We start from the raw sequence: 60948 nt of genomic DNA on the forward strand, positions 1-60948 counted from the left end.
CAGTCCCACAACCCTCCCTATCTCTGTAACCTCCTCCAGTCCCACAACCCTCCCTATCTCTGTAACCTCCTCCAGTCCCTACAACCCTCCCTATCTCTGTAACCTCCTCCAGTCCCTACAACCCTCCCTATCTCTGTAACCTCCTCCAGCCCCACAACCCTCCCTATCTCTGTAACCTCCTCCAGTCCCTACAACCCTCCAAGATCTCTGCACTCCTCCAATTCTGACCTCTTTCACATCCACCACATCCTTTGTTCCCCCATTGGTGACCATACCTTCAGCTGCCTGGGCCCTAAACTCTGGAATTCCCTCCCTAAACCTCTCCATCTCTCTCTCCTCCTTTAAGATGCTCCTTAAAACCTGCCTCCTTGACCAAGCTTTTGGTCGCCTGTTGTAATTTATATGGCACCTTTTGTTGCTTGCTATCAAATTTGATTTGATGATGCTCCTGTGAAGCATCTTGGGATGTTTTTTCTTTGTTACAGGTGCTATATAAATCCAAGTTGTTGTTATTTGCCATTGGTCTGACTGGTTTAGAGGGCACTGAGTGAGGCAGATCTTGATAATGGGTTGTTGTCAGCTGTGAATATGAATATTTACTGCTCTTTATTAATCTTGTTTAAACTGAAGGACAGATAGGGGTTTGACTGTGTGTCTTTAAAAATAGTAGCAGAGGCATTGGGGAGCGATTGCAGAGGAGAGAAAGGTCAAAAATCGAGATTAAGTGAGACACTCGCCTGGGATGTAGGTAAAACTGATGGATAACTCTCGTTTAGTAAACCCCAAAACCATAATCTTACCAGAGCTGAATATAATGTGTGAAAATATAACCTGCTGATTGGCTGAAAGTGTTCCTGTGTTTAAGGGACAGTTGGTTTTGTTCAGATATCTTTGTAATCTAATCTGATTGCGTTATCTTTAACGGGAATTAAACAGGAGTCCGACTCAAACCCGCCCTCTTCCTGCTAGCCAGGGTAGGTGAAAATGGTGTGTGTGGGGTTGGGGGGGAGGGGGGGTCATAGAATCAAAGAGTCATAAAGGCATAGGAAGAGTCCATTCGGGGGTCTGTGTCGGAAGAGTATTGTTGCTTTTGATGTTCGATTTATAATCGCGTGTACCGAGCAATCCTAAATTCAGGAGAGGGAAAAGCTCCTTACAAATCAGCTTCTGTCCCTTTATCACTTTCAGAAGGAAGAATTCAAAATAAAAGCAGATGGCAAGGAACTGGAATTCTGTGTCTGTGTAGAGCTTGTCGGGTGGCTTGTGTTCTTAGATAACTAACAACCTTTTTTTTCTGCAGAAAGAAAATCAGTTACAGAAGGCTAGGACTTCAAGAAACCCTTTAATAGACCACGTGTATGAAAATATTGCCTGCTGCTTACCTTTATTCTGTGTAAGTTTTAAATCTAAATAAATACAAATTCTGATTTTAGCCTGTATGAGTTTGGTGCTGAGTGATACTTCAGGGGTTGAATTGAAAGGTGATGTGGCAGGTCTCCTTCATAAATTCTAGTGCAGGGGGTTACTGCAGAATAGGGGACCTCAAGAGACCCTGGGACACAGAGTGGAGCTGGCAGGAATGTGGCAGATGGTCTGGTACAGAGGTTGGATGGGAATTGGCCAGGATCACGTCAGCTGATAAATGCCATTTTCCTGGGATTCCTCCAAAGTTACATTGGATGAGCAGCAAAACTTCTGATGGAAATTGTCTCAGTGGATAATGCTGTCACTTCCTGAGTCAGAAGGTCATGGGTTGAAGCCCTGCTCCAGAGACTTGAGCACATAATTGAAGATGATACTCCTAGTGCAGTACTGAAGGAGTTCTGCACTGTTGGGGGTGCCATCTTTCAGACGAGACGTTAAAACTGAGGCCCTGCCTTCCCTCTCAGGTGGACATAAAAGAAAAGCACGGGGCTTCACCCTGGTGTCCTGGCCAATATTTACACCTTAACCAACGTCACTAAAACATTGCTGATTATGGGCTCTTGCTGTGCGCAAATTGCCTGCTGTGTTTCCTACATTACAACAGTGTCAACACTTCAAAAATGCTTCATTGGCTGTAAAGCACTTTGGAGCGAGCTGAAGTTGTAAAAGGCGCTATAGAAATGCAGTTTCTAATTTATTCTCCGTTCTGAATTCACCTGCTATGTTTCAGTGCCACTCACAATATCAAGGCCAGTTCACCGCTCTGCAAAATTGATTGGTTAATACCTAATTTTGTAAGCAATCAGCAGGTGTGGCGATTCTGTTTGGTAGAGGAATGAAGTAAACTGTCACCATAGTGGTGTCACTATGACTAGCAGCCAGAGAATTGTTCCCTACTGGTTTTACCAGCTCTGAATTCAGACTGATGTGTGTTTCTGTGATGTGCTGTATCCCACACTCCACAAAACATTGCACTGTTCCCTAAGTGCCTCTCTCTGTCCTCAAAAGTCCAAATATTTTTCTTTCTAGTTTAACATTGAGTTAAATATTGGCTGCTCCACCTGCCCAGTTTAAACTAGTCGTGCATATAGGATTTCCCATCTCATTACCAAAGGGGGAAGGCAGTGGATGGGGGGCGGGGGGGGGTGGGAATGGAGGAGTGGGTGTTGAGGAGAAGCCCAGTGACTCCCTGTGTGGGGTTGTTGGTCATAGCAGGGTGTTTTGCAGCTATGTTCAGGCACAGATAGTGGGAAGAGTGGGCACCGAAACCACGGGCTGCACTCCAGTTGGTCGGTACAGACTCTAAGTATTGCCTCCATTTTGATCCACCAGAACAACAGAGGCTGCAGGGACGTTGGTGTTTAGCAGCTTCTCTGAGTTCATTCAATATGATCATGGCCAATCCTCAGCTTCAATTCCACTTTCCCGTCTGCTCCCCGTGCCCCTTGATTCCCTGAGAGACCAAAAATCTATCTCAGCCTTCTTTTGGGCCTCCTTATCTCGAGAGACAATGGATACGCGCCTGGAGGTGGTCAGTGGTTTGTGAAGCAGCGCCTGGAGTGGCTATAAAGGCCAATTCTGGAGTGACAGGCTCTTCCACAGGTGCTGCAGAGAAATTTGTTTGTTGGGGCTGTTGCACAGTTGGCTCTCCCCTTGCGCCTCTGTCTTTTTTCCTGCCAACTACTAAGTCTCTTCGACTCGCCACAATTTAGCCCTGTCTTTATGGCTGCCCGCCAGCTCTGGCGAATGCTGGCAACTGACTCCCACGACTTGTGATCAATGTCACACGATTTCAGCCTTAAATATATTCAATGATGGAGCATTCACAACCCTCCGGGTCGAGAATTCCAAAGATTCACAACCCTTTGACTGAAGTAATTTCTCCTCATCTCAGTCCTGATTGATTGTCCCCTTATCCTGAGACTGTGTCCCCGTGTTCTAAATACCCCGACCAGGGGGAACCATCCTCTCAGTGTCTACCCTGTCAAACCCCTTCAGAATCTTGTGTGTTTCAATGAGATCACCTCACATTCTTCTAAATTCCAGAAAATACAGGCCCGATTTACTCAGCCTCTCATCCCAGAGACCAATCTAGGGGTTCCACATGGGATGGGAGATCTACCGTAAGCCACAGCTGGCTTTCATGCACTTTCTAGTGGGCAGCTACAAGCAGTGCTGGTAGAGACAGGCCTAGGATTAGGGTTGCCACCTCTTCAGGATTGCCCTGGATTCTCCAGAAATTAAAGATTAATCTCCGGGACACTGTTGTGAGCGACCTGGAGAGAAATATCATTGGAGGATTAAACACAGAGTTTATTAAAAAAAAAAATCTTTGAATAGTTTTGTTGTTAATTATAAAACCACTAAACATGGGGGAGAAAGGCTGATTGACTGACAATCATCCAATCAGCAAACAGAGAGCCTTTTAGCTTGTCGATTGGCCATTGGGGCAAAGCACCGTGAAGATTGGCGTGTCAGGCAACCAATGATAATGGGGGGCAGGGCACCACACGGACAAACAGATGCTAAAGACAAATCATTTAGGGTGAGATGGGGAAGGTGGGAGGATATCGTGAAAACACAGCAAGGAGCGAGATTGGAAGAAGAGTTGAGGGAAATGAAGGGGGTGTTGGTGCCCAGGAGCTGTTAAAGGTTGTGATCCTTCACACCTGAAAGGAATAAAAAAAAGTTTTTGGTTAAAAATGAAATGAAACTGTGGAGCAGGACAGCTTTGAGTTAGAGTGAGTCTGTGCTGCTGGAGAGAGAGGTGGAGAGTGTGCATGTCATGATGCATGGCACTGAGTGCGGATCTCAGGATGTGGAGGAATGGTAAATATCTTGGAGATATCTGTAATCATGGGTTGATCCGAAACACAAAGGGTGGAATTGCAGTTGGAATCCATGTGGAATAAATTGGAGCCAGAGGCAGTTGCTGAGGAAGGAGATGTGGCTGTGATAGTGAGTTTTGGTGGGTACCTGGTCAAACACAAGAAAGGAAATAGAAAATAATGAAAGTGAAAAGGTAAAAGAGACAAATGAGAATTCCATCGGAGAGCAAAGCGGAACTTCTTCAAGGTGGGCATTCCTGGAAGAGGGGGCGGCAGTGAATTAAACACTAATACGAGGATGAGCAATGATGAGATTGTATGGGCAAGACTACATGAGGATTGGCATGACAGCCGACCAATGGCAAAGGCGCAACAGTGAGGTCAATAGAGGCAGGAGGTCATGTGATGAAACCCCAGAATATGTCCAACTGGACTTGGCATCACTTAGAGAGGATGTCTGTTTGACTGGGCAAAAGGTGCCAGATACAAGAATTAAATACATGAAGTAATTTCATTTTAAAAGGATTTATTAATATTTCTGACATATATATAGATACATTAGGAAGGGATATAACAAGCTAGCAAAGATAAAGAAACAAAACTAAAAGCCAACCTCACTGTATTATAAAGTGTTGTTTATGTTACATTAAATCATTTTCCTTACACAAACAGTCCGACAATCTCACAGAGCTGTGCGGTCCTGCATTGCTAGAAATGATTGATGGAAATGGAGTTCCTCAGATTCATACACTGAACGTCATCGATATACAAACTGTTTGTTTTGATTTCAATCTCCTCCTCTAAGGCCAACTGATTGCGTCGCAGACCCTTCAATTCAGCCTCAGCCTGTGCCAGAGTTTCCCGCAGCCTGTACAGCAAAACAGTCAATCCCACTATTGTGTTTCAAGACAGTGAGACATTCCCTCCCAGGACAACACCTCAATGTTATAAATTAAACCTTGATCCTCTTTTATCAACACAGGGTTAGATACAGAGTAAAGCTCCCTCTACACTGTCCCCCATCAAACACTCCCAGGACAGGTACAGCACGGGGGTTAGATACAGAGTAAAGCTCCCTCTACACTGTCCCCATCAAACACTCCCCAGGACAGGTACAGCACGGGGTTGGCTGCTGCCTAATTGGATTGCTCAGTGCTGATTGCAGCAACGAGGTGCAGCTGATTGCTGCAGTCAGTCAGTTGGCAAAAAAAAAGAGAAAATAAAATTAAAACAAAAAAAAAACCCGGGTTAGATACAGAGTAAAGCTGCCTCTACACTGTTCCATTAAAACACAGGAATTATTTGCAGGGCTATGGGGAAAGAGCCTGGGAGAACGGGACTAATTGAATAGCTCTTGCCAAGCATTGGCAAAGACATAAGGGGCGAAATGGCCTCTTTCTGTGCTGTTTGATTGTAACCATCTACCTGTGATGGCCCAGAGCCATTTACATTCTCCTGCTTCTACAGTGTGGGAGACTTAGAACGTTCTCTTTCCCCAACCAGCCCCCCCAACCCCCAAGCTCTGTAACTCACCTGTTCACATTATCTGTAATCTCCTTCACCTCACCGATCAGCCGATACTGTGCCGGGTCTCGGACCAGCTCCACGTTCGGCCGTTTAGTCCGCGTGTCCAGGCGTGTCTGAGCCACCATCATGGGTCCTTCCTCGTCCATGATGGCCTTCTTCAGCAGGTCAATGTTCTTTTCCTGCTTTGAAATCTCATCCAGCACCTGAGGGAGAGTGAAAACTCCATAAAGTTGGACAGGACACTGGGTACACAGAACTCCAGAAGTGAATAAAATTGTTCATAACATTGCTGGATATCTATTAATGATCTGGACTCGGGTGTACAGGACATCACTTCACAAGTTTGAAACCTGGAAATATAGTAAACAATGAGGAGGGTAGTAACAGACTTCAGGAGGGCAGAGACAGACTGGGTGAAATGGGCAGATACATGGCAGATACAGTTCAATTCAGAGAAGTGCGAAGTGATACATTTTGGGTGGAAGAATGAGGAGAAGTAACAGAAACTAAATGGTACAATTTTAAACAAGATGCAGGAACAGAGAGATCTGGAGGTGTTTGTACACAAATCATTAAAGGTGCAGGACAAGTTGAGAAGGCTTTTAAAGCGTACTTTATTAATAGAGGCATAGAGTACAAAAACAAGGAAATTATGCGCAACCTTTATAAATCACTGGTGAGGCCTCAACTATTGTTTCGGGCACCACACTTTGGGAAGTATGTCAACACCTCTGAGAGAGTGCAGAAGAGATTTACCAGAATGTTATCAGGAATGAGGGACTACAGTTACATGAAGAGACTGGAGAAACTGGAATTGTTTTTCTTAGAGTGGCAAGAGCTAAGGAAGGATTTAAGAGAGGTGTTTAAAATGATGAAGGGTTTTGATAGAGTAAATAGAGAGGTGTAGGAGAGCATGCCAGGAGCAGCACCAGGCATACTTGAAAATGAGGTGCCAATCTGGTGAAGCTACAACACGTGTGCTAAACAGTGAACACAGCAAGCTATAAACAGAGTGAAGCGACCTCACAACCAACAGATCAGATCAAAGTTCTGCAGTGTGCCACATCTAGTTGTGAATGGTGAACAATTAAGCAACTAATGGGCTCCTTGAACATCTCCATCCTCAACAATGGGGGAGCCCAGCACATCAGTGCGAAAGATAAGGCTGAAGCGTTTGCAATATCTTCAGCCAGAAGTGCTGAGTTGATGATCCATCTCAGCCTCCTCCTGAAGTCCCCACCATCACAGATGTCAGACTTCAGCCAATTCGATTCACTCCGCATGATATCAGGAAACGGTTGAAGGCACTGGATACTGCAAAGGCTATGGGCCCTCAAAACATCCCTGCTGTACTGCTGAAAACAAAAACTGAAAATGCTGGAAATACTCAGCAAAATGATTCTGACGAATGGTCACAACCTGAACCGTTAACTCTGCTTCTCTCTCCACAGATGCTGCCAGACCTGCTGAGTACTTCCAGCACTTTCTGTTTTTGTTTCAGATTTCCAGCATCCACGGTATTTTGCTTTTGTACTGCTGAAAACCTGTGCTCCAGAACTAGTCCCGCCCCTAGCCAAGCTGTTCCAGTACAGCTACAACACTGGCATCTACCCGACAATGTGGAAAATTGCCCAGGTATGTCCTGTCCTCAAAAAGCAGGACAAACCCCAACCCAGCCAATCACCGCCCCATCAGTCTACTCTCAATCATCAGCAAAGTGATGGAAGGTGTCATCAACAGTGCTATCAAGCAGCACTTGCTCAGCAACAACCTGCTCAGTGACGCTCAGTTTGTGTTCTGCCAGAGCCACTCCGTTCCAGATCTCATTACAGCCTTGGTCCAAAGATGGACAAAGAGCTGAATTCCAGAGGTGAGGAGTGATTCCCCTGGACATTAAGGCAGCATTTGACTGAGTGTGGCATCAAGGAGCCCTAGTAAAATTGGACTTAATGGGAAAACTCTCCGCTGGTTGGAGTCATACCTAACACAAAGGAAGATGGCTGTGATTGCTGGAGGCCAAACATCTGAGCTCCAGGACATCACTGCAGGAGTTCCTCAGGGTAGTGTCTTAGGCCCAACCATCTTCAGCTGCTTCATCAATGACCTTCCTTCAATCATAAGGTCAGAAGTGGGGATATTCGCTGATGATTGCACAATGTTCAGCACCATTCACGACTGCTCAGATACTGAAGCAGTCAGTGTAGAAATGCAGCAAGACCTGGACAATATCCAGGCTTGGGCTGGTAAGTGGCAAGTAACAATGCATCCAGTTCTGGTCACCACACTTTAGGAAGGATGTGAGGGTCCTTGAGAGGGTGCAGACGAGATTTTCCAGAATGGTTCCAGGGATGGGGAATTTTAGTTACAAGGTTAGGTTGGAGAAACTGGGGTTGTTCTCCTTGGAGCAAAAGAGATTGAGGGGAGGTTTGATTGAGTTGTACAAGATTGTGACAGGTTTAGATAAGGTAGACAAAGAAAAGCTGTTAACATTTGCAGGTGGTACAATGACTAGGGGACACAGATTAAGGTTTTGGGCAAGAGATGTGGAGGGGGGGATGTGAGGAGGAACCTTTTTTACTCAGCGAGTGGTAATGACCTGCAACTCGCTGCCTATGAGGGTGGTGGAAGCAGAGATGATGATTAATTTCAAAAGGAAATTGGATGGGCACTTGAGGGAAAAAAACTTGCAGGACAAGAGTGGGGGAGTGGGACTGACTGGATTCCTCGACAGAGAGTCGTCAGGGACTCAATGGGCTGAATGGCCTCCTCCTGTGCCATTATGACTCTGACATTCATGCCCACAAGTGCCAGGCAATGACCATCTTCAACAAGACAGAATCTAACCATCTCCCCTGGAGGTTCAATGACATTACCGTCGCTAAATTCCCCTCCCCCCCCACCCCGCCCCCATCAACATCCTGGGGGTTTACCATTAACCAGAAACTGAACTGCACCAGCCATCTAAGTACTATGACTACAAGAGCAGGTCAGAGGCTGGGAATTCTGCAGCCAGTAACCCACCTCCCCAAAGCCTATCCACCATCTACAAGGCACAAGTCAGGAGTGTAATGGAATACTCTCCACTTGTCTGGATGGGTGCAGCTCCAACAACACTCAAAAAGTTCGACACCATCCAGGACAAAGCAGCCCGCTTGATCAACACCCTATCCATTGCCTTAAACATTCATTCCCTCCACCACCAATGACCAGGAGCAGCAGTGTGTACCATCTATAAGATGCACTGCAGCAACTCACCATGCCTCCTTCGACAGCACCTTCTAAACCAGCGACCTCTACCACCTAGATTTGGAACTATATCACCGTTCCTTCACTGTCGCTGGGTCAAAATCCTGGCACTCCCTTCCTAACAGCACTGTGGGTGTACCTACCCCACATGGACTGCAGCGGTTCAAGAAGGCAGCTCACCACCACCTTCTCAAGGACAATTAGAGATGGACAATAAATGCTGGCCTGGCCAGTGACACCCACATCCCATGAATTAATAAAAAGTAATTTCCTTTGGGAGTTATGGTAGCATAGTGGTTATGTTACAGGGCTAGTTATCCAGCAGGCCTGGGTTAGTGTTCTGGAGACATGTGTACAAATCACACCATGGGGAATTTAAATTCAGTTAAGTATTAAATAAATCTGGAATAAAAAGCTAGTCTCAGTAATAATGACTAAGAAACTACTGAATTGTCATAAAAACCCAACTGGTTCACAAATGTCCTTTCGGGAAGGAAATCTGCTGTCTTTACCCACTTAGGCCTGTGTGTGACTCCAGGCCCACAGAATGGTGGTTGACTCTTAACTGCCCTTTGAAATAGAAACATAGAAAAATAGGAGCAGGAGTAGGCCATTCGGCCCTTTGAGCCTGCTCCGCCATTCAATACAATCATGGTTGATCATCCAAGCTCAGTAACCTGTTCCTGCTTTCTCCCCGTATCCCTTGATCCCTTTAGCCCTAAGAACTATATCTAACTCTTTCTTGAGTATATTTAATGATTTGGCCTCAACTGCTTTCCATGGTAGAGAATTCCACAGGTTCATCACTCTTTGGGTGAAGAAATCTCTCCTCAGCTCAATCCTAAATGGCTTATCCCTTATCCTTAGACTGTGACCCCCGGTCCTGGACTCCCCCGCCATTGGAAACATCCTTCCTGCATCTAGTCTGTCCAGTCCTGTTAGAATTTTGTAAGTTTCTATGAGATCTCCTCTCATTCTTCTAAACCCCAGCGAATACAAGCCTAAACGACCCAATCTCTCTTCATATGTCAGTCCCGCCATCCCAGGAATCAGTCTGGTGAACCTTTGCTGTACTCCCTCCATGGCAAGAACATCCTTCCTCAGATAAGGAGACCAAAACTGCACACAATACTCCAGATGTGGTCTCACCAAGGCCCAGCAAGTCACTCAGTCATAGGATGAGCTATAAATACTGGCCTTGCCAGCAATGCCTACAATCACAGGAGGGTCAGTAACCAGAGGGACACAGATTTAAGGTAATTGGCAGAAGAACCAGAGGGGGAGATGAGGAGAATTTTTTTTTACACAGTGAGTTGTTGTGATCTGGAACGCGCTGCCTGAAAGGGCGGTGGAAGCAGATTCAATAGTAACTTTCAAAAGGGAATTGGATAAATATTTGAAAGAAAAAAATTTGCAGAGCTGTGGGGAAAGAGCAGGGAGAGTGGGACTAATTGGATAGCGCTTTCAAGGAGCCAGCACAGGCACGATGGGCCGAATGGCCTCCTTCTGTACTGTAAAAATCTACCAAGTGATTATTGACAACACAGTCGGCAGCTGACGTCATCAGACTGCGCCAACCTAAGCACATGCGCAGATTGGCTCCTTCTTTATGCACACGCGTTGTGTTCCGCACTGCCAGGACTGGTTGGGGCACGCGCAGATGACATAACACGGGCAGAGAGCTGGGGTGGGGGAAGCGGGGAGAGGGTGGGGGTAACGGGGAGAGGGCGGGGGTAGCGGGGAGAGGGCAGGGGAAGCGGGGAGAGGGCGGCCGAAGACCTTGATGGTGGCAGGTACGCTCTCCTCCTCCATCCCGCCTGCGCCCCCCCCCCCCATCGCCAGGTCCCGCAGCCCCTGCTCACTCCCCCCCCACCCCCTAAGCTCGGTCACTCCCCTCCCCCCATGCTCGCTCTCTCTCTCCAGCCGTTGTGTGCTGCTGTGTGTTTAGCTTGCCTTCGTGTGATTATTTGAGCAGCGCCATCTTTACTCCTGGCAGCTGCCTGAAGTCGCAGACTGACGTTTTAGTGGCACAGACCGCATTTGAGCATGTGCCACTGCAGCGCCACCTAGTGGTAGCGTTGTCAGCAAACGCAGCCAAAAATCTATGATCACAGGAATTGCAAGATAGATAAAGACCAACACCCATCTAGTTTACCATCCACCATTCTGGTAGGTGTCTCGTACAATAATAGTGTTCACTAGTAATCTCTATTAATGAGCCTACAATAGATCCAGAGAAGGTGCTTCATGGGAACAGAATCAGACAAAATTTGACACAAAGTCACAAAAGGAAATATTAGGGCACGTGACCAAACGCTTGGTCAAATAGGTTGGTTTTACGGAGCATCGTAAAGGAGGTGAGAGCGCGAGGAGAGGTTTCGGGAGGGAATTCCAGAGTTTAGGGCCCAGGCAGCTGAAGGCAGGGCCACCAATGGTGGAGCAATGGCAATGGGGGTCAGCAAGAGGCCAGACTTGGAGGAGCGCTGAGATCTCACAGTATTATAGGGCTTTTAGAGTGAAGACCAAAGTAAGGAAAGTCCTCATCAGGGAACTCCTCTTTGCTGATGATGCTGCATTAACATCTCACACTGAAGAGTGCCTGCAGAGTCTCATCGACAGGTTTGCGGCTGCCTGCAATTAATTTGGCCTAACCATCAGCCTCAAGAAAACGAACATCATGGGACAGGACGTCAGAAATGCCCCATCCATCAATATTGGCGATCACGCTCTGGAAGTGGTTCAAGAGTTCACCTACCTAGGCTCAACTATCACCAGTAACCTGTCTCTAGATGCAGAAATCAACAAGCGCATGGGTAAGGCTTCCACTGCTATGTCCAGACTGGCCAAGAGGGTGTGGGAAAATGGCGCATTGACACAGAACACAAAAGTCCGAGTGTATCAAGCCTGTGTCCTCAGTACCTTGCTCTACGGCAGCGAGGCCTGGACAACGTATGTCGGCCAAGAGCAACGTCTCAGTTCATTCCATCTTCGCTGCCTCCGGAGAATCCTTGGCATCAGGTGGCAGGACCGTATCTCCAACACAGAAGTCCTCGAGGTGGCCAACATCCCCAGCATATACACCCTACTGAGTCAGCGGCGCTTGAGATGGCTTGGCCATGTGAGCCGCATGGAAGATGGCAGGATCCCCAAGAACACATTGTACAGCGAGCTTGCCACTGGTATCAGACCCACCGGCCGTCCATGTCTCTGCTTTAAAGACGTCTGCAAACGCGACATGAAGTCCTGTGACATTGATCACAAGTCGTGGGAGTCAGTTGCCAGTGATCACCAGAGCTGGCGGAGAGTCATAAAGACGGGGCTAAAGCATGGCAAGTCGAAGAGACTTAGCTGTTGGTAGGAAAAAAGACAGAAGCGCAAGGAGAGAGCCAACTGTGTAACAGCCCTGATTACCAATTTTATCTGCAGCACCTGTGGAAGAGTCTGTCACTCTAGAATTGGCCTTTATAGCCACTCCAGGCGCTGCTCCACAAACCACTGACCACCTCCAGGCGCTTACCCATTGTCTCTCAAGACAAGGAGGCCAAAGAAGAAGAAGTTAGGGCTGGAGGAGATTACAGAGGAGAGGAGAGGAGAGGCCATGGAGGAATTAGAACACCAGGGTGAGAATTTTAAAATTCAGGGATTGCTTAACCTGGAACCAATGGAGGTCAGTGAACACAATGGGTGAATGGGATTTGCTGCGTTAGGATACATGTAGCAGAGTTTGGTGAGAGACCGGCTGGGACTGCATTGGAATAATGGAGACTGGAGGTGACAAAAGCATGGGTGAGGGTTTCAGCAGCAACTGGGCTGAGGCAGCCTAGAGATGGGCAATGGTACAGAGGTGGAAGCAGGCAGTCTTAGTGTTGGAGAGTGAGGAATTGCTCTGACAAGTGTGTCTATAGCTACAGAGACATTGCAGGCACCTACCTTATTGAGATGCTTTTCCAGTTTGCATTTTGCATCTCTTGTTTCTTGAATGCGGAATTTAAAGGCACGATTCACAGCCTCCACTTGTTTCCACATGTCATCTGTAGTCTGTGATAAGATGCCATCAATCAGGGAACGCATCGCAGTTGAGTTATTTTTCTGTTTGTCAGCATTCACGATAGTCGTGTTGGTGAAATCTTGCCACTCCTGGGGAGTGACTGAGCTGTAAAAACAGAGCAAAGATATTGATAGATAGAACAGAGCAACAGGAGGAGGCCATTCAGCCCCTCAAGTCTGTTACGTAGGGACAGGAGGAGGCCATTCAGCCCCTCGAGACTGTTACGTAGGGACAGGAGGAGGCTATTCAGCCCCTCGAGACTGTTACGTAGGGACAGGAGGAGGCCATTCAGCCCCTCGAGACTGTTACGTAGGGACAGGAGGAGGCCATTCAGCCCCTCAAGACTGTTACATAGGGACAGGATGAGGCCATTTAGCCCCTCAAACCTCTTCCATTATTCAGTTAGATCATGGTTAATCCAATCCCTGTGCTCCATTTCCCTTGATACCCTTGTCCAACACGAATCTATCGATCTCAGTCTTGGTGGAAGCTCCAACTGATCTCCAGCATCCACAGCCTTTTTGGGAAAGAGAGTTCCAGATTTCCAATATGCTTTAAGTGAAAAAGTGCTTCCTGATTTTACTCTTGAATGGCCTGTCTCTAATTTGAAGATTGTACTCCTGGTTGTAGATTTCCCCCACAATTTCCCCCTTTACCCCTCCTTTGCTGAAGTCACTGACATGGTGGAGCAATGCAATAGGTTATAGAATCGTATGGCACTGAAGGAGGCCACTCAGCCCATTGTGCCTGTGCTGGCTCTTTTACAGAACTATCCAATTAGTCCCACTAACCCTTGCTCTGTCATTTTTTTTATTTTCAACTATTTATCCAATTCCCTTTTGAAAGTTACTATTGAATGTGTCTCCACCATCCTTTCAGGCAAATCACAACAACATGTCATATAAAAAAAATAGTTTCACCCCTCTGTTTTTTTAGCAATGATCCTCGGTCTGTGTCCTCTGGTTACTGGCTCTCCTGTCATTGAACACAGTTCTGTCAAAACTCCTCGTAATGTTGAAATTATAAGGCAAACGGGTATCCTGGAAATTGGGCCATTTTTTAAAGTCGACTCTTTCTTCTGCTAAACTGTCACCTTCAGCAGTTGGAGAACACTCACTATTTCCAGCCCCAACTCCAACCCTGCCACAACCATCCACCTTGAAGGCCAATGGGTCACACGTCTGTCCACATTGTCAAAAATGCTTGACCCTGGCAACTCTGACAGGGTCAGGGACAAGACTATAAAGCTGAGGACATTGTCCCACCATAACAAAGGACAAACTTGCATTTCTAAATGGCTTTCAGCGCTAATTGGAAAGCTCTCTCAGACAGCTAGAACAGGCATGATAGGCTGAATGGTCTCCTGTGCTATATTATTCTCTGGTTCTATAATATATAGACCTTTCACAACCTCGGGATACCCCAAATTGCTTTACAGCCAGCGAAAAACTTTGTGAAGTGCAGTCACTGTTATATAGAAAACATGGCCACTAATTTTCACACAGCAAGATTCCACAAACAGCAATACGGTAATCATCAGATCGTCTGTTTCTAGCTGTTGGTTGGGGTATAAATATTAGCCACAGTTCTGGTGATGGATTGAGATTGTAGATCCTCAGTCCCACTGTCCCTTCTCATCCCTCTTCCCACAACACGCACCAAGACCTGATTCTTGGTGTGGCCCGGAGATTTGCCTCACACTTTCTTCAAATGCCACTCAAAAGCCTTTGACTGTGTGAGGTAGATGACAACTACTTTTCATGAACTGCCCAGTGGAGATGCACCTGAGCTCGACAGGCAAGTGCTAACCCCGTGCCTTGCCAGTGGCCAGTGCAGGTGCCTGGGAGTGATGAGCTGGTAGTGGTGGTGTTTAGTGATAAGGATGGTATTCTGTCTAATGCCAGCTAAGAGACCTTTGTCAGGAGGAGTCTTCCCTCCTTTATATTGCAGAGCTGGCAGCTCCACATTATCCTAAATAAGGCATCATTCCTGCTGTTGAGGGAGCACCAACACTGGGCACCAATGTTTCTGGCCCTAGGGGCTGCTGTTTCTGCACTGGTCTAGAATGTTGTGTTCAGTATCAATGGAATAGATTCCACAGCATTGCGATCTCCTGCACATCAGTACAAGTACAAATCACCCTACAGGAACACAGATATCAGTCTCTCCACCTCCAGCTCTACCTCATTAACATATACTTATATTTCACAGCGTTGAGCGCTGAGTGGTGCGAATGTAAAGCTTGCTTACGTTCCCTCGATCCTAACCACATTGGGTGAGTAGTCGATATTTGAGGAGTTGTTGGTCAGATTGGCAGTGAATTTGTCCACTTTCAGAGCAGTAGCCTTGTCTTTCAGATCCTTCTCCAAGTAAAACATAGCAGATCGATTTAACCTGGAGGTTGAATCAAGAGAGAGTTTGCCGGAAATTTTTTCGGGTTATTACATATGAAGAAAGAAAGAATTTGCATTTCTCCGGCGTCCTTTCACAATCCCAGGACATCCCAAAGCGCTTTACAGCCAATGAAGTACTTTTAAAGTGCAGTCACAGTTCTAATCTAGGAAACAGGGCAGCCAATTTGTTCACAGCAAGACCCCCACAAACAGCAGCTTGATAATGATCAGATCATTTGTTTTTAGTGATGTTGGTTGAGGGATAAATGCCAGCCCCAGGACACCAGGGAGAACTCCCCTGCTCTGATTTCAATAGCGGCCTTTGGGATCTTTTATATCCACCTGAGGGGGCCGAGGAGCCTCATTTCAAAGTCTCATCCGAAAGACAGCACCTCAGCACTCCTTAGTGCCAGCCTGGATTATGGGTTCAGGACTCTGGAGTGTAACTTGAACCTCTGACTCACCGATGAGAGTGCTACCTACTGAAACCCAGCTGACAGCTTAATACATTTTTGGGGGCAAAATTAGAATTAGAACATTACAGCACAGTACAGGCCCTTCGGCCCTCGATGTTGCGCCGACCTGTGAAACCATCTGACCTACACGATTCCATTTTCATCCATATGTCTATCCAATGACCACTTAAATGCCCTTAAAGTTGGCGAGTCTACTACTGTTGCAGGCAGGGCGTTCCACGCCCCTACTACTCTCTGAGTAAAGAAACTACTTCTCACATCTGTCCTATATCTATCACCCCTCAACTTAAAGCTATGTCCCCTCGTGTTTGCCATCACCATCCGAGGAAAAAGACTCTCACTATCCACCCTATCTAACCCTCTGATTATCTTATATGTCTCTATTAAGTCACCTCTCCTCCTCCTTCTCTCCAACGAAAACAACCTCAAGTCCCTCAGCCTTTCCTCGTAAGACCTTCCCTCCATACCAGGCAACATCCTAGTAAATCTCCTCTGCACCCTTTCCAAAGCTTCCACATCCTTCCTACAATGCGGTGACCAGAACTGCACGCAATACTCCAGGTGCGGTCTCACCAGAGTTTTGTACAGCTGCAGCATGACATCGTGGCTCCGAAACTCGATCCCCCTACTAATAAAAGCTAACACACCATATGCCTTCTTAACAGCCCTATTAACCTGGGTAGCAACCTTCAGGGATTTATGCACCTGGACACCAAGATCTCTCTGTTCATCTACACGACCAAGAATCTTCCCATTAGCCCAGTACTCTGCATTCCTGTTACTCCTTCCAAAGTGAATCACCTCGCACTTTTCCGCATTAAAATCCATTTGCCATCTCTCAGCCCAGCTCTGCAGCCTATCTATATCCCTCTGTACCCTACAACATCCTTCGGCACTATCCACAACTCCACCGACCTTAGTGTCATCCGCAAATTTACTAACCCACCCTTCTACACCCTCTTCCAGGTCATTTATAAAAATGACAAACAGCAGTGGCCCCAAAACAGATCCTTGCGGTACACCACTAGTAACTAAACTCCAGGATGAACATTTGCCATCAACCACCACCCTCTGTCTTCTTTCAGCTAGCCAATTTCTGATCCAAAGCTCTAAATCACCTTCAACCCCATACTTCCGTATTTTCTGCAATAGCCTACCATGGGGAACCTTATCAAACGCCTTACTGAAATCCATATACACCACATCCACTGCTTTACCCTCATCCACCTGTTTGGTCACCTTCTCGAAAAACTCAATAAGGTTTGTGAGGCACGACCTACCCGTCACAAAACCGTGCTGACTATCGCTAATGAACTTATTCTTTTCAAGATGATTATAAATCCTGTCTCTTATAACCTTTTCCAACATTTTACCCACAACCGAAGTAAGGCTCACAGGTCTATAATTACCAGGGCTGCCTCTACTCCCCTTCTTGAACAAGGGGACAACATTTGCTATCCTCCAGTCTTCCGGCACTATTCCTGTCGACAATGACGACATAAAGATCAAGGACAAAGGCTCTGCAATCTCCTCCCTAGCTTCCCAGAGAATCCTAGGATAAATCCCATTCTCGACAGGGGCGAGAGTAACAGGGTAGTTGTTATGGGGGACTTTAACTTTCCAAATATCGACTGGAAATACTATAGTTCGAGTACTTTAGATGGGTCAGTTTTTGTCCAGTGTGTGCAGGAAGGTTTTCTGACACAGTATGTAGACAGGCCAACCAGGGGCGATGCCATATTGGATTTGGTACTGGGAAATGAACCCGGCCAGGTGTTAGATTTAGATGTAGGTGAGCACTTTGGTGATAGTGATCACAATTCGGTTAGGTTTACCTTAGCGATGGGCAGGGACAGGTATATACCGCAGGGCAAAAATTATAGCTGGGGGAAAGGAAATTATGATGCGATTAGGCAAGATTTAGGATGCGTAGGATGGGGAAGGAAACTGCAGGGGATGGGCACAATCGAAATGTGGAGCTTATTCAAGGAGCAGCTACTGTGTGTCCTTGATAAGTATGTACCTGTGAGGCAGGGAGGAAGTTGTCGAGCGAGGGAGCCGTGGTTTACTAAAGAAGTTGAAGCGCTTGTCAAGAGGAAGAAGAAGGCTTATGTTAGAATGAGACGTGAAGGCTCAGTTAGGGCGCTTGAGAGCTACAAGCTAGCCAGGAAGGATCTAAAGGGAGAGCTAAGAAGAGCAAGGAGAGGACACGAGAAGTCATTGGCGGATAGGATCAGAGAAAATCCTAAGGCTTTCTATAGGTATATCAGGAACAAAAGAATGACTAGAGTTAGATTAGGGCCAATCAAGGATTGTAGTGGGAAGTTGTGTGTGGAATCAGAGGAGATAGGGGAAGTGTTAAATGAATATTTTGCGTCAGTATTTACAGTAGAGAAAGAAAATGTTGTTGAGGAGAATACTGAGATTCAGGCTACTAGACTAGATGGGATTGAGGTTCACAAGGAGGAGGTGTTATCAATTTTGGAAAGTGTGAAAATAGATAAGTCCCCTGGGCCAGATGGGATTTATCCTAGGATTCTCTGGGAAGCCAGGGAGGAGATTGCAGAGCCTTTGTCCTTGATCTTTATGTCGTCATTGTCGACAGGAATAGTGCCGGAAGACTGGAGGATAGCAAATGTTGTCCCCTTGTTCAAGAAGGGGAGTAGAGACAGCCCTGGTAATTATAGACCTGTGAGCCTTACTTCGGTTGTGGGTAAAATGTTGGAAAAGGTTATAAGAGACAGGATTTATAATCATCTTGAAAAGAATAAGTTCATTAGAGATAGTCAGCACGGTTTTGTGACGGGTAGGTCGTGCCTCACAAACCTTATTGAGTTTTTCGAGAAGGTGACCAAACAGGTGGATGAGGGTAAAGCCGTGGATGTGGTGTATATGGATTTCAGTAAGGCGTTTGATAAGGTTCCCCACGGTAGGCTATTGCAGAAAATACGGACGTATGGGGTTGAAGGTGATTTAGAGCTTTGGATCAGAAATTGGCTAGCTGAAAGAAGACAGAGGGTGGTGGTTGATGGCAAATGTTCATCCTGGAGTTTAGTTACTAGTGGTGTACCGCAAGGATCTGTTTTGGGGCCATTGCTGTTTGTCATTTTTATAAATGACCTGGAAGAGGGTGTAGAAGGGTGGGTTAGTAAATTTGCAGATGACACTAAGGTCGGTGGAGTTGTGGATAGTGCCGAAGGATGTTGTAGGGTACAGAGGGACATAGATAGGCTGCAGAGCTGGGCTGAGAGATGGCAAATGGAGTTTAATGTGGAAAAGTGTGAGGTGATTCACTTTGGAAGGAGTAACAGGAATGCAGAGTACTGGGCTAATGGGAAGATTCTTGGTCGTGTAGATGAACAGAGAGATCTTGGTGTCCAGGTGCATAAATCCCTGAAAGTTGCTACCCAGGTTAATAGGGCTGTTAAGAAGGCATATGGTGTGTTAGCTTTTATTAGTAGGGGGATCGAGTTTCGGAGCCACGATGTCATGCTGCAGCTGTACAAAACTCTGGTGAGACCGCACCTGGAGTATTGCGTGCAGTTCTGGTCACCGCATTATAGGAAGGATGTGGAAGCTATGGAAAGGGTGCAGAGGAGATTTACTAGGATGTTGCCTGGTATGGAGGGAAGGTCTTACGAGGAAAGGCTGAGGGACTTGAGGTTGTTTTCGTTGGAGAGAAGGAGGAGGAGAGGTGACTTAATAGAGACATATAAGATAATCAGAGGGTTAGATAGGGTGGATAGTGAGCGTCTTTTTCCTCGGATGGTGATGGCAAACACGAGGGGACATAGCTTCAAGTTGAGGGGTGATAGATATAGGACAGATGTGAGAGGTAGTTTCTTTACTCAGAGAGTAGTCAGGGCGTGGAACGCCCTGCCTGCAGCAGTAGTAGATTCGCCAACTTTAAGGGCATTTAAGTGGTCATTGGATAGACATATGGATGAAAATGGAATAGTGTAGGTCAGATGGTTTCACAGGTCGGCGCAACATCGAGGGCCGAAGGGCCTGTACTGCGCTGTAATGTTCTAATTCTAATTCTAAAAAAACTATTTGGAGGTCTATAAAAGACTCCCAATAGGGTGACCTCACCTCTCCTGTTTCTAACCTCGGCCCATACTACCTCAGTAGACGAGTCCTCAAACGTCCTTTCTGTTGCTGTAATACTCTCCTTGATTAACAATGCCACACCCCTTCCCTCTTTTACCATCTTCTCTGTTCTTACTGAAACATCTAAATCCCGGAACCTGCAACATCCATTCCTGCCCCTGCTCTACCCATGTCTCCGAAATGGCCACTACATCGAGATCCCAGGTACCAACCCATGCTGCAAGCTCACCCACCTTATTCCGGATGCTCCTGGCGTTGAAGTAGACACACTTTAAACCAGGTTCTTGCTTGCCAGTGCCCTCTTCCGTCCTTGTAACCTTATCCCTGACCTCACTACTCTCAACATCCTGTACACTGGAACTACAATTTAGGTTCCCATCCCCCTGCTGAATTAGTTTAAACCCCCCCGAAGAGCACTAGCAAATCTCCCCCCCAGGATATTGGTACCCCTCTGGTTCAGGTGAAGACCATCCTGTTTGTAGAGGTCCCACCTACCCCAGAAAGAGCCCCAGTTATCCAGGAAACCAAAACCCTCCCTCCTGCACCATCCCTGTATTGGACCCTGCCCACTCCCCTTCCCCTATGATTCTTTTGTCTTTCCCAGCACATACCCAGCCTCTAATATAGATGCCTTCCCAATCAGTAATCGAATGTGCACTGTTTTTGACTGGCATATTTCCTGAATAACTCCGCTGAGTTATTACCCTCTCCCTCCCTGTAATTCCAGAATGTCCTGTCACAAGCCATTGGTTATCAACCAGTAACAGTTCACTGACCTGAGCTGCTCATCAGTTTGCTCAATGGTGCGTTTCAGCAGGGCCATAATACCCTGGATAACCTCAACCTCCTTCAGCAGTTCCCTCTCCACCTCATCATGCACCAGATCGATCCCAACTCGCTTCTCTCTGCAAAAAACACACAGCTCATTGGGAGAGTGAAATTAGAGAATTCCTGCCCCGTATCTCACCCACCCGACATCAGATCCAGCATCTAACCAACCCGGAAATTCATTCAGACTATACCTGGATGGGTGCAGCTCCAACAACACTCAGGAAGCTCAACACCATCCAGGACAAAGCAGCCCGCTAGATTGGCACCTCATCCATCACCTTCAACATTCACTCCCTCCACCACCGACGCACAGTGGCAGCAGTGTGTACCATCTGCAAGATGCACTGCAGCAACGCACCAAGGCTCCTTCGACAGCACCTTCCAAACCCGCAACCTCGACCACCTAGAAGGACAAGGGCAGCAGATGCATGGGAACACCACCGCCTGCAAGTTCCCCTCCAAGTCACACACCATCCTGACTAGGAACTATAATCGCCGTTCCTTCACTGTCGCTGGGTCAAAATCCTGGAACTCCCTTCCTAACAGCACTGTGGGTGTACCTACCCCACATGGACTGCAGCAGTTCAAGAAGGTAGCTCACCACCATCTTCTCAAGGCAATTAGGGATGGGCAATAAATGCTGGCCTGGCCAGCGACACCCACATCCAGTGAATGAATAAAAAAGAATACCTGACATGGGATCTAACCCTTACTGTTCCTGATCAATACCCAATAACCCTCTGGAAACTGTGTGTGTGAATGTTCAGTGAGATTATAAGAACAGGAGAAGGTTATGACTGATCTGTATTTTAATTCTATCTACCTGCCTTGGTTCTGTAGCCATTAATCGCCTTACCCAATAAAAATCTATCAAACACAGTTTTGAAATTTTCAGTTGATCCCCTCACTCCTTGCCACCTCAGTCTCAGCAGCTTTCTGGGGTGAGAGAGTTCCAGATTCCCACTCCCCTTTGTGTGAAGAAGTGTTTTCTGACATCACCCCTGAACGGCCTGGCTCCAATTTTAAGGTTCTGCCCCCTTGTTCTGGACTCCCCCCCCCCACCCCCCCACCACCATCAGAGGAAATAGTTTTTCTCTGTCGACTGTATCAACAACTTTAATCGTCTTAACCACCTCAGTTAGATCTTCTACACTCGAGGGAATACAAGCCTAGTCTGTGCAACCTGTCCTCGTAATTTAACCCTTTCAGCCCCGGGGTCAGTCTGGTGAATCTGTGCTGCACCTCCTCCTTCCTGAGGGGCGGTGCCCAGAACTGAACCCAGTTACTCCAGATGGGGTCTGAGCAGAGTTTTATATAAACTGTAACATCACTTTCTCCCCTTTGTATTCGAGGCCCATTGAGATAAAGGCCAACCTTCCATTAGCCTTTTAAATTATTTTTTGTATTTGTGCACCAGCTTTTAGTGATTTCTGAACTTGGATCCAAAATCTCTCTGCTCCTACACAGCTCCAGCTTCTCAGCATTTTGGAAATACTCTTGAGCTATCTTTCTTAGGTTTGAAGCGGACCTGGTTAGGGATTGGCTGCAATAGCCCAAAGTTAAGAATATTCTGCTAATACGCAGAGTCTGGGCCTTTCTGTAAAAGATTGGTAACCAGTGCAGAGCATCGGGGATGGGGGTGCGGGGTGGGGTCTGTGGACCATAGCCTGATGCCGAGCCAGAGAGGAGGGGAGAAAGGGGACAGTGCAGGTTTTGTGTCCTCCAACCAGCTTGATTAATCCCAGGATCCAGATCACATTCCAGCCCTACAGCTCTCTACCTCCTCACCAAACACATCCTCTGTTCCTCCTGCTGATTACTGGCCGCCTGGCAGTCCATACCGATTTAGGAGACACTGTTGAGCGATGCAGAGTAGGGTGTAATAGCTGTCAAGAGCCTTTTCCAAACGTGTCTTTTGGCCCAGCAGGAGTTCTGTCTCGTCTGACAGCTCGTCAAGCTTGGTGTTGAGCTCTTTCTCCCAGTAGGTAACCTCCTCGATCCTCTGATCTACAACAACAACAGCATGCATTTGTATAGCACCTTTACCCTGTAAAATGTCCCAAGGTGCTTCACAGGAGCATTTATCAGACAAAATTTGATACTGAGCCACATAAAGAGATGTTAGGGTAGGCAACCAAAAGCATGGTCAAAGAGGTAGTTTTAAGGAGGAGAGAGAGGTGGAGAGGTTTAGAGAGGGAATTCCAGAGTTTAGGGCCCAGGAGCTGAAGGTACTGCCACCAATGGCGGAGTGATGGAAATCGGGGATGCTCAAGAGGCCAGAATTGGAGCATCAATTCCACATCAGCATGTAACACAGAGGTCCCTCTCCAATCCTCAAACAAACCACCCTCGTTGGTACAGTGGTTGTGTTACTGGATTAATAATTGAGAGAATGTGAATTCAAATCCTACCAAGACATATAGTATATTAGCATTTACTAAGAAAGACAAATCAGACAAACTATCAGTAGAGGTAATGGATAGGGTAAAAATTGAGAAGGGGAAGGTACCGAAAAGGCGGGCTTTGCTCAGAGTGGATAAGTCACCTGGTCCGGATGTCTTGCATCCCAGGTTGTTAACGGAAGTGGGGATGGAGATAGTGGAAGGGCTTTCCATAATCTTCCCTGGATATGGGGGAGGTGCCAGAGGATTGGAGAGTGGCAAATGTGACACCATTATTCAAGAAAGGGTGTAAGGACTGTCCTAGCAACTACAGGTCAGTTAGTTTAACATCAATGATGGTTAAGGTTTTAAAAACAATAATCATGGAAAAAGTTAACAAACACTTGGAGAGGTTCAGGTTAATTAAGGATAGCCAACACAGATTTGTAAAAGGAAGAGAAATGCTTGACTAATCTAATTGAATTTTTTGATGAAGTAACAGAGAAGTTGATGAAGGGAATGTAGTAGATGTTGTCTATATGCATTTTAAGGAAGTGTTTGATAAGATACCACATAAAAGGCTGGTTAACAAAATTGAGGCTCGTGGAATAGAAGGGTCAGTGTCCAATTGGATAAAAAATTGGCTCAAGGACAGAAAACAGCGAGTCGTAACAAACAATTGTTTTTCAGACTGGAGGATGGTAGACAGTGTTGTTCACCAAGGGTCAGGGCTGGGATCACTGCTGTTTTTTCTATATATAAATGACTTGGATATTGGAATACAGAGTAGAATTTCAAAATTTGCTGATGACACCAAACTTGGAGGTGCGGCAAACAGTGGGGATGATATGAAGTGCCTGCAACAGGACATAGACAGACTAGTGGAATGGGCAGAGAGGTAACATAAATTTAATACTGACAAGTGTGAGGTGATGCATTTTGGCAGAAGGAATAGGGAGAGGCAATATAGACTTAATGGCACAGTTGTAAAGAGTGTGCAGGAACAGAGGAACCTGGGGGTGCATGTGCATCGATCTTTGAAGGTGGCAGGACATATTGAGAGAGTGGTTAGTAAAGCTTATGGGATCTTGGGCTTCATAAATAGAGGCATTGAGAAAAAAAGCAGGGAAGTTATGCTAAACCTTTATAAAGCTCTGGTTAGGTCCCAACTGGAGTATTGTGTCCAGTTCTGGTCACCACACTTTAGGAAGGATGTGAGTGTCCTTGAGAGGGTGCAGAGGAGATTTACCAGAATGGTTCCAGGGATGGAGGATTTTAGTTACAAGGTTAGGTTGGAGAAGCTGGGATTGTTCTCCATGGAGCAAAGGAGATGGAGGGGTAATAGAAGTGTACAAGATTATGACAGGCTTAGATAAGTTAGACAAGGAAAAACTGTTCCCATTAACTAATGATACAAGATGTAGGGGACACAGATTGAAGATTTTGGGTAAGAGATGCAGGAGGAATATGAGGAAGAATATTTTTACGCAGCAGGTGGTAATGACCTGGAACTCACTACTTATGAGGGTGTTGGAAGCAGAGACGATCAATGACTTCAAAAGGAAATTGGATGGGCACTTATAGGAAACAACCTTGTAGGACTATGGAGATCAAGACTGACCAGATTGTTCCATGGACCAAATGGCCTCCTTCTGTGCCATAAGTAACTCTATGACTCTAAATTCCCATAGCTACCATGATGGAATTTGAATTCATATCTTCACAGCATTTATTCAAGCCTCTGGATTACTAGTCTAGTAACATGACCACTATACTACCATCCCCTATAATACAACTAAGGATACTGGGAGACTGTACCCATGGATCCATATCCAACCATGGGTCAGTGTGTTAAGGAGTGAACATAGAGAATGTAACATTATTAAAACAGGGATCGGGAAAGGATTTACCGAGCTTTTTGTTGACATCTCGTTGAGTTTTCCTGGTGGTGTTCTCGATCTCGTCCACCAGCCTCTCGCTCTCCAAGACCAGACGCTCTGATCGCGAGCGTTGGACCTCTGCATTGTTGTAGCGGCTCTTGTTTGAGAAGTGCCATTCTTGGGGCAGGAATTTGGTTCTTGTCTGGACGAGTTTGGCCATTGCCACCTGCCAGGTGCTGAAAACAAGTGTTTCACTCCCTTTCTTATTCAATCAACAATCATCTCTCTTTATATTTATTATTCACCCTTCTCTTTGTTTTTAGTGAGGGGGGGAAGGAGAAACGAGTCATGAGCCTTTTGTTAGGATGAGCAACAATAACTTGCATTTATATAGCGCCTTCAACATAGTAAAACATCCCGAGGTGCTTCACAAGAGTAATTATCAGTCAGAATTTGACACCAAGACACATTAGGACAACAAGCGACTGAAAGCATGATTAACAGCACACCCTGGGGTCAGAGGGCAATTGCGAGAGAGAGGGGCAGTTCCTGGGGTAATGGGAAGGGAGCAGTCTCTCTGGAGTGATGGGATATCCCTGGGCAGTAAGTGACATCCTCTACATTGATGGGCACATGGTGGGTGAGGAGTTCCTGTCCCCGGGGTGAGGATGTCCCTGTCCCCAGGGTGAGGAGTTCCTGTCCCCTGGGTGAGGAGATCCTGTCCCCTGGGTGAGGAGTTCCGGTCCCCAGGGTGAGGATGTCCCTGTCCCCTGGGTGAGGAGAACCTGTCCCCTGGGGGATGAGTTCCTGTCCCCTGGGTGAGGAGATCCTGTCCCCAGGGTGAGGATTCCCCTGTCCCCTGGGTGAGGATGTCCCTGTCCCCTGGGTGAGGAGATCCTGTCCCCTGGGTGAGGATGTCCCTGTCCCCTGGGTGAGGAGATACTGTCCCGAGGGTGAGGATTCCCCTGTCCCCTGGGTGAGGATGTCCCCTGTGCCCAGGGTGAGGATGTCCCTGTCCCCTGGGTGAGGATGTCCCTGTCACCTGGGTGAGGAGTTCCTGTCCCCAGGGTGAGGATTCCCCTGTCACGGTGAGGATGTCCCCTGTCCCCGGGGTGAGGATGTCCCTGTCCCCTGGGTGAGGAGTTCCTGTCCCCGGGGTGAGGATGTCCCTGTCCCCTGGGTGAGGATGTCCCTGTCCCCAGGGTGAGGAGTTCCTGTCCCCGGGGTGAGGATGTCCCTGTCCCCTGGGTGAGGAGATCGTGTTCCCTGGGTGAGAATGTCCCTGTCCCCTGGGTGAGGAGTTCCTGTCCCCTGGGTGAGGATGTCCCTGTCCCCTGGGTGAGGAGATCCTGTCCCCTGGGTGAGGATGTCACTGTCCCCTGGGTGAGGAGATCCTGTCCCCTGGGTGAGGATGTCCCTGTCCCCTGGGTGAGGAGATACTGTCCCGAGGGTGAGGATTCCCCTGTCCCCTGGGTGAGGATGTCCCCTGTGCCCAGGGTGAGGATGTCCCTGTCCCCTGGATGAGGAGTTCCTGTCCCCGGGGTGAGGATGTCCCTGTCCCCTGGGTGAGGATGTCCCTGTCCCCTGGGTGAGGAGTTCCTGTCCCCAGGGTGAGGATTCCCCTGTCACCTGGGTGAGGATGTCCCCTGTCCCCGGGGTGAGAATGTCCCTGTCCCCTGGGTGAGGATGTCCCTGTCCCCAGGGTGAGGAGTTCCTGTCCCCGGGGTGAGGATGTCCCTGTCCCCTGGGTGAGGAGATCGTGTTCCCTGGGTGAGAATGTCCCTGTCCCCTGGGAGAGGAGTTCCTGTCCCCTGGGTGAGGATGTCCCTGTCCCCTGGGTGAGGAGATCCTGTCCCCTGGGTGAGGATGTCCCTGTCCCCTGGGTGAGGAGATCCTATCCACTGGGTGAGGATGCCTCTGTCCCCGGGGTGAGGAGTTCCTGTCCCCGGGGTGAGGAGTTCCTGTCCCCAGGGCGAGGATGCCCCTGTCCCCTGGGTGAGGAGTTCCTGTCCCCGGGGTGAGGAGTTCCTGTCCCCGGGGTGAGGATGTCCCTGTCCCCTGGGTGAGGAGATCGTGTTCCCTGGGTGAGAATGTCCCTGTCCCCTGGGAGAGGAGTTCCTGTCCCCTGGGTGAGGATGTCCCTGTCCCCTGGGTGAGGAGATCCTGTCCCCTGGGTGAGGAGATCCTGTCCACTGGGTGAGGATGCCTCTGTCCCCGGGGTGAGGAGTTCCTGTCCCCGGGGTGAGGAGTTCCTGTCCCCAGGGTGAGGATGCCCCTGTCCCCTGGGTGAGGATATCCCTGTCCCCTGGGTGAGGAGTTCCTGTCCCCTGGGTGAGAATGTCCCTGTCCCCTGGGTGAGGATGCCCCGGTCCCCTGGGTGAGGAGTTCCTGTCCCCTGGGTGAGGATGTCCCTGTCCCCTGGATGAGGAGATCATGTCCCCTGGGTGAGGAGTTCCTGTCCCCGGGGTAAGGAGTTCCTGTTCCCTGGGTGAGGAGTTCCTGTCCCCGGGGTAAGGAGTTCCTGTCCCCGGGGTAAGGAGTTCCTGTCCCCTGGGTGAGGATGTCCCTGTCCCCTGGATGAGGAGTTCCTGTCCCCTGGGTGAGGATGTCCCTGACCCCTGGGTGAGGATGTCCCTGTCCCCGGGGTGAGGAGTTCCTGTCCCCGGGGTGAGGATGTCCCTGTCCCCAGGGTGAGGAGTTCCTGTCCCCGGGGTGAGGAGTTCCTATCCCCAGGGTGAGGATGCCCCAGTCCCCTGGGTGAGGATGTCCCTGTCCCCTGGGTGAGGATTCCCCTGTCCCCTGGGTGAGGATGTCCCTGTCCCCTGGGTGAGGATTCCCCTGTCCCCTGGGTGAGGAGTTCCTGTCCCCGGGGTGAGGAGTTCCTGTCCCCTGGGTGAGGATGTCCCTGTCCCCTGGGTGAGGATTCCCCTGTCCCCTGGGTGAGGATGTCCCTGTCCCCTGGGTGAGGATTCCCCTGTCCCCTGGGTGAGGAGTTTCTATCCCCAGGGTGAGGAGTTCCTGTCCCCTGGGTGAAGATTCCCCTGTCCCCTGGGTGAGGAGTTCCTGTCCCGGGGTGAGGAGTTCCTGTCCCCTTGGTGAGGATGCCTCTGTCCCCGGGGTGAGGAGTTCCTGTCCCCAGGGTGAGGATGCTCCTGTCCCCAGGGTGAGGATGTTCCTGTCCCCAGGGTGAGGAGTTCTTGCCCCCGGGGTGAGGATGCCCCTGTCCCCAGGGTGTGCATGCCCCTGTCCCCGGGGTGAGGATGTTCCTGTCCCCGGGGTGAGGAGTTCTTGCCCCCGGGGTGAGGAGTTCTTGCCCCCGGGGTGAGGATGCCCCTGTCCCCAGGGTGAGTTCCTGTCCCCAGGGTGAGGAGTTCTTGCCCCTGGATGAGGATGCCCCTGTCCCCAGGGTGAGGAGTTCCTGTCCCCGGGGTGAGGATGCCCCTGTCCCCAGGGTGAGGAGTTCCTGTCCCCGGGGTGAGGATGCCCCTGTCCCCGGGGTGAGGATGCCCCTGTCCCCAGGGTGAGGAGTTCCTGTCCCCGGGGTGAGGATGCCCCTGTCCCCGGGGTGAGGATGCCCCCGTCCCGGGGTGAGGATGCCCCTGTCCCCAGGGTGAGGAGTTCCTGTCCCCGGGGTGAGGAGTTCCTGTCCCCTGGGTGAGGAGATCCTGTCCCCTGGGTGAGGATGCCTCTGTCCCCGGGGTGAGGAGTTCCTGTCCCCGGGGTGAGGAGTTCCTGTCCCCGGGGTGAGGATGCCCCTGTCCCCAGGGTGAGGATGTTCCTGTCCCCAGGGTGAGGAGCTCGCCTCCGGGGTGAGGATGCCCCTGTCCCCAGGGTGTGCATGCCCGTCCCCGGGGTGAGGAGTTCTTGCCCCCGGGGTAAGGATGCCACTGTCCCCAGGGTGAGGAGTTCCTGTCCCCGGGGTGAGGATGCCCATGTCCCCAGGGTGAGGAGTTCCTGTCCCCGAGGTGAGGATGCCCCTGTCCCCGGGGTGAGGATGCCCCTGTCCCCAGGGTGAGGAGTTCCTGTCCCCGGGGTGAGGATGCCCCTGTCCCCGGGGTGAGGATGCCCCTGTCCCCAGGGTGAGGAGTTCCTGTCCCCGGGGTGAGGATGCCCCTGTCCCCGGGGTGAGGATGCCCCTGTCCCCTGGGTGAGGAGTTCCTGTCCCCGGGGTGAGGATGCCCCTGTCCCCAGGGTGAGGATGTCCCTGTCCCCTGGGTGAGGAGATACTGTCCCGAGGGTGAGGATTCCCCTGTCCCCTGGGTGAGGATGTCCCCTGTGCCCAGGGTGAGGATGTCCCTGTCCCCTGGATGAGGAGTTCCTGTCCCCGGGGTGAGGATGTCCCTGTCCCCTGGGTGAGGATGTCCCTGTCCCCTGGGTGAGGAGTTCCTGTCCCCAGGGTGAGGATTCCCCTGTCACCTGGGTGAGGATGTCCCCTGTCCCCGGGGTGAGGATGTCCCTGTCCCCTGGGTGAGGATGTCCCTGTCCCCAGGGTGAGGAGATCGTGTTCCCTGGGTGAGAATGTCCCTGTCCCCAGGGTGAGGAGTTCCTGTCCCCTGGGTGAGGATGTCCCTGTCCCCTGGGTGAGGAGATCCTGTCCCCTGGGTGAGGATGTCCCTGTCCCCTGGGTGAGGAGATCCTGTCCCCTGGGTGAGGAGATCCTGTCCACTGGGTGAGGATGCCTCTGTCCCCGGGGTGAGGAGTTCCTGTCCCCGGGGTGAGGAGTTCCTGTCCCCAGGGTGAGGATGCCCCTGTCCCCTGGGTGAGGATGTCCCTGTCCCCTGGGTGAGGATGTCCCTGTCCCCTGGGTGAGGATGCCCCAGTCCCATGGGTGAGGATTCCCCTGTCCCCTGGGTGAGGATTCCCCTGTCCCCTGGGTGAGGATGCCCCGGTCCCCTGGGTGAGGAGTTCCTGTCCCCTGGGTGAGGATGTCCCTGTCCCCTGGATGAGGAGATCATGTCCCCTGGGTGAGGAGTTCCTGTCCCCGGGGTAAGGAGTTCCTGTTCCCTGGGTGAGGAGTTCCTGTCCCCGGGGTAAGGAGTTCCTGTCCCCTGGGTGAGGATGTCCCTGTCCCCTGGATGAGGAGTTCCTGTCCCCTGGGTGAGGATGTCCCTGACCCCTGGGTGAGGATGTCCCTGTCCCCTGGGTGAGGATGTCCCTGTCCCCTGGGTGAGGATGCCCCAGTCCCATGGGTGAGGATTCCCCTGTCCCCTGGGTGAGGATTCCCCTGTCCCCTGGGTGAGGATGCCCCGGTCCCCTGGGTGAGGAGTTCCTGTCCCCTGGGTGAGGATGTCCCTGTCCCCTGGATGAGGAGATCATGTCCCCTGGGTGAGGAGTTCCTGTCCCCGGGGTAAGGAGTTCCTGTTCCCTGGGTGAGGAGTTCCTGTCCCCGGGGTAAGGAGTTCCTGTCCCCTGGGTGAGGATGTCCCTGTCCCCTGGATGAGGAGTTCCTGTCCCCTGGGTGAGGATGTCCCTGACCCCTGGGTGAGGATGTCCCTGTCCCCGGGGTGAGGATGTCCCTGTCCCCAGGGTGAGGAGTTCCTGTCCCCAGGGTGAGGAGTTCCTGTCCCCGGGGTGAGGAGTTCCTATCCCCAGGGTGAGGATGCCCCAGTCCCCTGGGTGAGGATGTCCCTGTCCCCTGGGTGAGGATTCCCCTGTCCCCTGGGTGAGGATGTCCCTGTCCCCTGGGTGAGGATTCCCCTGTCCCCTGGGTGAGGAGTTCCTGTCCCCGGGGTGAGGAGTTCCTGTCCCCTGGGTGAGGATGTCCCTGTCCCCGGGCTGAGGAGTTCCTGTCCCCGGGGTGAGGAGTTTCTATCCCCAGGGTGAGGAGTTCCTGTCCCCTTGGTGAGGATGCCTCTGTCCCCGGGGTGAGGAGTTCCTGTCCCCAGGGTGAGGATGCTCCTGTCCCCAGGGTGAGGATGTTCCTGTCCCCAGGGTGAGGAGTTCTTGCCCCCGGGGTGAGGATGCCCCTGTCCCCAGGGTGTGCATGCCCCTGTCCCCGGGGTGAGGATGTTCCTGTCCCCGGGGTGAGGAGTTCTTGCCCCCGGGGTGAGGAGTTCTTGCCCCCGGGGTGAGGATGCCCCTGTCCCCAGGGTGAGTTCCTGTCCCCAGGGTGAGGAGTTCTTGCCCCTGGATGAGGATGTTCCTGTCCCCGGGGTGAGGAGTTCCTGTCCCCAGGGTGAGGATGCCCCTGTCCCCAGGGTGAGAAGTTCCTGTCCCCGGGGTGAGGATGCCCCTGTCCCCAGGGTGAGGAGTTCCTGTCCCCGGGGTGAGGATGCCCCTGTCCCCGGGGTGAGGATGCCCCTGTCCCCAGGGTGAGGAGTTCCTGTCCCCGGGGTGAGGATGCCCCTGTCCCCGGGGTGAGGATGCCCCCGTCCCGGGGTGAGGATGCCCCTGTCCCCAGGGTGAGGAGTTCCTGTCCCCGGGGTGAGGAGTTCCTGTCCCGGGGTGAGGAGTTCCTGTCCCCAGGGTGAGGATGTCCCTGTCCCCTGGGTGAGGAGATCCTGTCCCCTGGGTGAGGATGCCTCTGTCCCCGGGGTGAGGAGTTCCTGTCCCCGGGGTGAGGAGTTCCTGTCCCCGGGGTGAGGATGTTCCTGTCCCCAGGGTGAGGATGTCCCTGTCCCCAGGGTGAGGATGTTCCTGTCCCCAGGGTGAGGAGCTCGCCTCCGGGGTGAGGATGCCCCTGTCCCCAGGGTGTGCATGCCCGTCCCCGGGGTGAGGAGTTCTTGCCCCCGGGGTAAGGATGCCACTGTCCCCAGGGTGAGGAGTTCCTGTCCCCGGGGTGAGGATGCCCATGTCCCCAGGGTGAGGAGTTCCTGTCCCCGAGGTGAGGATGCCCCTGTCCCCGGGGTGAGGATGCCCCTGTGCCCCGGGGTGAGGATGCCCCTGTCCCCAGGGTGAGGAGTTCCTGTCCCCGGGGTGAGGATGCCCCTGTCCCCGGGGTGAGGATGCCCCTGTCCCCTGGGTGAGGAGTTCCTGTCCCCGGGGTGAGGATGCCCCTGTCCCCGGGGTGAGGAGTTCCTGTCCCCGGGGTGAGGATGCCCCTGTCCCCGGGGTGAGGATGCCCCTGTCCCGGGGTGAGGATGCCCCTGTCCCCAGGGTGAGGAGTTCCTGTCCCCGGGGTGAGGATGCCCCTGTCCCGGGGTGAGGATGCCCCTGTCCCCAGGGTGAGGAGTTCCTGTCCCCGGGGTGAGGATGCCCCTGTCCCCGGGGTGAGGATGCCCCTGTCCCGGGGTGAGGATGCCCCTGTCCCCAGGGTGAGGAGTTCCTGTCCCCGGGGTGAGGATGCCCCTGTCCCCGGGGTGAGGATGCCCCTGTCCCCAGGGTGAGGAGTTCCTGTCCCTGGGGTGAGGATGCCCCTGTCCCGGGGTGAGGAGGCCCCTGTCCCCTGGGTGAGGAGATCCTGTCCCCTGGGTGAGGATGTCCCTGTCCCCTGGGTGAGGAGATACTGTCCCGAGGGTGAGGATTCCCCTGTCCCCTGGGTGAGGATGTCCCCTGTGCCCAAGGTGAGGATGTCCCTGTCCCCTGGGTGAGGAGTTCCTGTCCCCTGGGTGAGGATTCCCCTGTCACCTGGGTGAGGATGTCCCCTGTCCCCTGGGTGAGGAGTTCCTGTCCCCTGGGTGAGGATTCCCCTGTCACCTGGGTGAGGATGTCCCCTGTCCCCTGGGAGAGGAGTTCCTGTCCCCTGGGTGAGGATTCCCCTGTCACCTGGGTGAGGATGTCCCCTGTCCCCGGGGTGAGGATGTCCCTGTCCCCTGGGAGAGGAGTTCCTGTCCCCGGGGTCAGGATGTCCCTGTCCCCTGGGTGAGGATGTCCCTATCCCCAGGGTGAGGATGTCCCTGTCCCCTGGGTGAGGAGATACTGTCCCGAGGGTGAGGATTCCCCTGTCCCCTGGGTGAGGATGTCCCCTGTGCCCAGGGTGAGGATGTCCCTGTCCCCTGGGTGAGGATGTCCCTGTCCCCTGGGTGAGGAGATCCTGTCCCCTGGGTGAGGATGTCCCTGTCCCCTGGGTGAGGAGATCCTGTCCCGAGGGTGAGGATTCCCCTGTCCCCTGGGTGAGGATGTCCCTGTCCCCTGGGTGAGGAGATCCTGTCCCCTGGGTGAGGATGTCCCTGTCCCCTGGGTGAGGAGATCCTGTCCACTGGGTGAGGAGTTCCTGTCCCCGGGGTGAGGAGTTCCTGTCCACAGGGTGAGGAGTTCCTGTCCCCTGGGTGAGGAGTTCCTGTCCCCGGGGTGAGGATGTCCCTGTCCCCTGGGTGAGGATGTCCCTGTCCCCTGGGTGAGGAGTTCCTGTCCCCTGGGTGAGGATGTCCCTGTCCCCTGGGTGAGGATGTCCCTGTCCCCTGGGTGAGGAGATCCTGTCCCCTGGGTGAGGATGTCCCTGTCCCCTGGGTGAGGAGATCCTGTCCACTGGGTGAGGAGTTCCTGTCCCCGGGGTGAGGAGTTCCTGTCCACAGGGTGAGGAGTTCCTGTCCCCGGGGTGAGGAGTTCCTGTCCCCGGGGTGAGGATGCCCCTGTCCCCTGGGTGAGGATATCCCTGTCCCATGGGTGAGGATTCCCCTGTCCCCTGGGTGAGGAGTTCCTGTCCCCGGGGTGAGGAGTTCCTGTCCCCTGGGTGAGGATGTCCCTGTCCCCTGGGTGAGGAGTCCCTGTCCCCTGGATGAGGAGATCATGTCCCCTGGGTGAGGAGTTCCTGTCCCCTGGGTGAGGAGTTCCTGTCCCCGGGGTAAGGAGTTCCTGTCCCCTGGGTGAGGAGTTCCTGTCCCCGGGGTAAGGAGTTCCTGTCCCGGGGTGAGGATGCCCCTGTCCCCTGGGTGAGGAGTTCCTGTCCCCGGGGTGAGGATGCCCCTGTCCCCGGGGTGAGGATGCCCCTGTCCCGGGGTGAGGATGCCCCTGTCCCCAGGGTGAGGAGTTCCTGTCCCCGGGGTGAGGATGCCCCTGTCCCCGGGGTGAGGATGCCCCTGTCCCCAGGGTGAGGAGTTCCTGTCCCTGGGGTGAGGATGCCCCTGTCCCGGGGTGAGGAGGCCCCTGTCCCCTGGGTGAGGAGATCCTGTCCCCTGGGTGAGGATGTCCCTGTCCCCTGGGTGAGGAGATACTGTCCCGAGGGTGAGGATTCCCCTGTCCCCTGGGTGAGGATGTCCCCTGTGCCCAGGGTGAGGATGTCCCTGTCCCCTGGGTGAGGAGTTCCTGTCCCCGGGGTGAGGATGTCCCTGTCCCCTGGGTGAGGATGTCCCTGTCCCCTGGGTGAGGATTCCCCTGTCACCTGGGTGAGGATGTCCCCTGTCCCCGGGGTGAGGATGTCCCTGTCCCCTGGGAGAGGAGTTCCTGTCCCCGGGGTCAGGATGTCCCTGTCCCCTGGGTGAGGATGTCCCTATCCCCAGGGTGAGGAGTTCCTGTCCCCGGGGTGAGGATGCCCCTGTCCCGGGGTGAGGATGCCCCTGTCCCCTGGGTGAGGAGTTCCTGTCCCCGGGGTGAGGATGCCCCTGTCCCGGGGTGAGGATGCCCCTGTCCCCAGGGTGAGGAGTTCCTGTCCCTGGGGTGAGGATGCCCCTGTCCACGGGGTGAGGAGTTCCTGTCCCCGGGGTGAGGAGTTCCTGTCCCCGGGGTGAGGATGCCCCTGTCCCCAGGGTGAGGAGTTCCTGTCCCCGGGGTGAGGATGCCCCTGTCCCCGGGGTGAGGATGTCCCTGTCCCCTGGGTGAGGAGATACTGTCCCGAGGGTGAGGATTCCCCTGTCCCCTGGGTGAGGATGTCCCCTGTGCCCAGGGTGAGGATGTCCCTGTCCCCTGGGTGAGGAGTTCCTGTCCCCGGGGTGAGGATGTCCCTGTCCCCTGGGTGAGGATGTCCCTGTCCCCTGGGTGAGGAGATCCTGTCCCCTGGGTGAGGATGTCCCTGTCCCCTGGGTGAGGAGATCCTGTCCACTGGGTGAGGATGCCTGTCCCCGGGGTGAGGAGTTCCTGTCCCCTGGGTGAGGATGTCCCTGTCCCCTGGGTGAGGAGTCCCTGTCCCCTGGATGAGGAGATCATGTCCCCTGGGTGAGGAGTTCCTGTCCCCTGGGTGAGGAGTTCCTGTCCCCGGGGTAAGGAGTTCCTGTCCCCTGGGTGAGGATGTCCCTGTCCCCTGGGTGAGGAGTTCCTGTCCCCTGGGTGAGGATATCCCTGTCCCCTGGATGAGGAGATCCTGTCCCCTGGGTGAGGATGTCCCTGTCCCCGGGGTGAGGAGTTCCTGTCCCCGGGGTGAGGAGTTCCTCTCCCCAGGGTGAGGATGCCCCTGTCCCCTGGGTGAGGATGTCCCTGTCCCCTGGGTGAGGATTCCCCTGTCCCCTGAGTGAGGATGTCCCTGTCCCCTGGGTGAGGATTCCCCTGTCCCCTGGGTGAGGAGTTCCTGTCCCCGGGGTGAGGAGTTCCTGTCCCCTGGGTGAGGATGTCCCTGTCCCCGGGCTGAGGAGTTCCTGTCCCCGGGGTGAGGAGTTTCTGTCCCCAGGGTGAGGAGTTCCTGTCCCCTGGGTGAAGATTCCCCTGTCCCCTGGGTGAGGAGTTCCTGTCCCGGGGTGAGGACTTCCTGTCCCCAGGGTGAGGATGTCCCTATCCCCTGGGTGAGGAGATCCTGTCCCCTGGGTGAGGATGCCTCTGTCCCCGGGGTGAGGAGTTCCTGTCCCCGGGGTGAGGAGTTCCTGTCCCCAGGGTGAGGATGCTCCTGTCCCCAGGGTGAGGATCTTCCTGTCCCCAGGGTGAGGAGTTCTTGCCCCCGGGGTGAGGATGCCCCTGTCCCCAGGGTGTGCATGCCCCTGTCCCCGGGGTGAGGATGTTCCTGTCCCCGGGGTGAGGAGTTCTTGCCCCCGGGGTGAGGATGCCCCTGTCCCCAGGGTGAGGAGTTCCTGTCCCCAGGGTGAGGATGCCCCTGTCCCGGGGTGAGGATGCCCCTGGCCCCAGGGTGAGGAGTTCCTGTCCCCAGGGTGAAGATGCCCCTGTCCCCGGGGTGAGGATGCCCCTGTCCCCGGGGTGAGGATGCCCCTGTCCCCGGGGTGAGGATGCCCCCGTCCTGGAGTGAGGATGCCCCTGTCCCCAGGGTGAGGAGTTCCTGTCCCCGGGGTGAGGAGTTCCTGTTCCGGGGTGAGGAGCTCCTGTCCCCTGGGTGAGGAGATCCTGTCCCCTGGGTGAGGATGCCTCTGTCCCCGGGGTGAGGAGTTCCTGTCCCTGGGGTGTGGAGTTCCTGTCCCCAGGGTGAGGATGCCCCTGTCCCCAGGGTGAGGATGTTCCTGTCCCCAGGGTGAGGATGTTCCTGTCCCCGGGGTGAGGATGCCCCTGTCCCCAGGGTGTGCATGCCCCTGTCCCCGGGATGAGGATGCTCCTGTCCCCGGGGTGAGGAGTTCTTGCCCCCGGGGTGAGGATGCCCCTGTCCCCAGGGTGAGGAGTTCCTGTCCCCAGGGTGAGGATGCCCCTGTCCCGGGGTGAGGATGCCCCTGTCCCCAGGGTGAGGATGTCCCTGTCCCCTGGGTGAGGAGTCCCTGTCCCCTGGATGAGGAGATCATGTCCCCTGGGTGAGGAGTTCCTGTCCCCTGGGTGAGGAGTTCCTGTCCCCGGGGTAAGGAGTTCCTGTCCCCTGGGTGAGGAGTTCCTGTCCCCGGGGTAAGGAGTTCCTGTCCCGGGGTGAGGATGCCCCTGTCCCCTGGGTGAGGAGTTCCTGTCCCCGGGGTGAGGATGCCCCTGTCCCCGGGGTGAGGATGCCCCTGTCCCGGGGTGAGGATGCCCCTGTCCCCAGGGTGAGGAGTTCCTGTCCCCGGGGTGAGGATGCCCCTGTCCCCGGGGTGAGGATGCCCCTGTCCCCAGGGTGAGGAGTTCCTGTCCCTGGGGTGAGGATGCCCCTGTCCCGGGGTGAGGAGGCCCCTGTCCCCTGGGTGAGGAGATCCTGTCCCCTGGGTGAGGATGTCCCTGTCCCCTGGGTGAGGAGATACTGTCCCGAGGGTGAGGATTCCCCTGTCCCCTGGGTGAGGATGTCCCCTGTGCCCAGGGTGAGGATGTCCCTGTCCCCTGGGTGAGGAGTTCCTGTCCCCGGGGTGAGGATGTCCCTGTCCCCTGGGTGAGGATGTCCCTGTCCCCTGGGTGAGGATTCCCCTGTCACCTGGGTGAGGATGTCCCCTGTCCCCGGGGTGAGGATGTCCCTGTCCCCTGGGAGAGGAGTTCCTGTCCCCGGGGTCAGGATGTCCCTGTCCCCTGGGTGAGGATGTCCCTATCCCCAGGGTGAGGAGTTCCTGTCCCCGGGGTGAGGATGCCCCTGTCCCGGGGTGAGGATGCCCCTGTCCCCTGGGTGAGGAGTTCCTGTCCCCGGGGTGAGGATGCCCCTGTCCCGGGGTGAGGATGCCCCTGTCCCCAGGGTGAGGAGTTCCTGTCCCTGGGGTGAGGATGCCCCTGTCCACGGGGTGAGGAGTTCCTGTCCCCGGGGTGAGGAGTTCCTGTCCCCGGGGTGAGGATGCCCCTGTCCCCAGGGTGAGGAGTTCCTGTCCCCGGGGTGAGGATGCCCCTGTCCCCGGGGTGAGGATGTCCCTGTCCCCTGGGTGAGGAGATACTGTCCCGAGGGTGAGGATTCCCCTGTCCCCTGGGTGAGGATGTCCCCTGTGCCCAGGGTGAGGATGTCCCTGTCCCCTGGGTGAGGAGTTCCTGTCCCCGGGGTGAGGATGTCCCTGTCCCCTGGGTGAGGATGTCCCTGTCCCCTGGGTGAGGAGATCCTGTCCCCTGGGTGAGGATGTCCCTGTCCCCTGGGTGAGGAGATCCTGTCCACTGGGTGAGGATGCCTGTCCCCGGGGTGAGGAGTTCCTGTCCCCTGGGTGAGGATGTCCCTGTCCCCTGGGTGAGGAGTCCCTGTCCCCTGGATGAGGAGATCATGTCCCCTGGGTGAGGAGTTCCTGTCCCCTGGGTGAGGAGTTCCTGTCCCCGGGGTAAGGAGTTCCTGTCCCCTGGGTGAGGATGTCCCTGTCCCCTGGGTGAGGAGTTCCTGTCCCCTGGGTGAGGATATCCCTGTCCCCTGGATGAGGAGATCCTGTCCCCTGGGTGAGGATGTCCCTGTCCCCGGGGTGAGGAGTTCCTGTCCCCGGGGTGAGGAGTTCCTCTCCCCAGGGTGAGGATGCCCCTGTCCCCTGGGTGAGGATGTCCCTGTCCCCTGGGTGAGGATTCCCCTGTCCCCTGAGTGAGGATGTCCCTGTCCCCTGGGTGAGGATTCCCCTGTCCCCTGGGTGAGGAGTTCCTGTCCCCGGGGTGAGGAGTTCCTGTCCCCTGGGTGAGGATGTCCCTGTCCCCGGGCTGAGGAGTTCCTGTCCCCGGGGTGAGGAGTTTCTGTCCCCAGGGTGAGGAGTTCCTGTCCCCTGGGTGAAGATTCCCCTGTCCCCTGGGTGAGGAGTTCCTGTCCCGGGGTGAGGACTTCCTGTCCCCAGGGTGAGGATGTCCCTATCCCCTGGGTGAGGAGATCCTGTCCCCTGGGTGAGGATGCCTCTGTCCCCGGGGTGAGGAGTTCCTGTCCCCGGGGTGAGGAGTTCCTGTCCCCAGGGTGAGGATGCTCCTGTCCCCAGGGTGAGGATCTTCCTGTCCCCAGGGTGAGGAGTTCTTGCCCCCGGGGTGAGGATGCCCCTGTCCCCAGGGTGTGCATGCCCCTGTCCCCGGGGTGAGGATGTTCCTGTCCCCGGGGTGAGGAGTTCTTGCCCCCGGGGTGAGGATGCCCCTGTCCCCAGGGTGAGGAGTTCCTGTCCCCAGGGTGAGGATGCCCCTGTCCCGGGGTGAGGATGCCCCTGGCCCCAGGGTGAGGAGTTCCTGTCCCCAGGGTGAAGATGCCCCTGTCCCCGGGGTGAGGATGCCCCTGTCCCCGGGGTGAGGATGCCCCTGTCCCCGGGGTGAGGATGCCCCCGTCCTGGAGTGAGGATGCCCCTGTCCCCAGGGTGAGGAGTTCCTGTCCCCGGGGTGAGGAGTTCCTGTTCCGGGGTGAGGAGCTCCTGTCCCCTGGGTGAGGAGATCCTGTCCCCTGGGTGAGGATGCCTCTGTCCCCGGGGTGAGGAGTTCCTGTCCCTGGGGTGTGGAGTTCCTGTCCCCAGGGTGAGGATGCCCCTGTCCCCAGGGTGAGGATGTTCCTGTCCCCAGGGTGAGGATGTTCCTGTCCCCGGGGTGAGGATGCCCCTGTCCCCAGGGTGTGCATGCCCCTGTCCCCGGGATGAGGATGCTCCTGTCCCCGGGGTGAGGAGTTCTTGCCCCCGGGGTGAGGATGCCCCTGTCCCCAGGGTGAGGAGTTCCTGTCCCCAGGGTGAGGATGCCCCTGTCCCGGGGTGAGGATGCCCCTGTCCCCAGGGTGAGGATGCCCATGTCCCCAGGGTGAGGAGTTCCTGTCCCCGGGGTGAGGATGCCCCTGTCCCCTGGGTGAGGAGTTCCTGTCCCCGGGGTGAGGAGTTCCTGTCCCCGGGGTGAGGATGTCCCTGTCCCCAGGGTGAGGATGTCCCTGTCCCCTGGGTGAGGAGATACTGTCCCGAGGGTGAGGATTCCCCTGTCCCCTGGGTGAGGATGTCCCCTGTGCCCAGGGTGAGAATGTCCCTGTCCCCTGGGTGAGGAGTTCCTGTCCCCGGGGTGAGGAGTTCCTGTCCCCAGGGTGAGGATGCCCCTGTCCCCTGGGTGAGGAGTTCCTGTCCCCGGGGTGAGGATGTCCCTGTGCCCTGGGTGAGGAGTTCCTGTCCCCTGGGTGAGGATGTCCCTGTCCCCTGGGTGAGGAGTTCCTGTCCCCTGGGTGAGGATGTCCCTGTCCCCTGGATGAGGAGATCCTGTCCCCTGGGTGAGGAGTTCCTGTCCCCTGGGTGAGGAGTTCCTGTCCCCGGGCTAAGGAGTTCCTGTCCCCTGGGTGAGGATGTCCCTGTCCCCTGGATGAGGAGTTCCTGTCCCCTGGGTGAGGATGTCCCTGTCCCCTGGATGAGGAGATCCTGTCCCCTGGGTGAGGATGTCCCTGTCCCCGGGGTGAGGAGTTCCTGTCCCCGGGGTGAGGAGTTCCTGTCCCCGGGGTGAGGATGTCCCTGTCCCCAGGGTGAGGAGTTCCTGTCCCCGGGGTGAGGAGTTCCTATCCCCAGGGTGAGGATGCCCCTGTCCCCTGGGTGAGGATGTCCCTGTCCCCTGGGTGAGGATTCCCCTGTCCCCTGGGTGAGGATGTCCCTGTCCCCTGGGTGAGGATTCCCCTGTCCCCTGGGTGAGGAGTTCCTGTCCCCGGGGTGAGGAGTTCCTGTCCCCGGGGTGAGGATGTCCCTGTCCCCGGGCTGAGGAGTTCCTGTCCCCGGGCTGAGGAGTTCCTGTCCCCGGGGTGAGGAGTTTCTGTCCCCAGGGTGAGGATGCCTCTGTCCCCGGGGTGAGGAGTTCCTGTCCCCTGGGTGAGGAGTTCCTGTCCCCGGGGTGAGGATGCCTCTGTCCCCGGGGTGAGGAGTTCCTGTCCCCTGGGTGAGGAGTTCCTGTCCCCGGGGTGAGGAGTTCCTGTCCCCGGGGTGAGGATGCTCCTGTCCCCAGGGTGAGGATGTTCCTGTCCCCAGGGTGAGGAGTTCTTGCCCCCGGGGTGAGGATGCCCCTGTCCCCAGGGTGTGCATGCCCCTGTCCCCGGGGTGAGGATGTTCCTGACCCCGGGGTGAGGAGTTCTTGCCCCCGGGGTGAGGATGCCCCTGTCCCCAGGGTGAGGAGTTCCTGTCCCCAGGGTGAGGAGTTCTTGCCCCTGGATGAGGATGTTCCTGTCCCCGGGGTGAGGAGTTCCTGTCCCCAGGGTGAGGATGCCCCTGTCCCGGGGTGAGGATGCCCCTGTCCCCAGGGTGAGGAGTTCCTGTCCCCGGGGTGAGGATGCCCCTGTCCCCGGGGTGAGGATGCCCCTGTCCCCAGGGTGAGGAGTTCCTGTCCCCGGGGTGAGGATGCCCCTGTCCCCGGGGTGAGGATGCCCCTGTCCCCAGGGTGAGGAGTTCCTGTCCCCGGGGTGAGGATGCCCCTGTCCCCGGGGTGAGGATGCCCCCGTCCCGGGGTGAGGATGCCCCTGTCCCCAGGGTGAGGAATTCCTGTCCCCGGGGTGAGGAGTTCCTGTCCCCTGGGTGAGGATGTCCCTGTCCCCTAGGTGAGGAGATCCTGTCCCCTGGGTGAGGATGCCTCTGTCCCCGGGGTGAGGAGTTCCTGTCCCCGGGGTGAGGAGTTCCTGTCCCCAGGGTGAGGATGCCCCTGTCCCCAGGGTGAGGATGTTCCTGTCCCCAGGGTGAGGAGTTCTTGCCCCCGGGGTGAGGATGCCCCTGTCCCCAGGGTGTGCATGCCCCTGTCCCCGGGGTGAGGATGTTCCTGTCCCCGGGGTGAGGAGTTCTTGCCCCCGGGGTGAGGATGCCCCTGTCCCCAGGGTGAGGAGTTCCTGTCCCCAGGGTGAGGAGTTCTTGCCCCTGGATGAGGATCGGGGTGAGGAGTTCCTGTCCCCAGGGTGAGGATGCCCCTGTCCCGGGGTGAGGATGCCCCTGTCCCCAGGGTGAGGAGTTCCTGTCCCCGGGGTGAGGATGCCCATGTCCCCAGGGTGAGGAGTTCCTGTCCCCGGGGTGAGGATGCCCCTGGCCCCAGGGTGAGGAGTTCCTGTCCCCGAGGTGAGGATGCCCCTGTCCCCGGGGTGAGGATGCCCCTGTCCCCGGGGGGAGGATGCCCCTGTCCCCAGGGTGAGGAGTTCCTGTCCCCGGGGTGAGGATGCCCCTGTCCCCGGGGTGAGGATGCCCCTGTCCCCGGGGGGAGGATGCCCCTGTCCCCAGGGTGAGGAGTTCCTGTCCCCGGGGTGAGGATGCCCCTGTCCCCGGGGTGAGGATGCCCCTGTCCCCAGGGTGAGGAGTTCCTGTCCCCGGGGTGAGGATGCCCCTGTCCCCGGGGTGAGGATGCCCCCGTCCCGGGGTGAGGATGCCCCTGTCCCCAGGGTGAGGAGTTCCTGTCCCCGGGGTGAGGAGTTCCTGTCCCGGGGTGAGGAGTTCCTGTCCCCTGGGTGAGGATGTCCCTGTCCCCTAGGTGAGATCCTGTCCCCTGGGTGAGGATGCCCCTGTCCCCGGGGTGAGGATGCCCCTGTCCCAGGGTGAGGATGCCCCTGTCCCCAGGGTGAGGAGTTCCTGTCCCCGGGGTGAGGATGCCCCTGTCCCCGGGGTGAGGATGCCCCTGTCCCCGGGGTGTGGAGTTCCTGTCCCCAGGGTGAGGATGCCCCTGTCCCGGGGTGAGGATGCCCCTGTCCCCTGGGTGAGGAGTTCCTGTCCCCGGGGTGAGGATGCCCCTGTCCCCGGGGTGAGGATGCCCCTGTCCCGGGGTGAGGATGCCCCTGTCCCCAGGGTGAGGAGTTCCTGTCCCCGGGGTGAGGATGCCCCTGTCCCCAGGGTGAGGAGTTCCTGTCCCCGGGGTGAGGATGCCCCTGTCCCCAGGGTGAGGAGTTCCTGTCCCCGGGGTGAGGATGCCCCTGTCCCCGGGGTGAGGAGTTCCTGTCCCCGGGGTGAGGATGCCCCTGTCCCCAGGGTGAGGAGTTCCTGTCCCCGGGGTGAGGATGCCCCTGTCCCCGGGGTGAGGATGCCCCTGTCCCGGGGTGAGGATGCCCCTGTCCCCAGGGTGAGGAGTTCCTGTCCCCGGGGTGAGGATGCCCCTGTCCCGGGGTGAGGATGCCCCTGTCCCCTGGGTGAGGAGTTCCTGTCCCCGGGGTGAGGATGCCCCTGTCCCCAGGGTGAGGAGTTCCTGTCCCCGGGGTGAGGATGCCCCTGTCCCCAGTGTGAGGAGTTCCTGTCCCCGGGGTGAGGATGCCCCTGTCCCGGGGTGAGGTTGCCCCTGTCCCCTGGGTGAGGAGTTCCTGTCCCCGGGGTGAGGATGCCCCTGTCCCCGGGGTGAGGATGCCCCTGTCCCGGGGTGAGGATGCCCCTGTCCCCAGGGTGAGGAGTTCCTGTCCCCGGGGTGAGGAGTTCCTGTCCCCGGGGTAAGGATGCCCCTGTCCCCAGGGTGAGGAGTTCCTGTCCCCGGGGTGAGGATGCCCCTGTCCCCAGGGTGAGGAGTTCCTGTCCCCAGGGTGAGGAGTTCCTGTCCCCGTGGTGAGGAGGCCCCTGTCCCCGGGGTGAGGAGTTCCTGTCCCCGGGGTGAGGATGCCCCTGTCCCCGGGGTGAGGATGCCCCTGTCCCCAGGGTGAGGATGCCCCTGTCCCCGGGGTGAGGATGCCCCTGTCCCCAGGGTGAGGATGCCCCTGTCCCCAGGGTGAGGAGTTCCTGTCCCCGTGGTGAGGAGGCCCCTGTCCCCGGGGTGAGGAGTTCCTGTCCCCGGGGTGAGGATGCCCCTGTCCCCGGGGTGAGGATGCCCCTGTCCCGGGGTGAGGATGCCCCTGTCTCCGGGGTGAGGATGCCCCTGTCCCGGGGTGAGGATGCCCCTGTCCCGGGGTGAGGAGGCCCCTGTCCCCGGGGTGAGGATGCCCCTGTCCCGGGGTGAGGATGCCCCTGTCCCCGGGGTGAGGATGCCCCTGTCCCGGGGTGAGGATGCCCCTGTCCCGGGGTGAGGAGGCCCCTGTCCCCGGGGTGAGGATGCCCCTGTCCCCGGGGTGAGGATGCCCCTGTCCCGGGGTGAGGATGCCCCTGTCCCGGGGTGAGGAGTTCCTGTCCCCGGGGTGAGGATGCCCCTGTCCCGGGGTGAGGATGCCCCTGTCCCGGGGTGAGGAGGCCCCTGTCCCCGGGGTGAGGAGTTCCTGTCCCCGGGGTGAGGATGCCCCTGTCCCCGGGGTGAGGATGCCCCTGTCCCGGGGTGAGGATGCCCTTGTCCCGGGGTGAGGAGGCCCCTGTCCCCGGGGTGAGGATGCCCCTGTCCCGGGGTGAGGAGTTCCTGTCCCCGGGGTGAGGATGCCCCTGTCCCCGGGGTGAGGATGCCCCTGTCCCCGGGGTGAGGATGCCCCTGTCCCGGGGTGAGGAGGCCCCTTTCCCCGGGGTGAGGATGCCCCTGTCCCCGGGGTGAGGATGCCCCTGTCCCGGGGTGAGGAGGCCCCTGTCCCCGGGGTGAGGATGCCCCTGTCCCCGGGGTGAGGATGCCCCTGTCCCCAGGGTGAGGATGCCCCTGTCCCCAGGGTGAGGATGCCCCTGTCCCCGGGGTGAGGATGCCCCTGTCCCGGGGTGAGGAGGCCCCTGTCCCCGGGGTGAGGAGGCCCCTGTCCCCGGGGTGAGGATGCCCCTGTCCCGCTGACACTTGCCTCGGGAGCCGCTTTCCTGCTTCCTTCCCTCCGCCGGGTTCGCGCAGCCGCCGTCACCCCCTGTCAACAAAGGCGTCACCTAGCAACCGTATCCAACACTGTAACCTCCGCCCTGGTAATAATGGGCGGGGCCTCACCATCAGCCAATCGTGAGCATGGGGCGTGGCCTCAAAGCAGAATGCGCGAATATTGAATCTCATTCTTAAAGGGACAGAGTTCAGCTGAAAGTCTTCGGATAACATTTTTATTTTCCATTTGTATTTGTCACAAGCTCTGGCTCCACAACATTACAGCCTTATTCAGCGAGCAGTGACTTCTTCTGCATTCCACTCTGAATTAATTAATGTTGATAACTCTGACTCCAGACTCAACTATTCCAACTCTTTTCAACACACCATTAACATATTGTTTGCATTTGCTCCGTGACCTTTTGGTCAGCTATGTGGCCTGGTCCAATCTACACCTTCTCCTTTGTTATCTCTTGCCCCACCCCCACCTCACTTATTTATAACCTGTGACTTTTCTAATATTTGTCAGTTCCGAAGAAGGGTCACTGACCCGAAACGTTAACTCTGCTTCTCTTTCCACAGATGCTGCCAGACCTGCTGAGTGAATCCAGCATTTCTTGTTTTTATTCCAACTCTCTCCTGGTTGACTTCCCATTCTCCACCCTCAAAATATAAACTCATCCAAAACTCTGCTGCCCATGTCCGTACTCACACCAACTCCCATTCACCCATCACCCCTGTGCTCGCTGACATTGGCCTCCGGTTTGGCAACGCCTCTATTTTAAAATCCTCCATGGACTGCCCCCTCCCTGTCTCTGTAATCTCCGGCAGTCGCACAACCCTCTGAGATGTTTGTGTTCCTCCAATTCCGATCTCTTTAGCCTCCCCAGTTACCTTCACTCCACCATTGGCAACCGTGCCTTCAGCTGCCTGGGCCCTAAGCTCTGGAATTCCCTCCCTAAACCTCTCCACCTCACTTTCTTCCTTTAAGGTGCTTCTTAAAACCTACCTCCTCTTCATCACCGCCCCCCCCCCACTCACCCACCCAATCAGCCCCATTTCAGATTAATGAAAACTATTTTGTAAAGATATGGTTGATTGCCCATGCAGAATTTCACTTGTCATGTAACAAGTTGCCACGGTTCTGCATATGCCTCACCCATCAAAAATGTTACCAGCCATCACTGCATCAGACATTGTGAGCACGAAAAAGAGCCAGTTTCTTTTTTTTTAAGTTTGCAGAACAGTGCCCAACTTCATTTCATTATTTGATGGAATTGATAAAACATGCATTTAATTTTTGAAAAGAATGTTAATTGGCAGATAACAGAAGAAGGAATACACAACCCCTGAATCATTCCAGTAAAAAAAACTTCCATAATGATGGTGAAAGCACCTCTTTGGTGTGGTACCAACCAGTAACAAACCCTCATTTATTCTGAGTTAGCTGCTGTGAGCCAGATCAGCAATGGGCTCACCATCACTGCTGATCAAAGTTGCAACCTTCATGGTCAGTATGGTTCTCTGAGCTACTGGGAATCATTGTATTTATTTTATTTAAGTCACTCTGTATCGTGTTGTATTGCTTTAATTTATTTCATGCAACATTCTATTGTATTGCCTTTATCTCTAACACTCTACATTGCATTGTGTAGAACAGAAATATAACACAGACACAGGTCAGTTAGACAAACTAGTGTATTCAAGTGTTTAGACTCCATACTCTAATTACCTCTTCCTACCCTGCCCCCTTATCCCTCGATACCCTTCTCCCTCATATATGCATTAACCCTCCCATTAAATGGGTCCTTTGTCTCAGCTCCAACCAATCCATGTGGGAGCGAGTTCCACATTCTCACCACTTTCTGTGTGAAGAAATACTTACTAAATTGTTTATTTTATCTGTTAGTGATGATCTTGTTTTTATTTATGGCTCCTTGTCCTGGACTCACTCATAAGTGAAACCGTTTCACCCTATCGAACCACTTACTCATTTTAAAGAGCTCCATCAAGTCTCCACTAAGTCCCTTTATTAGAGAAAAGAGCCCCAGTCTGCTCTCTCTTTCCTGATCCTTGAATTAAAGGCCTGCTCAAGTCACAAAAAAAAAGACCCGACCTGAACCTGATGGAACCACATCGGACCTGAGCCCCACCCGGCCCGAGTCCCTCCATTCTCCCCCCAAGACTGACCCAACCCGAGCCTGGCCCGCCCGACCCGAGCCGAGCCCGAAGGCCGGACCCGGAAAAGTGGCCAGACCCAACCTGAGCCCGACCCATGTCGTCGGGTTCAGGTCGGGTAGCAGGCTTTTACCTTGCATCCTCTCAGTTCTGTTATCATCCATGTAAATCTTTTCTGCACTCCAGTGCTTCAAAATCCTTTTCAGTATTATGGAGACCAGAACAATGCAGAGTACACCAAATGTAATTTAAATGACGTTCTATCTAAATCTAATATTACCTGCACTCCATTGTGTTTATTTAGTGTTCAAAATCATGAGGGGTCTGGACAGAGTAGATAGGGAGAAACTGTTCTGTTGGCTGAAGGATCCAGAACCAGAGGTAATTGTAATTGTAATTAAGGTAATTGGCAAAAGAAGCGACTGCGATATGAGGAAAAACCTTTTTACACAGCGAGTGTTTAGGATCTGGATTTCACTGCCTGAGTGTGTGGTGGAAGCAGATTCAATTGAAGCCTTCAAAAGGGAATTTGATAATTATCTGAAGAGAAAAAATTTGCAGGACTGCAGGGAAAAGGCAGGGGAGTGGGTCTAGAGGAGTCGGCACAGACATGATGGGCCGAATTACCTCTTTCTGTGCTGTAACCATTCTAGGACTTACTGCACCCTGCATTGTGTTTATTTACTGCAGTGTGCTTTATGTTTATTTTTTCCCCCTGCACTGTGTTTATTTTTGCACTGTGTATATTTTTTGCTTTATGTTTACTTTTGCACAATGTGTACTTTTGCAGTATGCACATGTTTGGATTGTGTATATTTTTGCAGTGTATATTTTTTAATTGAGTATTTTTTGCAATGGGCATATTTTGCATCGTGTATATTTTTTGCATTGTGTATATTTTTGCACTGTTTACTTTTCGCATTGTGTGTATTTGCATTAAGTATATTTTTTGCATTGTGTATATTATTGCACTGTGTTCATATTTGCATTATGTATATTTTTGCACTATCTATATTTTTGCATTATGTATATTTTTGGGGGTTGCCCCGCTCTTTGTGAATGACTCCACTCCTCAGGCTTTTACTCGCCTTATTCTGCTGAGCCAATCCCGAAATTGCTGACAGCCAATCAGGTACCTAGCCTCAACACACCAGAAGCAACCAATCATAGAATGGCGCGTTCCTGAATCTAGCCAATAGTATCACAGGATTTGCAGAGACCAATCAGATGGGGGTATGGGATGGCCAATGGCGAGGGCCGGCTGGGTGATGGGGGGTGGTGGGGCAGCTCGGGCCGGTTCCCTCAGCCGGTGCCGGGTGGCTGTCATGTCTTCCACAATCCGACCCTTCAGCGTCAGCGATTCCCCTTGTCCCGCCAGGCCGGGGGCGCCGCTCTTCCGGACGGGCAGCGACTCAGGAAAGGCAGCGGCTGCAGGCCCGGCCCGAGAGCGCGGTCTGGAGCGGCCGCTCTGGGCAGCAGCGGCGCCTGGAGGCGGCTCCAAGAAGATCACTCACCCGGTGAAAGCCGTCCTGGCAGGTGGGGGAGCCCGGGGATAGGGTCAACAAGGGGAGGGGTGAGGGGAGGAGTAATGGGGGCACCGAGAGGGGGAGGGGTAATGGGGGCACCAAGGGGGGAGGGGTAGTGGGGGCACCAAGGGGGGAGGGGTAATGGGGGCACCAAGGGGGGAGGGGTAGTGGGGGCACCAAGGGGGGAGGGGTAGTGGGGGCACCAAGGGGGGAGGGGTAATGGGGGCACCAAGGGGGGAGGGGTAGTGGGGGCACCAAGGGGGGAGGGGTAATGGGGGCACCAAGGGTGGGGGGAGGATGGGTGATAAGGTCACCAAAGGGGGGGAGGAGGGGTGATAGGGGCACCGAGAGGGGGAGGGGTCATGGGGGCACCGAGGAGTAATGGGGGTGATCGGGGCATCAAGGGTGGGGGGAGGATGGGTGATAAGGTCACCAAAGGGGGGGAGGAGAGGTGATAGGGGCACCGAGGGGGAGGGGTAATGGGAGCACCGAGAGGGGGAGGGGTGATGGGGGCACCGAGAGGGGGAGGGGTGATGGGGGCACCGAGAGGGGGAGGGGTGATGGGGGCACCGAGGGGGGGTAGGAGGGGTGATGGGGGCACCAAAGTGGGGGAGGGATGATAGGGGCACCAAAGGGGTGATGGGGACACTGAGGGGGGGGGCAGGAGGGGTCATAGGGTCACCAAGGTGTGATATGGGCACTGAGGGGGGGAGGAGGGGTGATAAGGGAAGCGAGGGGGGGAGCTGTGATGTGGGCACCGAGAGGGGGGAGGGGTAATAGGCACACCGAGGGGGAGGAGGGGTGATAGGGGCACAAGGGGGACAGATAAGGGGTACAGAGGAGGGGGAGATGAGGGGTACAGGGGGGCGGTTGTGGGAAGATATGGGGTACAGGGGGGTTGGGGGAGATGAGATGTATGGAGGGTGGGGAAATAAGGGAAAGGGGAAGATGAGGGGTGTGGGGGAGGTAAGGGGTACAGTGGGGGATGGGGGTGGGTAACGGGGTTGGGGGATGGCCTAACGGCGAGTGGGTGTGCAGGGGTAGCACGGTGAGTCGGGAAGATAAGGGGTACAGTGGGGGCAGGGGCAACACGGGGTTAGGGTAATGGGCAGTTTGGGAGGACAGGTAACAGGGGAGTTGGGGTAAATATGGGCACCAGGTGTTGGGGTGCAGAGGGGTAACAGGTTGGGGAGAGGGGAGTGAGTAAGGGGCACAAGGCGTTGGTTGGAATTGTTTTAATTTGTTTGTACTATCACATCAATGTTTGTTTTTTTTTGTGGTACAGGTGGACTTGCTGGTGGAATTGAAATCTGTATCACGTTTCCGACAGAATATGTGAAAACACAGCTACAACTTGATGAGCGAGCAAACCCGCCCCGCTTTCAGGGCATCGGTAAGGAATACTGGTTCATGCTATACAGGCACAGACAGTAGTGGCACAAATACCCTTCCCTTGCCATATCACAGTGGCACTGACAATTAGCCTCACACTTTGTCACTGAAACGTTGAAGGATGTATGTACAGTCACACGCTCCTTGCTATAAGCACTTTGGGACACACACGGATGAAGGGAGCGATGGCATGGTAGCTAAATTTGCAGATAGGATGCAGGTAGGAAAGTATGTTGTGAAGAGGACATAAGGAGCTTGCGGACCGATATAGATAGGTTGAGTGAGTGAGCAAAAATCTGGCAGATGGAGTATAATGTGGGAAAATGTGACGTTGTTCACTTTGGCAGGAAGAATAAAAAAGCAGAGTATTACTTAAACGGAGAACGACTGCAGAATTCCGAGGTGCGGAGGGATCTAGGTGTTCTAGTGCATGAGTCACCAAAGGTTAGTATGCAGGTACAGCAGGTAATAAAGAAGGCTAATGGAATGCTATCCTGTATTACGAGAGGAATTGAAAATAAAAGTAAGGATGTTATGCTTCAGTTATACAGGGCATTTGTGAGATGTGGTCTCACCATACTGCATGCAGTTTTGGTCTCCTTATTTAAGGAAGGATGTAAATGTGTTTGAGGCAGTTCAGAGGAGGTTTACTGGATTGATACCTGGAATGAGTGGGTTGTCTTATGAGGAAAGGTTGGACAGACTGGGCTTGTTTTCACTGGAGTTTAGAAGAGTGAGGGGAGACTTGATTGAAGTTTATAAGATCCTGAACAGTCTTGACAAGGTAGATGTGGAAAGGATGTTTCCTCTTGTGGGTGGGTCCAGAACTAGGGAGCACTGGTTTAAAATTAGAGGTCAGAGATGAGAAATGTTTTTCTCCCAGGGTTGTGCGACTTTGGAACACTCTGCCTCAGAAGGAGGTGGAGGCGGGGTCATTGAATAATTTTAAGGTGGAGGTTGATAGATTCTAGTTCGGCAAGGGAATCAAGGGTTATCGGGGATAGATGGAAGAGTGGAATTTGAGACACAGACAGACCAGCCAAGATCGTATGAATGGTGGAGCAGGCTCGACAGGCTGAATGGCCTACTTCTGCTCCTAATTCGTATTTTCGTATGTATGTTCGTATGTTCACAGAAGCTGAGGCTTCCTGTTTTATAGGACCATCAGCAAGCAATGTCCTCATTACATGGGACAGCTTGGTTAAATAACCCGACACTGGACAGCCCAGTGCAGGTTAACACTACTTCATCGTGCCAGGGAATGTCCAGATCGCGGGTTCCTCCCTGTGGCCCCCTACATAGCGATATTCTGATCTCAGCCGAGCTCCCTGTCAGGGTGGCGGGGGAGCTGTTTGGGGTGAACTGTGGGAATCTACTTCTCCAGAGGTGAATTGTCAGTCTGCTGTACAATCGTACATTAATTGTCCAGTAGCTAACTCCAGCAGTGAGCCAGGCAAACGTAACCTGGATCTGGAAGGGACGATTAACCACAGGAGGCAGGGATTATCATTTATAAAATTGGGAATGGATGGGAGTCAAGCCCTGACCGAGCTCCATGAACTGACGGTCTGCTCCCTCGGCAGGTGACTGTATCCGGGTGACTGTTCGGGATCATGGTGTTAAAGGACTTTACCGAGGTCTCAGCTCTCTGCTGTATGGCTCCATCCCAAAATCTGCAGTCAGGTAAGAGAATGAATCAGCATTCCGAGCAGGAAAACAGAGATGGAAAAGTAAAGCAAGCTGAGAATTATTTATTTAGAAATGTCACCAGGTGGCAGCATCGAGAAACGGAATAAACTCTGCATGTGTCCAGTTCCAGCCCGCAGGGTGGCAGCGAGAAGAATAGGGGTTGCAGTGGGGAAGGCTGGGTGCAGAGTGAGTTGGGGTCTGTGTTCTAACATTAGTTCCACTGGCAGTGGAAGTGCATTAAAACCCATGGGAACTGACACGTCCACATCATGAACATTAGCTTTACGAATCGTAATGTTTGTATGTTGCAATCATGCTGGGTGATATTAGTGACAAGAATGTTAACTTGTTCACATGAAATGTATAAACATTTGGCTGCTTGGTTAATCTCATTAAACAGCAGACACGAGCTTCATCCTATTTCACACATTGTGACCTCATCTTATTGCTGCCCTGTTAACATTTTTAGAAATTGCTAGTCAAAAAACAAAAGGGTGGTTTTATAACCAGACACTGAAGGCAGGTACAGGTTCTACCTACTCAATCTTACACACACTGGCACCTCCTGGCAGTGTATTGGGGAAACTTTCACCTCTTCACTGCAGTGTTACCAAACTGTCTGTCAGTCATTCGGTAAATTTACAGCACTGAGGGAGGCCATTCAGCCCATTGTGTCTTTGGCAGCCTAAGAAAGAGCAGTCCGAACTAATCCCATATTCCAGCTCTTGGTCTGTACCTTCCAGTGCATATCCAAGTATCTTTTAAATGTGATGAGGGTTTCTGCCTCTACCACCCTTTCAGTGAGTTCCAGACCCTCACCACCCTCTGGGTGAAAAAAAACCTCACAACTCCCCTCCAATCTTTCCACCTTTAAATCTGTGTCACTGGTTATTAATCTCTCTGCGTAGGGAAATAGATCCTTCCTGTTGCTCAATTTAGGTCCCTCGTAATTTTATACACTCCAGTTAAATCTCCTTCAGTCTCCTCTGTTCCACGTAAGAACCAGAAAGAAAGGACTTGCATTCCTATAGAGCACTTCACCTCCTGAGGGCATCCCAAAGCACTTTACAGCCAATGTTTAGTTTAGTTTAGTTTAGAGATACAGCACTGAAACAGGCCCTTCGGCCCACCGAGTCTGTGCCGACCATCAACCGCCCATTTATACTAATCCTACACTAATTCCATATCCCTACCACATCCCCACCTGTCCCTATATTTCCCTACCACCTACCTATACGAGGGGCAATTTATAATGGCCAATTAACCTATCAACCTGCAAGTCTTTGGCATGTGGGAGGAAACCGGAGCACCCGGAGGAAACCCACGCAGACACAGGGAGAACTTGCAAACTCCACACAGGCAGTACCTGGAATTGAACCCGGGTCGCTGGAGCTGTGAGGCTGCGGTGCTAACCACTGCGCCACTGTGACTGTGTGTAGTCAGTGTTGTAATGTTGGGAAATGTGGCAGCCAGTTTGTGCACAGCAAGCTCCCAGAGTGAGCAGTGAGATAAATGGCACTGCCAAGGCTTCGACATTGATGTCCGTCTAACCCCTGTTTGTCCTTAGGTTTGGAACGTTTGAATTCCTGAATAACCAGATGATTGATGAGAAAGGGGTGCTGACGATGCAACGGAGCTTTTTGTGTGGCCTGGGAGCTGGGGTGGCTGAAGCTGTGTTGGTCGTATGTCCCATGGAGACAGTAAAGGTAATGTGGTTTGTGCTCGGCAGGTAACCCGGGGTCAGGAGTGGGAAATCCTGATCAGAGAATGGCAGGAGAGTGTTTATGTGGAGTAATGAACAAAATAACGTATTTTAACTAAACTTCTTTTAGTAAATCTGTTAACACAAGGCTTATATTTTGTAGGCAGATTTGGTAACTCCGGTCTCCTCTATATACTGTGTGTGATGTAACCTGTGTCTCAGTCACCAGTAACTATCCTCTGTTTGTTGTGATTAACCCATGTTTCTGGGTTCTACATCTCAATCCCCTCGTGTTTCTGTGTTCATTGCTTAAGTGGATTTGAACTCTTTCACTTTTTGTTTTTCCTCTTGTAGGTGAAGTTTATTCACGACCAGTGCTCACCGAATCCCAAATACCACGGGTTTTACCATGGTCTCCGGGAGATTATTCGAGAACAAGGTAGGCCCCTCGAGTGGGGAATGGATCAAGGGGCAAGAAGTGAGTCTTCTGGAAAGAACAGTTTCAGGAGAACTGCAGGGAGCAGCCTGGAGGAGCCACATGGCTCAATGAGGCACGGGGTGGGAGGGGGAAGCTGAGCAAGTTTGGGGGGTGGGGGGGGGTGGGAAGCTGAGCGAGGGGGGGGTGGGCATCATGGAAGCTGAGTGGGGGTTGGGGGGAGAGCGAGGGGGTTGGGGGAAAGCTGAGCGAGAGGGAAGAGAAACGTGAGTGCTTAGCGAAGCAGCAGATGGGAGAAGGAGAGTTACCAACCCTCCAGGATTGTCCTGCAGTCTCCATGAGTTAAAGGTTAATCTCCGGGTCACAGCTGTCAACAAAAGTCATAGGGGCATTCAAACAAATTGTGTGTTTATCTTACATTTTCTTTGAATGCTTATGTTCATTATGTCCATATTGGAGGGGGCACGTGTGGGTGTTTGATCAGGCAGGGTGAGGCAGGAAGTTATACCTCCAGGAATACATCCTGCCAGAGTTGGCAACTCTAGCGAGAAGGAAGGAAGGAAACAGAACTCTTGGTGAACAGGTGAAAAACCAAACAAGGGGTTTGAAGAGCAGTTTTCAGGAGAATTACATACATAAATATTCTCAATTTTAGGGAAATGCGTGAGCTGTTTACACAGTCGAATAACTCCTGACAGAGTAGGTCAGTCTTCATTATGCTTTTATTTGCCAAAACCTAACAATATGACAAGCACTGCACATGGTTCCGACCGTTTCCTGTTCTTATTCATTCTTGGGATGTGTCCAGTACTGGACACTGTCTAATTCCTAGACTCTGGGGTTAAAGGTCACTGTAATGTGGGACTGGAATCACTAGGAGGTGGCTGAAGGCATTAATGAACCGAATGATGTGTTTTTAATCATTTTATTGAGTTCAATTTCACAACTTGTCATGGTGGATTTGAATTTGCACCTTCTGGGTTTCTAGTCCAGTACCGGTGCTACTGCATTGCTGTATCTGTCTCTACCTACCCCAGGAGCCTGGCTCACTTCAGTCAGGATTCAAACCCAAGACCATTAGGCCCCAAACCCAAATCTGGTTCACTGTCCAAGCCAGTGTTGTCTAGCAGAAATCACCAAACGGCCCCAAGTGTTCCTATGGCAGTGTTATTTTAGCAGAAGACCCCTCTCGCAAACTGTCAAAATAAGATAAATGTAGTTGAAGTGTAAATTTATTTAATCAACATCTCCCACAATTCAGTAATCATTGTGGCTGCTTTAATTTCTTGATCAAAAAGATACTCCCACACTGGTCTATCCAGAAAACTGGGTGGTGAAGGATAGAACTGGAGCCAATCCTTACACACTTTTATATTTATTTACAGAGATTCACATTACAAACATACACCTCCTAACTCAACAGCCACAGTTTGACTGTTTTTTTTATAGGGGCACAAGTGAATCCACAGTTAATGCTCATCACTTATGGACAATTCAATGCAATTAACGTACAATTAACATATTCTGCTTTTCTATTTTACCAACAAATGCACAAACAGGTTAAAGTTCACATTTGGGTTGACATCCTTCCATCTATGAAAGATGATGGATACGCAGCAAACAATCCATTTAGGTAGGGTGTCTTCTCTTGTGAAGGCCAATCCTAGAGAGGCAGGTTCTGTAACAAGTGCCACATGTAAAGCTGCCAAGTGACAGTGTTGTTTTTGACATTGGCGCCTGTTGCCAGGCTGCTGTAGCAACTGGTCGTCATGGTAGTGCACAGGATGTGTTGCCATTTCCCTCTTTCACCAGCTCGTGTCTCCCAGGTGCGATTGTCAACATTGAGGGCCTTCATGTTATGCTTGCAAGCATCCTTGAAGCGGAGCTTTGGGTTCTCTCCTGGTCATCTGGCCCCGGCAACCTCACCATACAGAAGGTCCTTGGGTATGCGACCATCTTCCATCCTGCGGACGTGTTCAGTCCACCGAAACCACCTCTGTTTGATTAGTGCCAGCACACTTGGGAGCTCTGCCTTTGCGAGAACTGCCACATTTGTGATTTTTGTCCTTCCAGGATATACCCACAATGTGCTGCAGACAGTGAAGATGGAAATTATTGAGCTTCTTTTCCTGGTAGCTGTAAGTCGCCCATGTTTCACAGCCATACAGCAAGGTGCTGAGAACACAGGCCTTATAAACCATCAGCCTGGTCCGAGGGTCAGCTTGGTGTTATCCCATATGCATTTCACAAGTTGGCCAGAGGTGGTAGCTGCTTTTCCTACGTGTGTATCGAACTCTGCATCAAGGGACAGATTGTCTGTCACTGTCGATCCAAGGTAGCAGAATTTGCTAACCGCTTCCAGTGGGGTTTTATTTAGTGTGATCAGTGGTGGAGATGCAACACCTTGTCCCATGACTATGGTTTTTTTGACACTTGTAGTCAAGGAGAACAAGTTACAGGCACGGGAGAGACAGTCCATGAGTCTTTGTAGCTGAGTTTCCGTGTGAGCGACTAGCACAGCATCATCAGCGTAGAGGAGTTCCCTGATCAGGACACGATGTGTTTTTGTCTTCGTTTTCAGCCTTGATAGATTGTAGAGTTTGCCGTCTGATCTAGTGTGCAAGTAAACTCCTTCCATATCTACAGGGAAGGCGAAGATCAGGAGCATGGAGAAGATGATCCCAAACAGAGCGGAAGCTAGCTCACAACCCTGTTTCACTCCATTCTTCACTCCGAAACTGTTGGAAGTGGAGCCATCAAACTGTACAGTGCAGTGTATGTTGTCATGGAAAGAGCGGATGAGACTGAGGAGATTCGGTGGACAGTCAATTTTTCCCTAAATTTTCACAAACAGGTTAAAATTCATGTGTACACCATGTGTATATTATTGCGATAACACAATCAGCACCAGTGTCTAATTCTCATGTTTTACTAATCAGAAACACAATTACCCGCATTCGGATTTCCAGTCAGGCTAATGTATTGGACTGCTCTGCTCTAGGTTCCAGTGGACAGGGTACTGAGGACAGGTACCACATGTGGGATTGTACTCTCACTGAGTCAGTGTCTTTCGTGGTGGGGAAAGGAGGGAGTTGGGAGAGGAAGGGGGCGAGTCTTGCCCTCACTTCCCAAAAAATCCTGTTAATTGGCAGATAATTGCTGGAGTTTTCACTGAAGGTTTTAATATCTCTGCTTTCAGGTCTCCGAGGAACATACCAGGGGGTGACGGCCACTGTCCTCAAACAGGGCACAAACCAAGCAATCCGCTTCTTTGTGATGACAACACTGCGCACCTGGTATAAAGGTGAGCAGCCACAGATGGCATCATCCCATCCTCCTTACCATGGGGAGTTAAGTGGTGGTTGGAGGGGTTTATTTTCTGAGGGTTGGCACTGGGTGAATTCCCATTCCCCAGCTACAAAGGTGAGGATGATGCTTGATATCTGCCCCTTTACATTGCTCCGGGATTTCCACCAAGACCTGGAGCTTGCACTTGGTGCAAATAAAGCATTGCCCTGGAAATGAGTCAGCATTCCCAGCCCTCCTGTCTCTCTTTCCAACTGTTGCTCTGAAAGCTGCTCAGACCTGGGGGTGTCCAAGGAAACCAGACGTGGGCCTTGCATCAATCGTATATTCTGAGTTGGATCAACAAGCAGATTGGAATTGGATCACTGATCAGTTCTCTGTTTGCAGGTAATGACCCAAACAAACCAATCAATCCGTTTATCACCGGTGCATTTGGAGCGACAGCTGGTGCAGCCAGTGTCTTTGGGAACACTCCCCTGGATGTAGTGAAGACGAGGATGCAGGTGAGAGGTGCTATACTGTAGTGAGGGCTGTAAGGGATCAGTGCCTGATGCCGATTAAAATGCTTAACTGCACATGCTTCAAATAAGCAGACTTGCATTTCTACAGCGCCTGTCACAGCCTCAGGATACCCGAAGACTTTGCATCCCTTTTGAAGCACAGTCACTGTTGTAATGTAGGAAATCTCTGATAAACACAGAGAGGGGGTGGTTGTGACTGTGACCCACCCTTCCCAGTAGGAAGGAGACTGGCATGCTGGTAAAACTGGCTCCGACAATATACTGCCACATGATTGCTGCCACCCTAACCGGACCATTCCCTTATATGGCTGTGACACCTGCCTGAATCAAGTGTGAACCTCGTTAATGAATACTAATTGAGTGCTTATGATGCCCTTCAGGCTCCAAGGGGATTTTAACCGCCTACTGATTTGGGCGCCCACCACTTGGTGCAGCCTGGTGGGGAAGAGGAGGCTCTCAAAAGTAATCAAAAATCCTACAGTAAGTAACTGCCCAGCACCCCCCACTCTGTCCCACTGCCCCCGAATAGGCCCTGGTCTCCCCCTCCTGTGACACGATGCCAACTCCGACCCTGGCTGAATGTCGCCAACTCGCTCATTTATCCCCCTTCAGTTCGGCAGCTTTTGCTGCAGGAGGCAAACAAGATCTGGGTAAGGACCATCCTTCCTCATCGAAGAGAGCCTACAGTCTCCTGTGACAATGTCTGTAATCTCTTGGATAATTCCAGGCTTTTTCACCTCCACTCTCCTACCCCCAGGAATCTGTTCCAGGTTTTCATCATCCTTTTTGTGACTAACTTCCTGACATTAGCCCTCTCCTTGAAACCTGGTCCTTGTGTCTTGCCTGAGGCAGTGTTCTAGATTTTACCTTCCCCACACTGTTTGTTTATTGTCTAATATACTTTAATAAAGGGCTCTCTCAGTCACTTCTGAAGACTATTCTTGTAACTCTGGGTTTCAGGGTTTAGTCTTGATGCTGTCTTCTGAGCTTAACCATCTCCTTTATGTCACACTGACCTGGTTTAGTTACAGTGCTGAATGTGTGGTCTGGGACAGAGCCCCATGCCGTTTCAGTATGACCTCCTCTAACACTTACTCTGTCTTTGTGATTAATGTAGTTCAGTGTCTTATGGAGGGGGTCGGAGAACAGCTGGCAAAAGTTACACCTCAAATACTTTAATCAGTTGAACAAAGCTGAAAGTGATTTATCCATCTATGCTCTTCACCCTCCCCTCCTGCTGCCCACTTGAGCACATATCCTGTCTGATACTCCCCGTGCAATACCAAGGGAGTGTAGCACTCTCCCAGGTGCTGCCTTTTCAGATGAGACATTAAACCAAGGCTCCCCTGCCCTCTGAGCTGGGAAGTTCACCCCGAGTTTATCCGTCAACCAACATCACTAAAAGCAGATTATCTGGCCCTTTTATCTCTTGCTTTTTCAGAGCGCAAATTAACTGCTGCATTTCCTACAATACAGCAGTGACTTTATTGGCTGTAAAGCACTTTGGGGCTTCCTGAGATTGTGAGAGGTGCTATAGAAATGCAGCTGATTTCCTTTGTTTGTTGTGTGTATTACAGCCAGGATTATTTGGGTAATTACTGTGCTCCTATTTTCATACTGCATTTTGTTGTAGGGCCTCGAGTCCTTCAAGTACAAGAACACGTTGGATTGTGCATATCAGATCCTCAGAAACGAGGGAGTCATTGCGTAAGTAGTGACATGTTAAACATCCCCCACCCCCAAGCTCTGGATTGTGTAAGTCCAAAAGCCCCTGTATTTTTCCTAAGAGGCCGTTCCCTTTTGTGCTGCAGGTTTTACAAAGGCACGATTCCGCGCTTGGGCAGAGTGTGTCTTGATGTGGCCATTGTCTTCGTCATTTATGAAGAGGTCATCAAGGTTCTCAACAGGGTCTGGAAGACTGACTAAGGAGGGTTGGCACCTGCATGGCGCGGCCTGTCTTGTCAAATTCTCTCTCTGACATTTGGTAGTGCAACATCCAGACAGACCTTTCTATCGTAACCAAGATAAAACTGCCTTAGTGACTGTGAAAGTGGAGTGGGGGGAGGTGGGGGGGGGGGGGGGGGGTTGGGAGGGAGGGTGGATAGTGTTCATATTGTTGAGGTACTTTAACAAATACCATATGTTCAGCCACCCAATTACTGAGGGCAACTGCCAACTGGTCATTTATTCCTTTTTGCCACCCTGTTTTGGAGGTTTCCAGTGGAGCATGAGTTTGCAAAGTGTCCCCGTTCTTCGACTCTTTCTGGATACTTTGCTAATCACAGAGCTTGATCCCAGGGACTGCGGGTGAGCCAGCACATCAATCCATGCTGCAACTGAGCTCTGCTGGGATTAAGCTGATTACCTCCGTAATGTACTGTGCCAGGACTGTTACTTTTTAAAAAAAAAGTCAACTATGTTAGGAAATACTTCCTCTTTTCGAACTAATCATAAGGCCTTGTGGTGTTTGTTTAAATGTTGTTACCAGGATCCTCAGGGTATTGTTTTTAATATATATTTAATTATTGTGCGTATTTAATTTTATATTTAGAGAATTGGAGTTTCGTGTCTCCGTGGCCCAGCCAATCCTGTCCCAGTTCTTCTGCTGTTTGGGCAGAGAATACTCTGATGGTGAGACTATTGTCTCTACAGCTGTAGTTTTCACACAGACTGCGCTTGTTCAGAGTCGCTGAAGGTTTAGAGACCACAGAATGTTTGTCTGTGGGTGGGAGGCAAGTTGGCTGCAAGGTGATTGGCCAGGCAACGTGGTCTCCCAAACAAGATGCACTGTTGCAAGGTCAATAATCTGAACATACGAATGAATATATGAATTAGGAGCAGGAGGAGGTCACTCGGCTCCTTAAACCTGCTACGCCATTCAATAAGATCATGGCTAATCTGTTTGTAACCTCAACTCCACCTTCCTGCCTACCCTCAATAACCTCTCGCCCCCTTACGTATCAATAATCTGTCTTCCTCTGCCTTAAAAATATTCAAAGACTCTGCTTCCACCGCCTTTTGAGGAAGAGAATTCCAAAGATTCACGACCCTCAGAGAAAAATTTCTCCTCATTTCTGTCTTAAATGGCTGACCCCTTATTTTTAAACAGTGACCCCCTAGTTCTAGATTCTCCTTTCCACATCCACCATGTCAAGACCCCTCAGAATCTTCTATGTTTCAATCAAGTCCTCCTATTACTCTTCTAAGTTCTTCTAAACCTGCACCAGACTGGTTGTGTGATGTCTGACCAGCCAGGCTGGCTCAATGAGGGCACCTGGAAGGGTAGACCTATCACTAAGGCTGGGATTCTTCCTACTGTGCTTCAGACATGTCGTGTAGTTTTCACTGGTCACACAGCCGTATCTTGGGTTGGGCTGGTGAGCTGCAGGGTTTTAGCCAGTTACATTCCAGGGTACCCTCTGATTATTGTCCCAGCAAAGCCTTAGACTCATAGAGAGATACAGCACTGAAACAGACCCTTCGGCCCACCGAGTCTGTGCCGACCAACAACCACCCATTTATACTAATCCTACATTAACTCCATATTCCCTACCACATCCCCACCTTCCCTCAATTCTTCTACCACTTACCTACACTAGGGGCAATTTACAATGGCCAATTTACCTATCGACCTGCAGTCTTTGGCTGTGGGAGGAAAGCGGAGCACCCGCAGGAAACCCACGCGGTCACAGGGAAAACTTGCAAACTCCGCACAGGCAGTACCCAGAACCGAACCCAGGTCGCTGGAGCTGTGAGGCTACGGTGCTAACCACTGTGCCGCCCAACTGCGCCACTTGGCTGGGGGGGCAGGAGCAGGCTCTCTCGGCTTTGGCTGTTGCCAACCTGC

General features: G+C 53.0%; 2 protein-coding genes across 2 annotated transcripts; one reads left to right on the plus strand and one right to left on the minus strand.

Annotated features, from left to right (window-relative positions):
- Window positions 1–4796: 4796 nt before the first annotated feature.
- On the minus strand, window positions 4797–44403 carry tekt1 (tektin 1). The gene is made up of 8 exons (XM_068010002.1): window positions 44344–44403; window positions 25176–25381; window positions 22726–22891; window positions 20830–20958; window positions 15325–15468; window positions 12957–13179; window positions 5787–5983; window positions 4797–5121 (listed from the first exon to the last, which is right to left on the minus strand). The coding sequence occupies exons 2-8, from the start codon at window positions 25363–25365 to the stop codon at window positions 4962–4964; spliced, it is 1209 nt and encodes a 402-aa protein (XP_067866103.1). The 5' UTR covers window positions 25366–25381; window positions 44344–44403; the 3' UTR covers window positions 4797–4961.
- Window positions 44404–47794: 3391 nt separating this feature from the next.
- Window positions 47795–59158, plus strand: LOC137346860 (tricarboxylate transport protein, mitochondrial-like). Its single transcript, XM_068010806.1, has 9 exons — window positions 47795–48065; window positions 49341–49448; window positions 51031–51130; window positions 52704–52842; window positions 53193–53277; window positions 56474–56578; window positions 56968–57083; window positions 58735–58808; window positions 58913–59158. Exons 1-9 carry the CDS (start codon window positions 47798–47800, stop codon window positions 59025–59027), a joined length of 1110 nt encoding a protein of 369 aa, XP_067866907.1. The 5' UTR covers window positions 47795–47797; the 3' UTR covers window positions 59028–59158.
- Window positions 59159–60948: the final 1790 nt, after the last annotated feature.

This window comes from Heterodontus francisci, chromosome 30, assembly GCF_036365525.1.
Source record: "Heterodontus francisci isolate sHetFra1 chromosome 30, sHetFra1.hap1, whole genome shotgun sequence".
NCBI lineage: Eukaryota > Metazoa > Chordata > Chondrichthyes > Heterodontiformes > Heterodontidae > Heterodontus > Heterodontus francisci.

Coding starts and splice junctions, on each gene's coding strand:
- tekt1 (XM_068010002.1), bottom strand. CDS start 25,365: ATGGCCAAACTCGTCCAGACAAGAACCAAATTCCTGCCCCAAGAATGG. Junction 22,892..25,175: donor AGATGTCAACAAAAAGCTCG/GTAAATCCTTTC, acceptor TTGTTGTTGTAG/ATCAGAGGATCGAGGAGGTT. Junction 20,959..22,725: donor CAACAGTGTCTCCTAAATCG/GTATGGACTGCC, acceptor TGTTTTTTGCAG/AGAGAAGCGAGTTGGGATCG.
- LOC137346860 (XM_068010806.1), top strand. CDS start 47,798: ATGGGGGGTGGTGGGGCAGCTCGGGCCGGTTCCCTCAGCCGGTGCCGG. Junction 52,843..53,192: donor GTCCCATGGAGACAGTAAAG/GTAATGTGGTTT, acceptor TTCCTCTTGTAG/GTGAAGTTTATTCACGACCA. Junction 53,278..56,473: donor GGAGATTATTCGAGAACAAG/GTAGGCCCCTCG, acceptor CTCTGCTTTCAG/GTCTCCGAGGAACATACCAG.